Genomic DNA, 72089 nt, shown 5'->3' with positions numbered 1-72089 from the left:
ATACTTGGGTCGCTCCTGTACATCTCTAAGAGGCCAGAGGTAAGGTTGAAGGAGTTGGTTTTAATGAAACAATGACTCCTTGCAATTGGATTTTCTGATCCAAGGCTGATTGAAAGGAAGCAAATGGGGTGGTTTATGTCTATTTTGATGCAAGAATTCAAAGCATAAATACTCAGACACTTTAGAGGCTCATACCACTACTTTAACACTAAAAGACTTAAAGAACATCAGAACTATGAATTGTTTTACCAGAAGACTTAGGATTTTTATGTACCTTATAAGATACATGAAATTACATACCACCTTAATAATGGATAAGAAGTCAACACTTCCTAAGACACTCAGGCTTTCTCTAGCACACTTATTTTTGACTAAGCACTATGTATTCCTTCTTATCCAAGTTATTTCTCATGCTCAATTTCTTTCAGCTTTACTATGGACCATTTCATCCTTTCCTGAGCAATCAAGAGCAGTTTCCATATCTATACCAGATGGCTCCTAAGGACACATCTCTGGTACTGGCCATGGTGTCTTTATTGGTCCATTTCAGCTGGAACTGGGTGGGAGCAATTGTTTCAGATGATGACCCAGGATATCAATTTCTCTTGGAATTGAGAAGAGAGATGCAAGTGAACAGCGTATGTTTAGCATTTGTAAGTATTATTGTAGATGACAAAAAGATTTTTTTGCAAAGGGCAGATACCTATTATAACCAGATCATGACATCATCAGCAAAAGTCGTTATCATTTATGGAGACAAAGACTCTCATCTACAAGTGAACTTTAGACTATGGAATTTATTAAACATTCAAAGAGTCTGGGTCACTACCTCTCAATGGGATATGATCATAAATAATGGAAAATTCCTCCTTAAGTCTTATTTTGGGACTCTCACTTTTTCACATCACTACTCTGAAGTACCCGGTTTTAAAACGTTTATCCAGACAGCACACCCTTCCAACTACAGTGATGACTTTTTCTTGGCTAGATTGTGGTGGATGTATTGTAATTGCTCTTTGGCATCATCTAATTGTAAAAATATGCAAAATTGTTCAAATGAAACAATACTAAAATGGTTATTCAAGCACCATTTTGAAATGTCCTTGAGTGGTACAAGTTATGACCTATATAATGCTGTGTATGCTGTAGCCCATGCTCTCCATCAGATGCTTCAGCGACAAGTAGACACATGGCAAATGACTGCTGGAAAAGAGCTTGACTTTGACTCCTGGCAGGTAGTGTGTATTCCATAGTGTATCGTGTAGTGCAGTAGGTACAAGCTCCTCATGGATGCCCTAGCTTCTATCCAAGTATTTCTAGGATATTTTCTCTCAAACATTCGATTTCTGTACTTTCACTGTATATTTTGTTAGCCTTATTGTTGGTTAAACTCTAGTCCAGCTAACACTGAAACACAGGCAGACTTTCATAATCATCTAAGATGATACTAATCTCCATATTTGTAAGACAAAGGTATTTCTAAGACAATTGTATTTCATATTTCTAATATTTGAAAGAACATAATGTTTTCCCATACAATTTTTATTGGCAACAAGAAGCTGACCTTTTGTGATCAAGAAGTTGGAGATTGATGTAATAAACAGGGTCCTAATAATGGGATATAATTTGTCACATTTCATTACCAATAAGGACCTCCATTTCCTAACTGCTTATCAGGTAACATTTTAGAGAAAATGTGGTAGAGAATTGTTACACTATTATCCAGGAATATTATTGAAGTGTGTATGTGTTAGAAAATTAACTCCAGTGAGAGACTGCCATTTCTAAATTATAATGTTATTTTACCTATATTTGGGGTTTTTTTTTTCAACCTGTTATTGGAATACTTGTAATTAGTCACATTTTTAGGGCAAATTAAAATTGAAGGCAATCTAAACTTCATATTTTCTTTCCTAATCTATAGGCATAGTTGAAACTAAAATAATAAATGTTTCAGATGGTCCCTTTCCTGAAAAACGTCCAATTTATAAACCCTGCTGGACAACAAGTGGACCTGGGTCAGGAAGAAAAAATGGATACAGAGTATGACATTTACCACACTATGGATTTTTTGCCAATGCTTGGACTTAAGATGAAAATAGGAAACTTTTTCCAATACCTGCCACATGGACAACAATTGTATATGTCTGAAGAAATGATAGGGTGGAACACAGACCTTAGACAGGTGTGTTGTATTGACTTGTAATTCTATGCAATGTAAGGACCCGAAAATTTCAAAAATGACTTGACCATTGCCATAGGATATACCATTTTCTTTTTTTTTTTTTTTTCATTTTTTAAATTAATTTATTCTTGTTACATCTCAATGGTTATCCCATCCCTTGTATCATCCCATTCCTCCCTCCCTCCCATTTTCCCCTTATTCCCCTCTCCTATGACTGTGACTGAGGGGGACCTCCTCCCCCTGTATATGCTCATAGGGTATCAAGTCTCTTCTTGGTAGCCTGCTGTCCTTCCTCTGAGTGCCACCAGGTCTCCCATATGTATTCACTAAATCATTTCCCACATTCTTAGACTTACCTTCAGAACATTTTTTAAAGTAAAATAGCTCTCTTTTTTATCATCTATTTACCTATGATAGATATAAATTGTATACGTATATATAAAAACACTCATATACATGTAAGTTTCACATTGCATAAGTCACAATGCATCTATAATTTGTAACCACAAAATAACATCAAATTTTTCTCCTTAATTTAATGCACTGTGGAAAATGATGTTTTCAATGGTACCATTTTCTAAGTCATTGCTACTATTTCAAGTTGGTAAATATTTATTATAATCCATTTGTGATTTTCCTCAGACTCCAACATCAATTTGCAGTATACCTTGTAGTCCAGGATTCAGGAAATCCCCTCAGCAGGAAAAGCTTGTTTGCTGTTTTGATTGTACCCCTTGCCCAGAGAATGAAATTTCTAACATGACAGGTGAGTATATAAGTCATGAAAAGTTTTATTAGACTGAATAATTTCCCTAATTTTAGCATAGTTTTCAAAGAGGTCTTATGGGAATTGAAAGCTTAAATCTCATCATAAAATAAAACAAATCAATAAGTCTGCCCCTAGACATATCACACTCACATATCCTGAACTACAATTTAATTCATTATTCTAAAACCATTGACCATAATAGTTTCTGGTGGAAATTGCTTTAGAGCATTAAACATCACTATGGTATTTATCTTTAACCTGGAACTCAGCACTGTATAATACAATGTTATGTAATGTATGTAATTTTCATATTTTCTAAAACATGTGAGCTTCATATTTTATTTAGCTAGTACACTACAAGCTTTGTGACAATGTGTAGCTGTTCAGACTTTGTGAACCTTATTTGAGAACCATGTACTTACAGAGTGTTTTATCATATATAATGCTGTTACTTGGTAGGTAGCATTTTTATTTGTACCTAATCCACAAGTGGAATTGAAGACAGAATAAATTTCCCAATTAAAATTTTATAGTAATTTTGAAAGCAATTATGAATTAAATATTTCCTATTACTTAGTTAGGGGTAACTTCTTTGTGACAAAACTACTATGATGCTATTGGTAGCATATCCAGTTATTGAAAAATGGAAGCTTTTGTTGTGGATATGACCCATACATAAATAATAAACTTAAACTTTCATTTAATTGGCAGACCAACATTTTTTTCTTTCATTGAGATACATTTAGAGTACAGACACAAAAAATCTATTGAATTGTTAGACATATGTTCTAGAATACCAGTTAATAATGAGAAAAAGAAGATGATGGAATACTGTATAGAAAATAAATTAAAGAAAATTATGTTTTAAATGTATTGACTTTTGTGTAATTAAAAACAATGATAATGCACAAGGAATTTAAATTTTTCTTGCTTCTATTTTCATTTTAAGAGCTTGATATAAACCATTTAATAACAAATAATTTTAAATTATTAGACTAAATTAAAATATTTAAATATTTTTGCTCAGAAGTTTAGAAGACACTGCTTATAAATATATGAAAGAAAAGACAAATTGCAAAGGAATGTACATTCCTAAATGGGATTAATGATATCATTCCTTTAATTAAGCTTTGTTGTGTATCCATAATTGAAAAAGATTTGAAGATATCATATTATATATTACATGATATGGATGTAATGATCTGACCACTCTATATCGTATTGTGTGTCATGTCTATGTCCTTAAGAGATGGAAAACTCTTTCAGTGTTTTCTCAATAAGTATTTTTATTTTTAAAAAACTATTAATACTAAGATTTGTATCATTTTTCATTCAGGAACATTTTAATTTCATTACAAAACTATTTTAAAAACATAAAAGTAAGAGAAACATTTAGTTACTTAGAGTACTCCCAGAGGTTTTGAAGATAAATATCAAAGTCCATATGAATGTGCTTTCAGATCATGTTGTTGGAGACATAGTGGCTTAAGACTTGAGAGCAATGAGAGTGAAAAAAAAGATGTCACTGGTGGATTGAAACCGGAATAACTTCCTGAAAGGCTTTGATTACTGGTCCATTTTGCTCCTCATTTTACAATTTAAAAACACAAGACAGAGTTGAGAGGCTAGCAAATTTTACCGCAGTGTACGTGTGGCAGTCAGTGGGTTGTTAAGGGCAAGGATTCATTGTTTTAGCTACTTCAAAAGGTCACTATGTTCTAGATATCCAGTAAAGACATTCTTGACAAATAGGAAATACAAGCTGTACTTTAAATAAATTGCTAAATAAATCAGTAAGGCAGTATATAATAACTGGTCTTTTCTACCTATTCTACCCGAATGTAAAAAAGTTCACCTCCTAGTCATGAATTAGAAATACTTTGTTATCTGATCTTTAGCAAAGAATGGAGTCATTGATATCACACTTCTTTAAAAGCAGCCAAAATAATATTGGCTTTATCTTCTGATAAAGACTCTAATTTAAATGTTAGTTTTCAAAGATAAGTTATTTACAATTCTATACATGTAGTTATCAAATGACCAAAATTTTAGAAAAATAATTAAATACTTGACCATTTAAAAATGTGTAAAAATATGTTGGCGAGCATTGACAGCCAAATATTATATAAGTTAGTAACAGTGATAGATACAATTTCTTAATAAAATTCATAAACTGAAACCAGTTAGTAAAGCTAATATTTTTACCATATAGAGATTTTAAGTGTTAATTTTTTTTAATTTTTTTATAAATTTATTCTTGTTATATCTCAATGTTTATCCCATCCCTTGTATCCTCCCATTCTTCTCTTGCTTCCATTTTCCCCTTATTCCCCTCCTCTATGACTGTTCCTGATGGAGATTTCCTCCCCCTGTGTATGCTTATAGGGTATCAAGTCTCTTCTTGGTAATCTGCTGTCCTTCCTCTGAGTGCCACCAGGTCTCCCTATCCAGGGAACATGATCAAATGTGAGGCAGCAGAGAACGTGAGAAAGTCATATCCCACTCTCCACTCAACTGTGGAGAATGTTCTGACCGTTGGCTAGACCTGGGTAGGGGTTTAGAGTTTACCACCTGTATTGTCCTTGGCTAGTGCCTTAGTTTGAGCGGGACCCCTGGGCCCAAATTTGCCTATCCTGATGTTCTACTTGTAGGTTTCTAGGACCCTCTGGATCCTTCTACTTTGCTATTCTCCCATGATTCTCTCATCTAGAATCCCAATAGGATGTCCTCCCGTCTGACCCACTTTCCTGGTAAGTGAAGGCTTTGGTGGGACATGCCCCTTGGGCTAGTATGCAGATATAAGTGAGTATATACCATTTGAGTCTTTCTGCTTCTGGGTTAACTCACTCCTTATGATCATTTCTAGCTCAATCCATTTGTCCACAAATTTCAGGAATTCCTTGTTTTTAATAGCTGAGTAGTATTCCATAGTGTATATATACCACAGTTTCTTTATCCATTCTTCTACTGAGGGACACTTAGGCTGTTTCCATGTTCTGGCTACTATGAGTAAGGCTGCTATGAACATGGTTGAGCAAAGTTTCTTGATGTCTGTTGGAGCATCTTCTGGGTATATTCCAAGGAGTGGAATAGCTGGGTCTTGAGGAAGCCCTATTCCCATTTTTCTGAGATAGCACCAGATAGATTTCCAAAGTGGCTGTACTAGTTTGCATTCCCACCAGCAATGAAGGACTGTTCCCCTCTCTCCACATCCTCGCCAGCATGTGGTGTCGCTGGAATTTTTGATCTTGGCCATTCTGATGGGTGTAAGATGGAATCTCACAGTTGTTTTGATTTGCATTTCCCTCTTGACTAAGGAGGTTGAGCATTTCTTTAAGTGTTTCTCAGCCATTTGATATTCCTCTGCTGAGAAGTCTCTGTTTAGTTCCAAGCCCCATTTCTCAATTGGGTTATTTGGTTTGGTGGTGTATAATTTCTTGAGTTCTTTATATATTTTGGATATTAGACCTTTGTCAGATGTAGGGTTGGTGAAAATGTTTTCCCAGTCTGTAGGCTGTCGGTTTGTTCTCTTGAAAGTGTCTCCTGCCTTACAGAAGCTTCTCAGCCTCATGAGGTTCCATTTATTAATTGTTGACATTAAGGCCTGGACCGTTGGTGTTCTCTTCAGGAAGTTGTCTCCTGTGCCAATATGTTCCAGGCTCTTCACCACTTTTTCTTCTAAGTGACTTAGTGTCTCTGGTTTTATGTTGAGGTCTTTAATCCACTTGGATTTGAGTTTTGTGCAAGGTGACAAATATGGGTCCAGTTGCATTTTTTTACACGTAGACTTCCAGTTATACCAGCACCATTTGTTGAAGATACTATCCTTTTTCCATTGAATGGATTTGGCTTCTTTGTCAAAAATCAAGTGACCATATGTGTGTGGATTCCTATCTGGGTCTTCAATTCGATTCCACTGATCAACCAGCCTGTTGCTGTGGCAGTACCATGCTGTTTTAATTACTATTGCTTTATAGTACAGATTGAGATCAGGTATGGAGATTCCTCCGGATCACCTTTTATTGTACAAGATTGTTTTAGCTATTCTGGTTTTTTTGTTTTTCCATATGAAGTTCAGAATTGAACTTTCAATGTCTTTAAAAAATTGTGTAGGTATTTTGATAGGGATTGCATTGAATTTGTAGATTGCTTTTGGTAGGATGGCCATTTTTACTATGTTAATTCTCCTGATCCCTGAGCAAGGAAGATCATTCCATATTCTCAGGTCATCTTCAATCTCTTTCTTTGGAGTTTTGAAAATGTTTTCAATCAAGTCCTTCACTTGCTTAGTCAGAGTAACTCGTAAATATTTTATATTGCTTGTGGCTAATGCGAAGGGTGTGGTTTTCCTACTTCCTTCCTCTGCAAGCTTGTCATTGTGTATAGGAAGGCTACAGACTTTTTTGAGCTAATTTTGTATCCAGCCAATTTGCTGAAGGTGTTTATCAGTTGAAGGAGTTCTCTGGTGGAATTTTGAGGGTCACTTATGTACACTATCATATCATCTGCAAAGAGGGATAATTTGACTTCCTCCTTTCCCATTTAGATACCCTTGATCTCCTTTTGTTGTCTTATTGGTCTGGCTAGAACTTCGAGTACTATATTGAAGAGATATTGAGAGAGTGGGGAGCCTTGACTTGTTCCCGATTTTAGAGGAATTCCCTTGAGTATCTTACCATTTACTTTGATTTTGGCTATTGGCTTGCTGTGTATAACCTTTATCATGTTGAGGAAAGTGCCTTGTATCCCCGATCTCTCTAAAACTTTAAACATGAGTGGGTGTTGGATTTTTTCAAATGCTTTATCTGCATCTAAGGAGATGATCATGTAGCTTTTTATTTTCAGTTTGTTTATATGGTGGATTACATTGTTGGATTTCCGTATATTAAACCATCCCTGCATGCCTGGAATAAAGCCTACTTGGTCATGATGAATGATATCTTTTATGTGTTCTTGTATTCGTTTTGCCAGTATTTTATTTAGTATTTATGCATCGATGTTCATAAGAGAAATTGGTCTGAAATTCTCTTTCTTTGTTGAGTCTTTGTGAGGTTTAGGTCAATGAGACTCTGGCCTCATAAAATGAATTTGGCAATGTTCCTTCCATTTCTATCTTTTGGAGTAGCTTGAAGAGTATCAGTATTAGCTCGCCCTTGAAGGTCTGGTAGAATTCTGCACTGAAACCATCTGGCCCTGGGCTTTTTTTGGTTGGGAGACTATCAATGATTGCTTCTATTTCTGTAGGGGAAATGGGACTATTTAGCTTGTTTATCTGTTCTTCATTCAACTTTGGCAAGTGAAATTGATCAAGAAAATGTCCATTTCCCTCAGATTTTCAAATATTGTGGCGTATATGCCTTCAAAGTAGGATCTTATGATTCTTTGTATTTCTTCAGTGTCTGTTGTTATGTCTCCCTTTTCATGTCTGATTTTGTTGATTTCAATACTGTCTCTCTGACTTTTAGCTAGTTGGGCTAATGGTCTGTCTATCTTGTTGATTTTCTCAAAGAACCAGCTCTTGGTTATGTTGATTCTTTGGACTGCTTTCTTAGTTTCTACTTTGTTAATTTCATCCCTGAGTTTGATTATTTCCAGACTTCTACTCCTTTTGGGTGTTCCTGCTTCTTTTTTTTCTAGGGCTTCCGGTTGTGTCATTAAGATGCTTATGTGTGATGTTTCCAATTTCGTTTTAAAGGTACTTAGTGCTATGAATTTTCCTCTTAGCACTGCTTTCAATGTATCCCACAAATTTGGGTACGTTGTTCCTTCATTTTCATTGAATTTCAGAAACTTCTTGATTTCTTTCTTTATTTCTTCCCTGACCCAGGTGTCATTTAGCAGAGAGTTGTTTAGTTTCCACGTACGTGTAGGCTTTTTGTTATTTCTGTTCTTGTTGAATTGCAACCTAAGAGCATGGTGATCTGATAGGATACAAGGTATTATTTCAATCCTCTTGAATCTATTGAGGCTTGCTTTGTTACCTAAGACGTGATCAATTTTGGAGAAGGTTCCATGGGATGCAGAGAAGAAGGTAAATTCTTTCTTGTTTGGGTGAAAGGTTCTATAGATATCTGTTAGATCCATTTGACCCATGGCATTGGTTAATGATGTTATTTCTCAGCTTACTTTCTGTTTCAATGACTTATCCTTCAGTGAGAGTGGGGTGTTGAAGTCTCCCACTATTATTGTGTGGGGATCAATGTGTGGTTTAAGGTTTTTTAGGAGATCTTTTACAAATGTGGGTGCCCTTGTATTGGGAGCATAGATGTTCAGAATTGTGATGTCATCTTGATTGACTTTACCTTTGATGAGTATGAAGTGTCCTTCCTCATCCCTTTTGATTAATTTTGGTTGAAAGTCTATTTTGTTCGATATTAAAATGGCTACGCCTGCTTGCTTCTTGTGACCATTTGCTTGGAATATTTTTTCCAACCTTTTACCCTGAGGTAATGCCTATCATTATGGGTGAGATGTGTTTCTTGAATGCAGAAGAATGTTGGATCTTGTTTATGCATCCATTCAGTTAGTCTGTGTCTTTTTATTGGAGAATTGAGACCATTGATGTTGAGAGATATTAATGACCAGTGACTGTTAAGAGTCTTAATTTTGATGTTGTTTCCAGTCGAGCGTTTGTGTAGTTGTGTTTTTGCAATGGGATAGTTATCTATTTCCTGGGTAGTTTTGGTTGTAGCTTGACCCTTTGGGATGGAGTTTTTCTTCTAGTACCTTCTGTAAAGCTGGATTTGTGGATAGGTATTGTTTGAATTTGTTTTTGTCCTGGAATATTTTGTTTTCTCCATCAACGGTTATTGATAGTTTTGCTGGGTAAAGTAGTCTGGCCTGGCATCTGTGGTCTCTTAGGGTTTGGAGGATCTCTGTCCAGGCCCTTCTGGCTTTTATGGTCTCTGCTGAGAAGTCGGGTGTAATTCTGATAGGTTTGCCATTAAATGTTATTTGGCCCATTCCCCTGCCGCTTTTAATATTTTTTTCTTTGTTCTGTATGTTTTGTGTTTTGATTATTATGTGACAGGCAGTTTTTCTTTTCTGGTCAATTCTATTTGGTGTTCTGTAGGCCTCTTGTATGTTTATAGGCATGTTTTTCTTTAGATTGCAGAAATTTTCTTCTATGATTTGTTGAGAATAGTTTCTGGGCCTTGGAGTCTGATCTCTTTCTTCTTTTCATGGTGTCCTTAATTTCTTGGATGTTTTGTGTCAGGAATTTTCTAGATTTGGCATTTTCTTTAATTGTTGCTTCAAGATCTGTGATTGTATCTTCTAGACCTGAGATTCGTTCTTCCATCTCTTGGATTCTGTTAGAAAAGCTCACCTCTGTGTTGCTCGCCTTCTTCTCTGAGGTCGCACATTCTCATTTTTCTTCTTACTGTGTGTTTATCATTGAATTCATTTTCATTTTCAGATCTTGAACTGATGTTTTGATTTCTTTCATCTGATTGTTTGTATATTCCTGAGTTTCTTCCATTGCCTCTTTATAGGTCTTCAGAGCTTGAAGCGTTTTATTTATTTCTTTTATCTTGTTGTTTGCATTTTCCTGCAATTTTTCCAGTTCCACTCTATGTGCTTCTTTTATGTCTCTCACCTGTTTGGCTGCATCATCCATCATTTGATTATGAATTTTATTTGTTTCCTCCATTACCATCCACATTACTAAGGATTTGAGGTCATTTTCTTTTATTTCCATTGTATTTGAGTTCTCTGGGTTGTTTTCTTTGGGATAGCTGTAAACTGGAGACGCCATGTTGTTTTGGGGATTTTTGCGTATGCTTTTACACTGTCCTTTAGACATCTTGCAGTCTTTGTTTTTGTTGCATAGCTTCCAGAGTTGGATGGAGGGAGTCTGATGATAGATTCACTTGTTTTCTCACGATTTCCCTAGGCTGGAAGCTCTAATGCTTCACTGGTGTGGATAGTAGCAGGTTAGCACTGTCCTTTTGGACTCTCACAACAGTGATCCTCAGCTCCCCTGTGCTATGGGTCCTGCAATCGGTCTGGGTCCCTGAATGAGTGTTGGGTCAGGCCAACGTATCCACAGCCTTCTGTGTCCCCTGCCAAGTTCAGCCAGGAACACTGGGCCTGAACCACTGGCCAAACTCAGCTAGATTCTCAGGACCCGAACCGTCTGTCAAGCTCAGCTAGGGATTCTGGGCCCAAAATGCTCACAGGGTCCAGACAGAATTTTTGGGCTGGGACTGCGCACCAAGCTCAGCTAGGGACTTTTGGGCCAAAGTGTGTGCTGTGGTCAGTTATTGACTCAGGGCCAGAACTGTCCACCAAGCTCAGCCAGAAATTCCGGATTCAAACTGCACACTGTGTCCAACCAGAGTCTTAGAGCCGGGACTGTGCCTAAAGCTCAGCTAGAGTCATTAGGCCCAATCTGTTTCCCAAGCACAGTTAGGGTCTCTGTCCCCAAACTGCACGCCGAGCTCCACCTGAGTCTCTGGGGCAGAACTGTGCACCGAGCACAGCCAGGGACTCTGGACTCATAATACGCGCTGAATTCAGCCCAGCACTCCGGGCCTAAACTGCGTAGATAGTCCAGCCAGAGTCTTAGGGCCACTGAGCCTGTGCGCACAGCTCAGCTAGAGTCTCTGGGCCCAGTGTGCCTGGCAAGTCCAGCTAGGGCCTCTGGGCTGAATCTACGTGCTGACCTCAGCCTGCGTCAGCGCCCCACAACTGCCCGCCGAGCTGAGCTAGTGTCTCTGGCAGAAGGCAGAACTGCTTGCTGAACTGAGCCAGTGCCTCCAGTGGAACCAAGTGCTCTGCCCAGCCTGCGCCAGAGCAGGAGAACTGCAGCTGCACTGAGCTAGCACCGCTGGTGGAACCGAGCGTTCAGCCCAGCCTGCGTCAAAGCAGAGGAGCTGCCGCTGAGCTGAGATGGTGCCTAGGGTGGAACTCAGCACTTGGCCCAGCCTGCAACACAGCAGGGGAGCTGTGGCTGCACTGAGCTAGTGCCTGGGGCAGAATTGCTTGCAGAGGTGAACCAGCGTCTCCACAGCACTGTGCACTGAGCTGAACCCGGGACTCTGGGGCCGAACTGTCCACCGAGTCCAGTCTGGGTCCCAAGGCACCACACAACCCAAATCCTGCCCAGAGTCCCCTTCTCCCGCAGCAACTTCCACTGGTCACCACACCAATCACCTCCACCGGAATGCTCTGAGCTGCAAACTGCAGCCACTGCCGCTGCTGATGCTGGTGCCGCTGGTGCCGCAGCTGCGGCTGCTGCCTCTGGTGCTGCTGCTCCAATCCGAGAAAATCTGTGCTCCCCCCGTGTGCAGGGGCACGCAGGTCCTCCGCACCCTGATCCCTCTGAACCTTGGAGCACTCCTGCTGCCGTGGTGTGGGGACTTCAGTGTTCCTGGCACAGAAATCTGTGCAATTCCCTGAATTGTTCACTGAATCCTCCAAACATAGTCCACACTGCTCACCTCCATCTTGGATCTCTTAAGTGTTAAATTTATTGTGCAGTCTCTGCTTTCCTTGACACCATCCATGCGGTCTTTTATGAAATATCTGAGGAAATTGGTATGTGACTTCGCCTTGTAGCAGAGAGACATGACAAAATATACACAGAAGGAGCTGGTTTTATATTCTTGCATTTGAGAGTTTACAGAGATGTTAAAAATAAATGTGCTTCTATAAGTTTCTCTCATTAATGTATTTATTGTTAGACACATGAATATTCTATCACAGTCTATTATTTTCCAACAAGCTACTAAAGTTGAACATGCAAGATAAATATATACAACTGATTTGCATAATAGTGCACAAAGATAATAGATTTTCAAATTGCTATTAATTCCTAAACATCAGCCAAACTTACTTTTCCATCTGTCACAAAACATAAGAGAAATTTCACAAAAAAAATCTGATGCATCAATATATGGCTTTAGAATAATCAATAAAAATTAAATCTGATGAAAGTTTGCTTTCTGTACCAGGCATGAATCAGTGTGTGAAGTGTCCAGATGATCAGTATGCCAACTCTGGACGAACTCGATGCATCAAAAAAGTTATTGCGTTCCTAGGTTATGAAGACCCTTTGGGATTATCTCTGGCCTGTGTGGCCCTGTGCTTCTCTGCTCTCACTGCTTTCATACTTGGTGTCTTTTTGAAGCACCAAAACACGCCCACTGTCAAGGCCAACAACAGAACTCTCAGCTATGTTCTACTCATCTCACTCATCTTTTGCTTTCTCTGTTCGCTGCTCTTCATTGGCCGTCCCCATGTGGCCACATGCATCATGCAGCAGACCACATTTGCAATTGTGTTCACTGTGGCTGCCTCTACTGTCTTGGCCAAGACTATTACTGTAGTTCTGGCCTTCAAGTTTACTAATCCAAATAGAAACATGAGGTGGCTTCTGCTCTCAGGGGCACCTAACTTCATCATTCCAATTTGCACCATGATTCAACTGATTTTCTGTGGAATCTGGCTGGGCACTTCCCCTCCATTTGTTAATGCTGATGTACATTTTGAAAAACAGTACATTTTGATTATCTGTAACAAAGGTTCAATTATTGCCTTCTATTGTGTCCTGGGATACTTGGGCTCTATTGCCATAGGAAGTTTCACTGTGGCATTCTTGGCCAGGAGTCTACCCGACAAATTCAATGAAGCCAAGTTCCTGTCATTCAGCATGCTAGTGTTTTGTAGTGTCTGGGTCACCTTCCTACCTGTCTACCACAGTACAAAGGGCAAGGCTGCTGTGGCTGTGGAAGTCTTCTGTATATTGGCCTCCAGTGCAGGGCTGCTTCTTTGCATTTTTGCCCCAAAGTGCTTCATTATTTTGTTAAGACCAGAGAAAACTTCCTTTCAAAAGTTCCATAATTTGCATTTTAAAATTGATAATGCTCATTAGAATTTCCTGACATATTTGCTAGATCAGACTTATCAAAATGATTACACTGATCCTTCTTGTCATCAAATTTCATGTCAAAACATGAAACTTGTTTTCATTAATAATAAAAATGAAGCTTGTTAGGATTATTTTATAAAGAGGGGTTTCTTTATCTTAGCTTATTTCTTAGCCCAGCTATCACACAAATAAATGAGAGTCTTTTATAATTTAAGGCATTAAAAAACAATCTGAGCAGTTTAAGTCTGTTTCTAACCCTTTATGCTATTTTGTCTCACTTCCAGCAGACATCCCAGTGATACTTGCAATTTGTAGCTTTCCTTGGCTCTTCCTCCTTCGTCTTGTTCTTCCTTAGACCTAGATGTTAATTCACATGGATCAACCTTTTTGATCAGTCATTTATATACCTGTAATGCTTGTTTACCTCGTTTTCACACTTGTGTTGAAGAGTGTAATAGCTGGGAAATGGGTCTGGATTTTGGAAATTGACTTTTAATTTCACTTTTCTAGTAGAAATATGTATTATTATTTGGTCCATAACAAATAACTATGGGAGAAGAGTACATGGATATTTGTTCAATAAAGAGAATGTTTGTTTTCATAAGAAACTACAGATGTCTGCTAAACCTATGAATGATACAAATAAAAATCATTTGGTATAAGATAATTTCATCTTCATTCAATGTGAAGCCCGGCAGCATATTAATGTTCCACCAGATGGTCCCATGCCCAGACTTTAGCAGCATTAAATAGACATAGTGGGCTATGAAAAAAAACAATATAACATAGTTGAAGGAATAAATTTTGATATTGATATGTGACAAGTTTTATGTGTTAATACATAGTCTATCCAATCACATTCCATTTTTCCCAGAAAATAGAACCAGAAAGAAACAAGCAAAAAATAAGTATCTACTGTACATTTGGTCTTGTCAAAAATCTGTATCCAGAATAATAAACTTGTTGAATATTCAGTTTGTTGTGACTGAAGTACAGCATAATTATTGAACTGCCCTGTGTTATTTCCCATATTCTGTTCTATGTAGGAAGGATTGGGAAGGGAAGATGGAGGGGTCTAGGATCAGGCTATATACTAATGAAATAAATAAAGGTAGAAAACTGTCTCTGCCATCTTCTCATTTAGAGAGAGAGACAGAGAGACAGAAAAAGAGAGAGAGAGAGAAAGAGAGAGAGAGAGAGGTGGGGGGAGCCAAGTGCAACCTCATGCTGGCTCTGTGCCTGCCATTTCAGTTTCCTGAGCTCTACTTAGTTGATTCTGTGAGCCTTGTCCCCTCCAACTCCTAAATTCTTTCTTCCCCTACTTCTGTGCTGTTCCATGATCTCCAAAGGGAAGGACCCAAAGGAGACCAACAATTTAGAATCCCTTTCCACATACTGTGTCTGGCTGTTGGTCTTAGCATCACTGCCATCGTCTACTACAGAAAGGAGCTTTGATGGTAAATCGAACAGGCACAAATCTTTGAGTGTAACAGAATATCATTCATAATAATTGTCATTTTAAAAGAACAATTAGTTGTATTTTATTCTAACATAGGCTTTTGGGCTATCTAATCTCTAGTTTCTGGATATTCAAGCAGTATCTGGCATGGGAGCCCTCATGTGGATGAGGCCTCAATTTATATCAGATAGTCTTTGGCTCCTCCAACATATTTTGTGCTGTAATTATCACAGCAACTTTTCTAGGCTAGAGCGAATGTAGTTGGAGGGTTTTATGGCAGAGTCCAGGTTTCTCTTTCCACAGCCTGAAGATTACCTTATCACTCCAAAGAGACGAGAAAATAGGAGTGAAGGATGCTAGCTCATATCAGCTTGACCTCTTTATGGTCAATTATCTCAGTGGAAGTTTTCATCAGCACTGTGTCCCTGCTGTGACTTATTAGAGAATGACCTTCTGTCCTAACATCAGTCTATATTGTTTAGGGTACTCCATAGGACCCCCTTGGCCAGAACTTTAACCAACTATAACCCAGTCACACCAAGGGAAACTTGCACTGGTTACTAAACTGAGACTCCTGAACCCTCTGGGTTCTTCCATCCCTGTACCCTTCCATACCACTCTCACTCAGAGTCCATCAGAAATTCCCAGCATCTGTCCCTGTAGAGTCTCTCACAGGACATCTATGTCAGGCTAATATCCACTTGTGAGTATATACTGTGCATGCCAAGTGTCCATATGTATGTGAATTTATGTCTAGGTCTACAATTCCCTTCAACTGATCAGCATATCTGTTTTTTTTTTTCAATAACCTGTTGTTTTTATTATTACAGCTCTGTAGTGCAACTTGAACTCAAGGGTAGTAATACCTCCAGCAGATTTTGGTTTTTTTGTTTGTTTAATTGATTTGGCTATCCATTTTTGTTTTGTTTTTTGTTCTTTTGGCTGTCCCATTTTCTTTGGTTGGTTTTAATTTTCCCAATGTAGTTCAGAATTGTCCTTTCAAACTCTGTAAAGAATTGTGTTGGTTTATGATGGGGATTGCATTAAATCCATATATTTCTATTTGTAAGATAGGCATTTTCACTATGCTAATTTTACCAATTCATGAGCATGGAGATCTTTCTATCTTCATTGTCTTCTTTAATTTCTTTCTTCAAAAACTTGAAGCCTTCACTACATAAGTCTTTCATTTGCTTTGTTAGAATTATCATAAAATATTTTATATTATTTGAAGCTATTTTAAAGGGTATTGTTTCATTGAACTCTTCCATAGTCCATTTGTCATTTGTATACGGAGGTATATATTTTTTGTTAGTTTTATACCCAGCCACCTGGCTGAAAGTGTTTATGAGCTATAGGCTTTCATCAGCAGAAAATTTTTGGTACAATATGTGATCTCATATTATTTTAAATAGTTACTTTGGCAACTTCTCTTTTACACTATATTCATTTTATCTTTATCTCTCTTAATGCCCTAGGTTAGACTTTCAGTAATATATTGAATAGATGTTGCAAGAATAGGTAACTTTTCTTGTTCTGGATGTTATTAGAATTGGTTTGAGTTTCACTCCATTTAATTTGATGTTGGCAATAGTTGTGATGCTGTAAATTGCCTTTATTATGTTAAGTGTGTTTCTTGTATCACTAATCTTTCCAATACTTTTATTGTGAGGGATACTTGATTTTGTCAGAGGCTTTTTCAGCATCTAATGAGAATATCATGTCTTTTTTCTTTCAGTTTATTGTGTATTACATTTATTGATATTCATATGTGGAAAAAATTTCTGCATCTTACACATGAAACCTACTTGATCATCATGAATAAACTTTTTGATGTCTTCTTGCATTCTGTTTGCAGGTATTTTACTGTGCATTTAGGCATCAATGTCCATGAGGGAAATAGGTCTTTAATTCTTTCTTTGGTGAATCTTTACATTATTTCCATAGCAGGGTAACCATAGCCTGAAAAAAAATGAACTAAGAAGGTTCCTTCTGTTTTTGTTTTGTTTTTTTTTTTTTTTTTTTTTTTTTTGTGTGTGTGTGTGTGTGTGTGTGTGTGTGTGTGTGTGAATTCCTATTTGGGTTGGAAATTTTATAGCTTCTTATTTTTTAAAATATGGAAAGTTTTGGTTCTCTCTGCAAATACTATCTATTGTAAGTAGAAGCTTACCAGACTAAAGATAAGAGGTGCAGTAATCTATGGATAAATTGACAAGTCATTACGGAGCAACAGAATGTTAGACCCAGAAGTACATTCATGAAAAGTGACACTTCACAAAAAAAACAAACAGAAATTTAAAGCATTTTTGAACTACAATACTTATGGTTTTAGATATTAACAGTATACAGAAAACTAACAGCATCAGATTCACAAGCATAGTAAAACTGGAAAGAAAAGACAATATATACACTTTTTATTCTTGAATGATAAGGAACTAGAGAAAAGTATAGAACTTTAAGTTTATCTCTAAGTATCTCTAGGGATCATAATATCATATAAAATGGACTAAAATAATACATAAACTCTTTATTCAAACATAAGTAGTATAAAATTATATACCACATAAATCACTCATTACAGTACTAACTACAGAACCTCAAACTGTGCTTAGTAATATGAAATTCAGGAAACAATCTAAAGAAAACATCCATAATCAAAACACATAAAGTATATAAAGTCTTGTTAAGAAGATTATAAAACTGTGAAAGAAAATATTAAAGAGTTTTGTCTTTTTAAAATTTGTTGAAGAAAAATCTCATATCTAATAAGTTCCCAAGGAACACATCCAGAAAATCTGTACCTAAAAATGATAGTAATATACAGAGAAGATCTCAGTTCAAGGATCCAGAAAATATTTTCAACATAATTATAGATAAAATTTTTCTTAACCTAATGAGGTGGATACCTATAAAGATACAAGAAGCTTACAGAACACCAAATTGATTGTACTAAAAAGAAAATATTCTCACCACATACAAGAAGCTTACAGAACACCAAATTGATTGTACTAAAAAGAAAATATTCTCACCACATAGTAATCAAAATACTGAATTACAAAACAAACAAATAATATTAAAAGTTACAAAGAAAAATTGCCAAGTAAATATAAAGGCAGACCTATTAGATTTATACTTGATTTCACACCAAAGAAACTAAAAGAAAGAAGGACCTTGACAGATGTCTATCAGTCTGTAGGAATACCTGCCTAGACTAATATACCCCTAATTATTCAATCACCATAAGTGGTTAAAAAAAAAAAAAACAACAACAAGATATTCTATGACAAAACCAAATTTAAATGACATCTATTTAAAGATCTAGAAATACAGAAGATAGTAGAAGGAAGGAAAAAATTCCAATGCAAAGAAATTAAATATATGCAAGAAAACACAATAAATAAATAATTTCACACAACAAAACCAAAAGAAAATATCTCTCTCTCTCTCCCTCTCTCTCTCTCTCTCTCTCTCTCTCTCTCTCTCTCTCTCTCTTCTCTCACACACACACACACACACACACACACACACACACATACACACACACACCACCACCACCAACATCAAAATAACAGGAATTAAGAATCATTGGTCATTAATATATCTCAACATTAATGGACTCGATTCCTCAATTAAAAGACACAGACTAAAAGAATGGATACATATCATTCTTCTCATACAAAATAATAATATATAATATATAATATATAATAATAATATCAAAGATAGGTATTATTTCAGAGTAAAGGTCTGAAAAATATTTTCATGCAAATAGACCTAGAAATCACCCTAGAGTAGCCTTTCCACCATTTAATTAAATAGACTTCCAAATAAAATTAATGGAGAAGAGATGGAGAATGATACTTCCTCAAAGGGAAAAATCCAACAAGATGATGTCTCAATTCTGATTATTTATGCTCCAAATTCAAAGGACTCACATTTATGAAATAATTATTAAACCTTAAAGCACACATGAAACCCACACATTACTATTGGGGGACTTTTTTGATACTCCACTGTCACCAATCAACATGCCATCCAAACAAAAATTAAACAGAGGCATATTTGAAAAAGTAGATAATGTGTCTCAAATGGCTCTAACAGATATCTATAGAACATTTCACTCAAATAAAAAAGAATATGCTTTCTCCTCAGCACATCCTGGAATCTTCACAAAAATATAGCAAATACTCTACCACAAACCAAGTCTCAATAGATACACAAAAATTAAAATAATGGGGTCTCGCTCAAACTAAGGTACCAGCCAAAGACAATACAGGTGGTAAACTTTAAACCCCTACCCAGATCTAGCCAATGGTCAGAACATTCTCCACAGTTGAGTGGAGAGTGGGATATGACTTTCTCGCGTACTCTGGTGCCTCACATTTGACCATGTCCCCTGGAGGGGGAGACCTGGTGGCACTCAGAGGAAGGACAGCAGGTTACCAAGAAGAGACTTGATACCCTGTGAGCATATACAGGGGGAGGTAATCCCCCTCAGGAACAGTCATAGGGGAGGGGAATAAGGGGAAAATGGGGGGGGGGGGAGGAATGGGAGGATACAAGGGATGGGATAAACATTGAGATGTAACAAGAATAAATTAATTTTTAAAAATTAAAAAAGAATGTTAAGAAAGGGCTAAAATTTGACAGGATATGAATTTTCCACTAAATGGCATGTAGTATGATTGAAATCCCTTAAAGTGTCCCATATGTTATAAATAAAAACACTGTAGTAACCTTTATCAAAGCAGCATGGATTTTTGTACTATTTCACCACATACGTTGCCAACTATGTTAGTTGAATTAATTGTTGTCAAACCAATATTGCTACATGAGAACTTTACGATTTAAGTTAGTAATAATACTTAGATTAATTCCCCCACATATGCACTTAGTGCTTTTAACATATGAAGCATATACTTGGTGTAAAATTGTATTAGTTAGTGTAAATTTGTATTAGCTAGTTCCTAAATAAATAATATTTTTGATACTCGTTAAATCATCAAATGGTAACAAGAAACTTACTGGTCCCTTAAGTGATTAGAATGTAGGTGATCAATATAATATGTGGGCTCCAAACAAGTTAATGTATGTTTGCCACAATTTCACTTATGGAGGATCTTAATCATGTAATCGACACTGATGGCAGAAAGCAATGTTGTACTTCTCTTTCTCTCCAGCTCTTCCAGTGAGGTTTGCATGTGTTAAAGCACTAACTCTAATGAAAAAACATATTCCTAAAGCATAAGTTGTGAAACCTTAACCATATGCATTTTCTTTCCTTCTAAAACATTGAGTAATTTTACTAAAGCAGTAGTTTTGGCAGACATAAACCAAAATTATAGGAAAATAAAATTCATGGCTTTTGTCATAATGTGTAGTCGTAGTTTGAGCTTAAATGACAAAGTTGTTTTAAGTGGTCTTTTTACACAACATCCGATTTCTTAATTTTTCAAGACACAAATGAGCATGAAAAAGAGAGAAAAATGTTATGCAGATTTGACACCTACACTAGGAAATTTCTATCAAATTTTGGATTGGAAGCACAGTAGAGAAGTTTTTCCACTATTTGCCGTATGGTCAACAATTGCTTATAGCTGATGAAAGGATAGAATGGACCACAGTCAAGGGAGAAGTGTGCTGAGCTTAACTCTAATGACCTACATATACTATGAGGTCCTCATGGGGTCAAGACTTTCCATATTTACTCACGGCATAATGTTTCCCTTTTCTAATCTCTAGATTTCCTTTCTCTATATGTTTTCCTTGAAGTATTTTATTTTTTTAATTTTATTTTATTAGTGGTTATCCCCTCCCTTGTATCCCCCCATTCCTCCCTCCCTCCAATTTCCCCTTACTCCCCTCCCCTATGACTGTGACTGAGGGGGACTTCCTCCCCCTGTATATGCTCATAGGGTATCAAGACTCTTCTTGGTAGCCTGCTATCCTTCCTCTGAGTGCCAGCACGGTGTTCGCAGGCCCATGACATACCTGAGGAGCAGCTGCTTGTAGGTCTGTTCTTTCCATGTCTAACCTGCGTTAGTATTTAGGGCCCCGATATTAATCTTGTGCAGTTCTGAACAGCATGCCTTGGACGATAATGGTGATTCCATTAGCTGTTTGACATGGTCAAATTGTTCACATAATTCATGCTATAAGTTATTCAGCTATAAAGCAGAAAGATATTGACTTCAGATGCTTGTTGCAAATATTGAATAAATAAATGCCAGTAAGGAGGAAGAACAGTAAATCCTTGAAGTATTTTAAAGGAAATATATTGGTGCACATGTGTGCACCATGCATGAGCACTTAATGTGTACATGGATGCACACACACACACACACACACACACACAAAGAAAATATATGTAATAAAAAGTATACATATTTCCATATAATTGGTGTTTTATTACACCAAAATTATGATACATTCAAATATATGTAACAAAATACTTTAAATTTTACCTCTTAACTTCATTTATGTGTATTCTAGGAGGTTTATGAATGTTGACATGATTCATATACCTGTAACTATTGCTTACCATGTAAATCCCTTAACTGAAAATTAGTTTTTAATATTTCTCAGAACAGAACTTCAATATGCTGTACACATATTCTGAAAACCCCTTCTGTAGTGACAGGCAACCTGCTGTTTTGAGTGTATTTCCAGCACAACAATTAAGTAAATACTTTATTAAAAATTCAGTGAATTAACTAATTCTCCCATAGTTACATAGTTTGAAAATATGTTAATATAAGAACATAAATTTTAAATATCATAAAAAAAATTTAAAGATTAAATAATATTGCACATTGAAATAACACTGTCTCCAACTGCAGATTTCAACCATTACTCTATAAACAAGGCATGTAATACTTTCACTTGGAAACTAGTTTGGAATACTAAGTATCAATGTAGCACTAACTTAATCTGAAATTTTACTCATGTAGTTCAGTGCATATAGTTTTATCATTCTTGAGACATGATAGCTGCACATTGTTCCTTATACAGGGTTATGAAAACTTTGAGACAAGATGTAGATTCTCAGGGATGCTGCTTGAATGGTAAACATTTTCTTTTCCTTTGATAGTAGACGATGCTTCCACTCAGCAGCTTGTATTTTCAGGTGTACTCTAGTTCTCGGGTGCATTTTCTGAATGAACGCTTTCATTATAGCAAAAATAAAGACTTGAGCCTGTGTCTCAAGGATCAAAATGTAGTGCTCAGTAATTTCTATATATCTGTATACGTAAATCTGATTTTCTTCAGAACTTGACATTTGCTCTGAGTTTTCTAAATGTTTCTCTAATGTTATCTTTCCATTATGGATTATGTATTATTGTTGTATTCAGGAATAAATATTTTCAAGAAAAGGTCTGTAACTATGTGTTAAATAAGGAGATATTTATACTGATTTGGTACTGCAAAGAAAGCCAACAAAAAGTAATTAGATGCATTAATTTCAGAAGATACATTCTTTAACTGAGGATGATGTAACTCGCGGTGCTACGGTTTAACAAGTTGCCTGGCCCAATGTGACACCAACCCCATTGGAGAGAGCCAACCCTTGACATTATTAAGGATACTTTACTATGCTTGCAGATGGGAACCCTGCATAGCTGTTCTCTGAAAAGCTCCATCCAGCAGTGGATCAGAACAGATGATGAGACTCACAGACAATCATTGAGTAGAGTACAGTGAGTCTTGTGGAAGAGTGGAGGAAGGATAAAAGAACCAAGTAGAGACTGGAGGTCCACAAGAAGACCAACAGAAAAATAAAAAAGAAAAAGAAAAGAAAAGAAAAGAAGACCAACAGGGACCACTAACCAGGGCCCATAGGGGCTTACAGAGACCAAAGCACCAACCAAGAACCTTGCATGAACTGCACATAGGCCCCCTACACAGATGTAGCTTGAGGGGTAGCTCAAGTTTTCATTGGGGTCCCCTAGTAAGGGGAGCAATGGCTATCTCTGACATGGATTATGTTGTCTCCTTCTTGATCACTGCCTTTTGGCAGGGTTGGCAGGGCTGCCTTACCAGCCCAAATGGGAAAAGATGAACATAGTCCTGTTGTGACCTGATGCACTGTGTTGGGTTGGTGAGTGGGAGGGTCCCTTTTCTAAGGAGTATGGGCAGGGCAACAGATGGAAGAGGGGGGAGGAGGAGTGTGTCTATGATTAGGATGTAAAGTGAATAAATAAATAAATAAATAAATAAATAAATAAATAAATAAATAAATTTAAAAGTATTTTCTGTAAGGTATTTGCTTTCTTCCTTCCATGTGATGGCCTCTGAATTGTTCAATAAAATAAAAAAGGAAACCTATTGTTAGAGATATAGAAAAACCAGGAATATAGAGAGAAAGACAGTAAGAGAGACAGGCGGACAAAGTGACTTATAAAACAGCATTCAATCAGGAAGAGACTCATATTCATACAGCAGATAGACAGAAGTCTAGTATTGGTTGAATTTTGGTTAAATACACTATAGGTTAAGTGTGTTTAGTTTGTTTTCCTTAATGCTACCATTTATATAATCAGTAACTCTGAGTTTATCATTTGGGTATTCAAACTTTTTTGTGCCAAAAGATTTGGTGTTCTGGGGTTCATCATCTATAAGAACAAATAATTTTTGTATTAATCTAGATTTCTGAGCAGCATCATATTAATATAATAAATAAAATATACTCACTTAAGTCATATCAATTCATTATCTTCTTGGCAATATATTCTGTAAGGGTACAGTTACATACAACTTTTTTCTGGTAAGTTGTAATATGTAGAACTTATCCATAAGTTATAGAATGTAAACATTAGAGTACAGGAATTCAATCATTTAGATATATAAATGGTTGATTACAAAATACTCATCTCTAGGATCTCAGATCCTTGTCTGGTGTTACAATTCTAATATGCAGTTTAGCGTTTTTCTTGGTATACAGGTACTGTAGAGCAGTTCTGGATTCAGAATGATTGACTTTCTAGCACAGGGATCTCCATGGGATTCTATTCAATAGGAGGCACTCAGAAATGTGTGAGTCAAACAATGAATGTTATCTCAATTTGGACTTCAAATATGTCATGATACTTTTTCCTATCATGAGTGCTACTGTCCATGTTACCTGTATATCTGTAATAAGCTCTATATAGGAATAACTGCTTCTCACATTGCCACCTCATAACTCTTGAGAAAGTCTGGTTCAATTCAAGTCAACTATTTCAAATGGGATTTCTTTGGAAAACTAGGCTTTCTTGAAAAACTTCTAAAGAGGAATTATGTCAGGAGCCTTCATGTCCACTGGAAAGTGGAATCATAAGGGATATGGAGAGGAACAATAGTCATAAACAACAGTACTACCCCGTATTTGTCACATGGACATAGACACTCAGATGCAGAGCCTCAGGACAAAGAGTACTTAGAAATTCTCTAGAGGAGAGCAGTGGCCTGGAAAGAAAATTACTGAAAGAAGTATACGCCTTCATTAGTAGTAAATACAGTAATAAAAAGAGACACTGGGGTATGCTCACGCACAATTGATACAAGGGTTTCTCCCTGACTTTTCATGCTGCATCTTGCTTAGGCTCCTATATTAGTGCCATGAAAAATATAAACTCCTTCACCTTTGTCATCTTTGTCCTGAATGTTTCCTTTATTTTCTGCAGTTTGACTGAGCCCAAGTGCTTCTGGAGAATGAAAGACAGAAACAACCGTGAGGGAGATAAAGAGGTTGATTGTTTCTTTTCCATTTATGCAAAACATGGTTATGTGCAGAATGACCATTTCAGTGGGAATATAGATAAGAAGTAAGTGCATCTTCCATTTACATATTATGTTTGATCATGAAATATAAAGGATTTTAGCAATGCTGAGTTGTAGACCAGGACTCTCTTTAGTTTTTGTCTGTTGCTTTCCCTCCTCTAGGACACTGTCAGTTTCTTCATGTTTTACTGCTTGTTATTTTCCTAATCCTGGTTGTTTAGGGGCTAGTCTGTTTTTTGAGTTACACTTTCCAGGTAGAATCTTAATGAGTGACCCACACTGTTTCCCATGCTTCTATAGAGATTCCCTGAATATGAAGACTCACTTCATCATGTCAGGTGATGTCTCTCAGAAAAAAAAAAGTACCAAACACTGATTTTGCTTTATTTCATAAATGCTAGTATAAAATGGTATTTATTGATTTACTACTTTTCTTCCATCAATGTGGATGTCTAATTTCTTTTTCCTTATCTTTTTTCTTTTTTGGTTCTGTGAGACAGGGTTTCGCTGTGTAGCTTTGGCTATCCTGGATTCGCTTTGTAGACCAGGCTGGCCTCGAACTCACACATTGGTCTTTGGTATATCTCCCTTGAATTTTAATTACATACATTGAAAATATATTCAAGTTTTGTGCAAATAACCTATTTGTTATAATTTTGTAATTAGTGTGATCTGAGAATCCTGCAACTGATATCAAGGATGGATAAATTGATCTGTTAGTTATGAGGATTTTATGACTTCATTTCCTTTACATATTTTCTCATATATATGGCCACATTTTGTTATATTAAATATTTCATGATATTTTTCAAAATTCTAAGTTAGAAAATTATGAAGCTTCTACATATTCCAGTAGAAAATTTATTCATTTGTTAAAAGAGATGGTGGCCCTGCAAGCAATGACTTCCTATTTACATATTCATGTGCTAGAATTAAAGGTGTTGCATGTGGTAACACCAGTTAAGAGAAAATTTATAAGATGACATAGTTGGTCGGGTCTCACCAGATGGGTGGTCATTTATTGTCCTCAAATTATCACATCTTATTTTTCTAAATATCTTTCACCCATTATAATCTTTTTAAATGTTTATTGAAAATAAAATTTTCCTCTCATATAATGCAGCCCAACCACAGTTTGCCTGTCATCACTCACACCAGATTTTGCCATTCCTCTGACCACATCCTCCAGATCAATTTCTTCTCTACTTCATCTTGAGAAAAGAAAAAGCCTCCTAGAAATAACAGACAGACAAACAAAAACCAGATACAATAACAAGGAAAAAGCCTTCATATGAAGGATGGACAAGGCAATCCATTAGGAGAAAAATAGGTCCAAGCACAGGCAAAATAATAAGCCTTTTTATTTTGCTGTTCCCACTGTTAGGTGCCACACAAACACACCAAGCTAACCACTAGAACATATATGCAGAGGACCTACTGCAGAAGCTTGAAGGCCCCATGCTTGTTGCTTCAGCAACTGTGAACTATATCACACCTTGTTCAATTCAGGGGGCCTTGTTCTGGTAGTGTTCTCTATATCTGTTGGCTCTTCCAATTTCCCTGCCTCATATTCTGCAGAATTCCATGATCAGAGAGGAAGGATTTGATGATGACCTACGATTTAGACTCTCTCAGCATAAAGTATGTCTGTGTGTATATGAACCAGCTCCCATCTGCTGCCATAGAAGTCTTTCTGGTGTCAACTGGACAACTCACCAATCAATTAGTATAGAATAATATTATTAGGAATCATTATATTGATTTTTTTGCCAGTAGTGTTTGGTCCAACTCTAAGTCTCTGAGCTATCCAGTCTCCACTTCCTGCACACCCAGGCATTGCCTACTTTCTGTGGTGGGGTGTGGAGGCTCAAGTTAATACAAATATTGATTGGCTATTCCCATAAGTTCTGTGCCACCGTTGCCTCAGATAATCTGGCATAAAGGAAAGATTACAGGTGTAATGTTTTTGTGGCTGGACTAATGTCCATTTTTTCTTCTTCTGAAGCCTCCATTGTACCTTCTCATTCTAAGCAGACTAGAAAGTAGGTGTAAAGGCTCCATGCAGGAAACGTTTTTATCTTTCCATGTTCTGCACATATGAGAATATTGCCCTGAGCAATGGGGAGACATTCCCAGCATCTTAGCAACAGCCTGAGTTGTATATGAATCTTCCCAGGAACTCTTCACCCAATAACTCAAGTAAATGCAACCCAATGACAAAACTGGAGTCCTTGTTTGTCTACAAAAGGTGGTCACTCATATTTCATATCTTCCCTTATAAAGAGACCTCACTGAGTGTCACTTTTATAGGTTTTTAGAAGTTTCCACTGTACTAGGTTTCCAAAACAACCCAAATGCACCTTTGCTCCATCTGTCGCTCCCTGAATTCTTTTCTTCCATCCCTTCACCCTGATCCAGTTATTCCCACTCCCATCTCACAAATGAGTCCACACAACTGATAAAATTTATTCTATTTCCCTTGCCAGTGTGGTCTAGGCATTTCCATTAAAATTGACCCTCTTACCTAATGTCTCTGGGTCTTAGCATTGTAGCTCTTTTATCATTCAACTAATAGTTAATATTCACTTACATGTAAATATATGCCATGATTCTCTTTCTAGACCTAGGTTACTACACTGAGATTGATTATTTCTACTATATCCATTTACCTGCAAATTTCATGGCATCATTTTTAAAGATTGTGTAAATGTAGCACATTTTTTTCATTCGTTCTCATCAGTAGAAGTACATCTACTTGATTTCCAGTTTCTGTTTTTTATTGATAATATTCTTATTACATTTCAATTGTTATTCCATCCCTGGTATCCTCCCATTCCTCCCTCCCTCTCCCTTTCACACTATTCCCATCCCCTACGACTGTGACTGAGGGGGACCTCCTCCCCTGTATACACTCCTAGGGTATCAAGTCTTTTCTTGGTAGCCTGCTATCCTTCCTCTGAGTGCCACCAGGCCTACCCATCAAGGGGACATGGACAAATATGGGGCACCAGAGTTCGTGTGAAAGTCAGTCCCCACTTTCCATTTAACTGTGGAGAATGCCCTGTCCATTGGCTGGACCTGGGAAGGGGTTTGATGCTTACTGCATGTATTGTCCATGGTTGATGCCATAGTTTGAGCAGAACCCCTGGACCCAGATCTGCCTGTCATAGTGTTCTTCTAATAGGTTTCTAGAACCCTCTGGATCCTTCTATTTCCCCAACTTCCCATATTGCTCTCACCTAGACTTGCAATAAGATGTCCTCACCTCTATCCCACTTTCCTGGTAAGTGAAGACTTTCATGGGACGTGCCCCTTGGGCTAGGGTCCAGATATAAGTGAGTATATACCATTTGGCTTTTTCTGCTTCTGTGTTAACTCACTCATTATGATCGTTTCTAGGTCAATCCATTTGTCCACAAATTTCGGATTTCCTTGTTTTTAATAGCTGAGTAGTATTCCATAGTGTAAACATACCACAGTTTCTTTACCCATTCTTCTACTGAGGGACACTCAGGCTGTTTCCATGTTCTAGCTATTATGAATAAGTCACTATGAACATGGTTGAGCATATGTCCTTGTTGTGTGCTGGAGTTTCTACTGAGTATATTCTTAAGAGTGGACAATACAGGAGGTAAACTTTAAACCCCTTCCCAGATCTAGCCAATGGTCAGAATATTCTCCACAGTTGAGTGGAGAGTGTGATACGACTTTCTCACGTACTCTGGTGCCTCACATTTGACCATGTTTCCTGGAGGGGGAGACCTGGTGGCACTCAGAGGAAGGACAGCAAGTAGCCAAGAAGAGACTTGATACCCTATGAGAATATACAGGGGGACGTAATCCCCCTCAGGAACAGTCATAGGGGAGGGGAATAATGGGAAAATGGGGGGGGGGGAGGAATGGGAGGATACAAGGGATGGGATAAACATTGAGATGTAACAAGAATAAATTAATAAAAAAAATAAATTTTAAAAAAAAGTAAAAAAAAAAAAAAAAAAAGAGTGGAATAGCTGGGTCTTGAGGTAGCCTTATTCCCATTTTTCTGAGATAGCTCCAGATATATTTCCAAAGTAGTTGTAGTAGTTTTCATTCCTACCAGCAATGAGAGAGTGTTCTTCTCTCTCCACATCCTCACCAGCATGTGGTGTCACTTGAATTTTTGATCTTAGCCATTCTGATGGGTATAAGATGGAATCTCAGAGTCATTTTGATTTGCATTTCCCTGATGACTAAAGACATTGAGCATTTCTTTAGGTGTTTCTCATCCATTCGATATTCCTCTGTTGAGAATCTCTGTTTAGTTCTGAGACCCATTTCTTCATTGGGTTATTTGGTTTGGTAGTGTTTAATTTCTTGAGTTCTTTATATATTTTGGACATTCGACTTTTGTCAGATGTAGGATTGGTGAAGATCTTTTCCCAGTCTGTAGGCTGTCACATTGTTCTGTTGACAGTGCCTCCTGCCTCAGCCTCATGAGATCCTATCTATTAATTGTTGACCTTAACTCCTTGGCTGTTGGTGTTCTGTTCAGAAAGTTGTCTCCTGTGCTAATGTGTTCCAGGCTCTTCCCCAATTTTTCTTCTAACCAATTTAGTGTCTCTGATTTTATGTTGAGGTCTTTAATCCACTTGGACTTGAATTTTGTGCATAGTAGCAAATATGGATCCAATTGCCTTTTTCTACATGTAGACATCCAGTTAGACAGCAGCATTTGTTGAATATGCCATCTATTTTCCATTAAATAGATTTTGCTTCTTCGTCAAAAATCAAGTGACCATATGTGTGTGAATTCGTTTTTGAGTCTTTGATTTGATTCCATTGATCCACCAGCCTTTGCTATACCAGTACCATGCAGTTTTAATTACTGTTGCTCTATAGTACAGCTTGACATCGGGTATGGAAATTCCTCTGGAGGATCTTTTATTGTATAGAATTGTTTTTGCCATTGTGGGTGTTTTGTTTTTTCATATGAAGTTGAGAATTGATCTTTCGGTGTCTTTAAAATACTGTGTAGGTATTTTGATAGGGAGTTCATTGAATCTGTAAATTGCTTTTGGTAACATGGCCATTTTTACTATGTTAATTCTCCTGATCCATGAACAAGGAAGATCCTTCCACCTTCTAATGTCATCTTCAATCTCTTCTTCAAACAAGTCCTTTACTTGCTTGGTTAGAGTTACTCCTAGATATTTTTTATTGCTTGTGGCTATCGTGAATGGTGTAGTTTTCCTAATTTCTTTCTCTGCATGATTGGCATTTGTATATAGGAAGGCTACTGACTAGCCTTCCTATATACAGATTTCCAGTTTCTTATTATGCAGTCAAACATCATAAATGTAGTAGAGCAAGTATTATTTTGGTAAGATAGAGGCTCCTTTCATCATATGCCCAAAAGTGTTGCAGATGAGTTTTGTAATAGTTTAATTTGCAAGTTTCTATAGAACAACCATATTTATTTACATTCTGGCTATACAAGTTTACACTACCAACCGCCATGGAGGAATGTTGCCCTTCTTCCACATCTTCAAGAACATAAGCTGTCACTTGTATTATTGGGTTTAACCACTCTGCTAGGTGTAAAATGAAATCTAGAAGTTGTTCTGATTTACATTGTCCTGATGGCTTAGGATATTGAGTATTTCATTAAGCATTTCTCAGCAACTTAAAATTCCTCTTCAGAGAATTCTGTTTAGATGGTTACCCAAATGTTAGTTGGAATATTTGGTCTTTTTTAATTAATTTATTCATATTACATCTCGATTGTTAGCCCTTCCCCTGTTTCCTCCCATTCTTCCCTCCCTCCCATTTCTCCCCTTCTTCCCTCCCCTATGTCTGTGACTGAGGGAGACCTCCTCCCCCTATATATGCCCTCAGAATATCAAGTCTCTTCTTGGTAACTAGCTATCCTTCCTCTGAGTGCCACCAGGTCTCCCCATCTGGGGGACATGGTCAGAAACGGGGCACCAGAGTTTGTGTGAGAGTCAGATCTCACTCTCCACTCAATGGTGGAGAATATCATGTTCGTCAGCCAGGCCTTGGTAGGGGTTTGAAGCTTACTGCCCATATTCTCCTTGGCTGGTGCCTTAGTTTGAGGAGGAACCCAGGATCCAGATCTGCCTGTCATAAAGTTCTTCTTGTAGGTTTCCAGGACCTACTATTTCCTCTTTCTTCCATGCTACTCTTGCCTAAAGTCTCAATTGGATATCCTCTCCTCTGACCCACTTTCTTGGTAAGTAAAGATTTTCATGGTACGTATCCCTTGGACTAGTGTTTTGATATAAGTGAGTATATAGAATATTTGGTCTTTTTTAAACAACACATTTCTTGGGTCTTTTATATGTATTTTAGACAGTAGATGTCTGTCAGATGTACAATTGCTAAAAGTCTTTCCCATTCTGTAAGCTGACTTTTTGTCTGATTAACAGTGTACTTTGACTTTTAACCTCTACAGTTTCATGATGTTCTATTTACTAATTGTTGATTTTAGTTCCCACACTATTGGAGTTCTGATCATAAATTTGTTTCTTGTGACAATTTATCAGGACTCTTCACCATTTTTTTCAATCAAGTTTTTTTGTTTTGGTTTGGTTTTAGTTTTTTATTATTTTTACATATGCATTCATATAAATACACAATAGATTACCTATAGCAAGAAGAACCATAACACAATCAGGAATTGTATAAATATTGCATTCTTAGTGTTTTGGTTATTTGTACTTGACAGCCTTGAAAAAGACATCTTTCCTATCTTGGTGAGTCTAAATTTCTGAATGTAAATCAATCTCCATCACACCTTGCCATTATCAACTTAGAACACCTATCTTAACCAAAAAACACTAAGATTCTTTGTAAAACTAGGCTACCTGGTCTTCAACTCCCTCAGAGACTTGAGAAGGAGTAAACCTGTTTATCTGAGTATGCCAGGAGTGCAGGTTAGTAACTTTCCAAATGAAAAGATGACATAGACAGTTTTATACTTGAATAGTCACCCAAAAGTCTCTATAATGTTGGAGCATCATCTTCAGCCTTCTGGCCCAATATATCTGACAGACTTATTTGTGAGGCAGGAACTATTGAGGACTTGTTTACTCTATCTTGGCCAACTTTGGCTGTGGACTCTGCCTGCACCCAAGCTTGCCCTTTTTAAAGGTAGAATTCTGTATGTGGTAGAAATGAGGTCCTTTTGCCCAGTGGCTTGTTTGCCACATTGGAAGCCATCTCCATAAGGAGATTATTTGATGCTCATCATCCTCTTTGAGGTAGGCTGGGTATTGCCAGTAGTTAAACTGCATCATTGTCAATGAATCTTTAAATTAATAAAATATTTTAAATGCCATATTCTGCATTTCTCTGGGGTTTTTGAAGATTTTATCTTTCTTTAGAGTCATATCTATCTGCTGCACCTAACATATATATTCTTGTGATAAAAATAGACTAGCAATTGACATGACAATGATTTAATCTACTAATATTTAACTTGTATAACTTATTTCTCCTCCAGCTTGCTATAACACTTTCAAAGCATTGGAAGTATACCTTGAATTATAATGGAGTTATGTGTGTATATGTGTATTAAAAACATCTTTGAGTAACAACTGAGGCATTAAGTTGAGTAGTATATTCCCTAATCGACTTTTTTTTCTTTATTGGATAAAACTTTAATTAGCCTTAAACACCCCCTGCCCCATGCCTTTCTCCACTTCCTTGTAAAATACATTTTTTCCTTTTTTATTATTAATTTACTCAAATTACATCTCAATTGTTAGCCCATCCCTTGTATCCTCCCATTCCTCCCTCCTTCCCACTCCCCCCTCTATTCCCCTCCCCTATGTCTGTGACTGAGGGGGACCTCCTCCCCCTGTATATGCTCATAGGGTATTGAGTCTCTTTTTGATGACCTATTATCCTTCCTCTGAGTGTCACCAGGCATCCCCATCCAAGGGACATGGTCAAATATGGGGCACCAGGGTTTGTGTGAAAGTCAGATCTCCTTCTCCACTTAACGGTGGAGAATATCCTGTCCATTGGCTAGTCTGGGTAGGGGTTTGAAGTTTACAGTCTATATTTTCCATGGCTGGTGCTATAGTTTGAGGAGGACCCCAGGGCCCAGACCCGCCTGTAGTTTTCCAGGATCCTTCAATTTCCTCATTCTCCCAGGCTACTCATACCTAAAGTCTCAATAGGATGACCTCCCATCTGACCCACTTTCCTGGTAGGTAAAGTTTTTCATGGGGACGTACCCCTTGGACTAGTGTCTCAATATATGTAAGTATATACCATTTAACTCTTTTTGATTCTGGGTGAACTCACTCAGTATGATAATTTCTAGTTCAATCCATTTGTCCACAAATTTCAGGAATTTCTTGTTTTTAATAGCTGAGTAGTATTCCATAGTGTAAATGTACCACAGTTTCTTTATCCATTCTTCTACTGAGGGACACATAGGCTGTTTCCATGTTCTGGCTATTATGAATAAGGCAGCTATGAACATGATTGAGCATATGTCCCTGTTGTGTGGTACTGCATCTTCTGGGTATATTCCAAGGAGTGGAATAGCTAGGTCTTGAGGAAGCGCTATTCCCATTTTTCTGAGAAAGCACCAGATAGATTTTCAAAGTGGTTGTACTAGTTTGCATTCCCACCAGCAGTGAAGGAGTGTTCCTCTTTTTCCCCAGCCTTGCCAGCATGTGGTGTCAGTTGAGTTATTGATCTTAGCCATTCTGATGGGTGTAAGATGGAATCTCAGTGTCATTTTGATTTGCATTTCTCTGATGACTAATGAGGTTGAGCATTTCTTTACGTGTTTTTCAGCCATTTGATATTCCTCTGTTGAGAAGTCTCTGCTTAGTTCTGAGCCCCATTTTTCTATTTGGTTATTTGATTTGGTGGTGTTTAATTTCTTGAGTTCTTTATATATTTTGGATATTAGACCTTTGTCAGATGAAGGGTTGGTGAAGAACTTTTCCCAGTCTGTAGGCTGTCGCTTTGTTCTCTTGACAGTGTCACCTGCCTTACAGAAGCTTCTCAGCCTAATCTACTTTTTGTTCTCTCATCCCTGTATATTTCTGTATTCCTCCTTCTTTTTTTTCAACCCCTTTTTCCAAACAAGATGGCAATGGCCAGTACGCTGTGAAGAATGAATCCTATCAGGTCTGATTCAATATCAATGTCTGGTTCTTTTGGTCTGAAAGCATATAATTTCTCATAAGCATTATACAGTCCTAAAATTATAAGTGTATGAAATGTGCGTGATGCACAGAACAATAAAGGATGGATTTCTGCTCTTTGTATGAGCAGGAAAAAAAGACATCTGTAAATCTTCATTGATGCCATATGAAGAACGGCATCTACTAATAATTGGTAAGAATTCTGTAGCCAACAAGAAGCATTGCCTATGCCTAGAAATTCACATTTCAGCCAGACTCAGAGCTAGTTCCATATGTTGGGATTAGCAATAACCTGCTTGTTCTGCAGTTTAAATTCTTCACATCCTTATTGTAGCCTCCTTCCTCATTTCCTTCTGAAACCCTTCCTTCCCTCATCCCCTCTCCCTCCATCCCTTAGTACTCAGACAAGGGAGCCTTCTTCCCCTAATATGTGACCAGAGCCTATCAAGTCTCATTTGTATTAGCTGTAACCTCTTCCTCTATACCCTGGCAAGTCAATCTTGCCAGGGAGAAGTAATCTAAGTTCAGTGGCCAGAGTGCATGTGAAGTAGTCCCTACTCTCCAGACATGGGATCCACAATGAGACTGTGCTACTACATCCAAGCTGTGGGTCTAGGTTCACATCATACATGGTGCTTGGTTGATGTTTCTGACTCTGTTTTGTAGTGTAGTTCTCCTGTATTACGTGGCTAATGTCTGATTATAAGTGATATATACCATGTGTATCTTTCTGTGTCTGGGTTATCTCCCTCAGGAGGATCTTTTTCTGTTCCATCCATTTGCCTGCAAATATCAAGATTGCCTTGTTTTTAACAGATGAACAGTATTCCATTGTGTAGATGTTCCACAGTTTCTTTATCCACTCTTCAGTTGAAGGACATCTAGGTTGTTTCTAGAATCTGGCTATTACAAACAAAGCTGCTATGAACATTGTTTAGCAAATGTCCTTGTCGTATGGTAAAGCATTGCTTGAGTATATTCCCAAGAGTGGTATGGCTGAGTCCTGAAGTAAAGTTATTCCCAATTTCCTGAGGAAGGACAAGATTGATTTCTAAAGTGGTTGTACAAGTTTGCAATCCCACTGGCAATGGAGAAGTGTTCTCCATTCTCTGCATCCTCATCAGCATGTGTTGTCACCTGAGTTTTTTATTCTACCCATTCAGATAGGTGTAAGATGGAATCTCAGGTCGTTTTGAATTGCATTTCCCTGATAACTAGGGATGTTGAGCATTTCTTTAAGTGTCTTTCAGCCATTCACTATTCCTCTATAGAGAATTCTCTGTTCAGTTCTGTACCCCATTTTTAATTGTATTATGTGTTTAGTGGTGTTTAATTTCTTCATTTCTTTATACATTTTAGATATATATTGGATATATTTTGGATTTGTCGATATCAGGTTGGTGAAGATCTTTTACCAGTCTGTAGGCTGTCATTTGGCTATGTTGACAGCGTCCTTCATCTTCCAGAAGCTTTTCAGTTTCATAAGCTCTCATTTATTGATGGTTGATCTTAGGACATGACCTGTTGGTGTTCTGTTTAGAAAGTTGTCTCCTGTGCCAATGAGCTCAAGGATCTTCCCAACTTTTTCTTCTAACACATTTAGTGTGACAGATTTATGTTGTGGTCTTTAATCCATTTGGACTTCAGTTTTATGCAGGGTGATAGATATGGATCTATTTCCATTTTTCAACATGTAGCCATCCAGTTAGACCAGCACCGTTTCTTGAAGATGCTATCATTTTTCCATTGTATGGATTTGGCTTCTTTGTCAAAAATCAAGTGTCCATCAGTATGTGGGTTTATTTCTGGGTCTTTGATTCAATTCCATTGATCAACCAGCCTATCTCTCTGCCAGAACCATGCTGTTTTTATTACTGTTTCTCCTATAGTATAGCTTGGGATCTGGAATACAGTTTCCTCCAGAAGATTTTTTATTATACAGAATCATTTTAGCTGTTCTGAGTTTTTTGTTTTTGCATATGAAGTTGAGAATTGATCTTTCAAGGATGATAAAGAAATGTGTGGGTATTTTGATGGGATTTGCATTGAATCTGTTGATTTCTTTTGGTAAGAAGCCATTTTTACTATATTGATTCTCCTGATCAATGAGCACGGGAGATCTTTCCATCGTCTGAAATCTTGTTCAAATTCTTTTTCTGAGAATTGACATTTTTTTCTTACAAATCTTTCATTTTCTTTGTTAGAGTTACACCAAGATACTTCATATGATTTGTGACTATTGTGAAGGGTGTTGTTTCCCTAACTTCTTTCTCAGAGTGTTCATCGCTTGTATACAGTAGGGCTACTTATTTTTTGAGTTGATTTTGTATCCAGAGACTTTGCTGAAGGTGTTTATAAGCTATAGAAGTTTCTTGATAGGATTTTTGGGGGTCACTTATGTAAATAGTCATATCATCTGCAAACAGTGATAGTCTGACTTCGTTTTTTATTTGTATCCCCTTGATATCCTTTAGTTATCTTATTGCTATAGCTAGGACTTCAAGCACTATATTGAAGAGATATGGAGAGAGTGGACAGCCTTGTCTGGTCCCGTATTTCAGTATAATTGATTTAAGTTTCTCTCCACTTAGTTTGATGTTGGCTATAGACTTGCTGTATATTGTCTTTATTATGTTTAGGTATGTGCTTTGTATCCATGCACTCTCTAAGACTTTTAACATGAATGGGTGTTGGATTTTGTCCAATGATTTTTAGACAACTAAGGAGGTGATCATGTGGGTTTTTTTCTTTCAGCTTGTTGATATGATGAATTACATTGTTGGATTTCCATATATTGAACCACCCCTGCATGCCTGAATAAAGCCTACTTGGTCATGGTGAATGATAGTTTTGATGTGTTCTTGAATTCAGTTTGTGAGTATTTTATTGAGTATTTTTGCATCAATGTTCATCAGAGAAATTGGTCTAAAATTCTCTTTCTTTATTGAGTCTTTCTGTGGTTTAGGTAGAAGGTGACTGTGGCCTCATAGAATAGGTTTGGTAATCTTCCTTCTGTTTCTATTTTATGGAATAGTTTGAAGAGAATGGGTGTTAGCTCTTCCCTGAAGTTTCGGTAGAATTCTTCTTTGAATCCATCTGGTCCTGGGCATTTGCTGGGGCGGGGGCGGGAATTTTGATGACTGCCTTTATTTCTTCAGGTGTTGTAGGACTATTCAATTTGTTTACCTGATCCTGATTCAATTTTGGTAGTTAGTAGCTATCAAGAAAATTGTCCATTTCATTTAGGTTTTTTAATTTTGTGGCATATAGGCTTTTGAAGTAAGTCCTGATGATTCTTAGGATTTCCTCATTGTCTGTCATTATGTCTCCCTTTCCATGTTTGATTTTGGTGATTTGAATCCTCTCCCTCCTCTGCCTTTTAGTTAGTTTGGCTAAAGGTTTGCCAATCTTGTTGATTTTCTCAAAGAATCAGTTCTTAGTTTCATTGATTTTTTGAAATGTTTCCAATTTATTGGTTTCAGCACTGAGTTTGATGATTTCCAGCCCTCTACTACTCTTGGGTATGTTCGGTTCCTTTTTTCTAGAACTTTCGGGTGTGCTGTTAAGTTGCTAGTATGGGATATCTCCAGGTTCTTTATAAAGGAACTTAGTGCTATGAGCTTTCCTCTTAGCACTGCTTTCATTGTGTCCCATAGGTTTGGGTATATTGTGCCTTCTGTTTAATTGAATTCTAGAAGTTTTTAATTTCTCTTTTTGTTTCATCTTTTAGCCAGATTTTATTGGGTAAGGAGTTTTTCAGTTTCCATGGGTTTGTAGTCTTTCGGTTGTTTGTTTGGTTGTTGAGTTCCATCTTTAATCCATGGTGGTGTGATAAGATGCAAGAGATTACTTCGATTTTCTTTTATCTGTTGAGGTTTGCTTTGTGGCCAAGTATGTGGTGAACTCTGGAGCAGGTTCTGTGGGGTGTTGCAAAGAGGGGTAATGTTTTGTGTTTGGGTGAAATGTTCTGTAGGTATCAGTTAGGTCCATTTGTTTCAAGATGTCTATTAATTTCCTTGTTTCTCCATTTAGTTACTGTCTTGATGATGTGTCTATTGATGAGAGTAGGGTGCTGAAGTCTCCCACTCTATATGTATGGAGTTTGATATGTGGCTTAAGTTAGTAATGTTTCTTTTATAAATGTGTGTGCTCCTGTATCTGGTACATAGATATTCAGAATTGAGAAATCATCTTGGGGAGATAGGGGGTTGACTTTCCCCATCTCTTTTGGTTAGTTTTGCTTGAAAGTCTATTTTGTCAGATACTAGAATGGCTACTCCAGCTTGTTTCTTAGGTCCGTTTTCTTGGAATACAGTTTTCCAACTCTTTACTCTGAGGTAATATTTATCTTTATTGCTGAGATGTGTTTCCAGAATGGAGAAAATGATGGATCCTATTTTTTTTTTTTTTTAGCCATTCTGTCAGCCTGTGTCTTTTTACTGGGGAGTCATTGATGTTAAGAAATATTAGTGACTAGTGTCTTTTAGTTCCTTTTGTTTTGATGTTGGTGGTAATAGTGTGTGTATGTGTTTCTGTGTTATGGATTTGTGGATGTGGATTTATTTATATCCTTGTTTTCCTGGCTGTACATAGCCTTCTTAAGTTGGAGTTTCCCTTCTAGTATCTTTTGTAGGCCTGGATTTGTGGTTAGGTACTGATTATATTTGGTTTTGTCATGGAATATCTTGTTTTCACCATCTACAGTGATTGAAAGTTTTGCTGGGTATAGTAGTCTGGGTTGTCATCTGTGGTCTCTTAATGTTTGCATGACTTCCATCCAGCCCCTTCTAGCTTTCACAGTGTCTGTTGAGAAGAGTGTAATTCTGATGGGTTTATCTTAATATGTGACTTGACCTTTTTCTCTTGCAGCTTTTAATATTTTTTCCTTGGTCTGTGCATTTAATGTTTTGATTATTATGTGGTGGAAGGATTTTCTTTTCTGATAGAATCTATTTGGAGTTCTGTAGGTTTACTGTATGCTATGGGCATTTCTTTCTTTAGGTTGGGGAAGTTTTCTTCTATGATTTTGTTGAAAATGTTTTCTGGGCCTGGGAGCTTGGAGTAGTCTTGTTCTATTCTTATTATTCTTAGATTTGGCCTTTTTATAGTGTCTCTGATTTCTTGGGTGTTTTGTGTCTGGAACATTTTAGTTTTACCATTTTATTTGACTGATGTATCGATAACTTCAATCATATCTTCCACACTTGAGATTCTCTCTTCTTTTCTTGTATTTTGTTGGTGTGGCTTGCGTCCATAGTTCCTTTTCTCTTCCCTATGTTTTCCACTTCTAAGACTGCCTCATCTTGTGCTTTCTTTGTTGCTTCTAATTCCCTCTTTAAGTCTTGAATGGTCTTGTTCATTTCTTTCTTTTTTTTTATTGAATTTTCCTGTAATTCTTTATAGAATTTATTCAATTCCTTCATCTCTTTGATCTCTTTGGATGTATTTTCCTGTAGTTCTTTATAGGATTTATTCAATTCCTTCACCTGATTGCTGTATTTTCCTGTGTTCCTTTGAGTTCTTTATTTTCCTCTTTCACAGCTTCTATCATTTTTATCACCTCAGATTTAAAGTCTTCTTTTTGTGTTTCATGGGTATTCATATCTCCAGGGCTTCCTGTGTTAGGATCACTGGTTTCCTGTATTGCTATATGGCTTTTAGTTTTGCTAGTCTTCTTGCATTGTCCTCTAGTCATCTGGTTGTCTCTGATATTAGCAGTCCTAGGGGTTCCTCCAATGAGGTCACTATCTGTGTCCCAGGTTGGCCAGGCAGATTGGGAGCAAATAAAGAGAACTCCAAGCCAAAGGTTGTTTGCTAGGGCTCCCCAGAGGCCTCCTCAGGTCGTTGGACAGTGAGTTTTAACTCTGCACCCAGCTCACATCAGATGGGTTCCCTGGCTGTATTCCAGTTGGGTCTGGCAGGGGAGGATTGAGCTGATATATTTCTAAGCCCAAAGATTCCCAGGAACCCTACTGTCCTTCTTGAGATGTCAGGACTCTATAGGTTGTGTTACAGATAGTTCTCTGTGCCCCTTTTGGGTAAGGTCAAGAGAGAGAGATTAGAGCTCCAAGCTTCTCAGCAAACAGGAGAAATGTGGGGTGTGGCCTGCCTAAGTCTCTGACCTATGACCTAGTTGAATCTGGACAATTAGGTGGGTGGGGTGAGATCAGGGCCACAAGCTGCTAGCAGTATTGCAGTTAATAAGTAATGTGGCCCAAGCTGGTGTCTGCTCAGTGGGCTTGCCTTGTGTCATAGATGTATTTGAGTGGTTTGAGTCAGGCAGGTGTGCATATACAGACCGAGGCCTGAAGTTGCTCATAGGATGGCAGCTAATGCAGACTGCAGCTGGAGCCTGACTTCAGCACCACAGTCACAAGGTATGTTCCCAGCTAGGAGGTATTTGAGGATGTTGTAAGAGATGGAGTCTCCAAGCTGCTCATAATTCCCACAGGTCCTCTTGGGATAGGAGGGGTATATTTATCTGCTCCGTGTCCCAGCCAGTCTAGGCCGGCAAGCGGCTGGGGGTCTGAGATAGCTCAGGGCTCAAAGGTTCTTGGGAGCCCCGCACTCTTTTCTTGGGAGGCAGCTAATGTGGATTGTGTCTTGTGCTTGGACTAAGCTCTGCTGGTTTGCTCCCTATCTCAGATCCAGAAAGTAGTGGACAGAGGCTAGAGGGGGCAGTAAGAGCCAGGAGCTGCAAGTATATCCCACAGTTTTTCTGTCTGGGATCCCACAAGCAGTGGCGGGCAGTGAGGGCCCAAAGCTTCAGGGATGTGCCACAGTCCTTCCCAAGATGGCAGTTAATGAGGGCTGTCCCCAGGGATTTTTTCCATGGGTTAGCTGGGTGGCCAGGGATTGGACCCACCTGTCCCTGACACAATTTGGATCCCTCTCACCTGATAATCAGCAGCACTGGTGTTTTGTAGTTCTCAGTTTCATCTTTAGGTCACTGTGCAGTCCTGTATTTCCTGTTAATCAGATGCAGTGTGTGATTGGTGCCTCCATCTTGCAAATCTCCAATCAGGTTTTTATGTTGTCTTTGATTCACCTGGACTAGAGATTGTTGCAGAGTGATAAATATTGACCTATTTACATTCTTATGCATGAAGGCATTCAGTTTGGCCAGCATCATTTGTGAAAGATGCTGTCTTTTTGCAAGGTGTATTGATGAAATATCATGTGTGTGAATTTATCTCTGGTCTTTTTTTAAAACTCCGTTGATCAAAATGTCTGCTTTTATGAAAATATTATGCTATTTTAATTAATATAGGCTCTGTAGTGTAGGATGCAGAGGAGATATCTCACCCTGGCCACTATGTATTGTGCTCTAATAATGGCATTTAGTCACCTGGGTTTGTGATGATTAAGGGCAGCTTATGTACTGACTCCTTGGTTTGTTCTTCTTGATACATTGTTTTGTTCCTTTTGTATCTATGTGGGTTTTCAGTTTTCTAGTTATGCCTTGCTGTTTTGCTGGCCCTCCCTGCTGGTGCATTCACAATAATGCTGGAGATTGAGAGAAAGACAGGCCCCAGGTAGATGGTCTATTATATTGCTATGGGTGACTCTAACTATTGTGTCTGCAGTGACAGAGCACATCTAAAGGTTTCTTTTAACACATTTCCTTAAATATATAAAATGTGTTTGTTTATTGCAGGCATTAGTGAACTACATATTTTTTTAATTTGTATGTTTAAGTATAATATTCTTTATTGATGAGGTTACTGGATTTCTGAGGAAATGGGGACAGTTTCTTCTGGAACATCCTAGGCTAAATGTCATAAATAGTATTCTAAATGTTTACTTAAAATACATTTCATATAGTGCATTTTGTATGTATGATGATCAATAGAGTGAAGTTTATAGTTATTCATAAAGATTGTTTTCAGTTTTTAATAAAATATTGTGAAATGATATTCCAAGCAGAGGAGAATATTTTTTGACTACCACTCAATAAGAGGAAAGTCTTGGAAGACATAGAAATTTTTAGAAGAACTGAAATTGCATGATTTGTGGGAATCATTAGTCTGTTTACCTAAAATACGTATAGGCATGGGAGATTATGCACAATGATAGGGAAAGTTTTCATATAATAAATAAGCAATATTCAGGGTAAAATGCAACATGAGGAGAATGATACAGAAGTCCAAATTATCTAATGTAGATGAGAAAGAATGAAGAGAAGTTGGATAGAGTTTGTAAAAGGAATCTTCAGGAATGCCTGTTTTTGTCTCTCATGAACCTCTGATAACCCTAGATAGACATCATTGCAAGTAAGTCTTGCCCTAGACGTAAGGGAAAGTGTATTTGTAATTCAATTTTATTCACTGTTAAATTACCCTAGCTAATTAACCAGTATGCCTCATTTGCATGATCTGTTTTACATGTATGAGAAATTTTGTGTTTAAAATTCTGAAAATTGACCCTGTAGGATCTTTCAATATATGTGATTACATATTTACTTTGCAGGAGATGAGAGAGGTCCAGGTAAATGGTTTAATTTCTCTTAAAATATGAGTAAGAAAACATGATAAGCCACATATTTCCTATCTTGACCCCTGTCTGCCATTATACCAATGAAAAGTAATTCTTAATGTAGAAGTGGACTCATGGATACATATATACCTCACTTGTCCAAAATGTATTGTGTTTTCCTGATCATTCCTTTTAAAGCCTTGTATGTTACACAGCAAACATTTTTCCGCATCACTTTATGTTTCTCTTTCTACACTCTGCCCACAAAGCATAGTTTGTTATATGGATATTAAAAGTGATTTTATCACTAATATTTGAATACTTCTATCATGACTATAAACATGCTATAAAAGGTGATAAAGCAAGTGAATTTATAGACTAAAATATAAGACTATTAATATACCTATGTGGTTTTTTGGCTACATGATAAGAGATATGGTATTATATCAAAATGAGTGAAATGTGACTTTCTAAAACATGAAGAAGATTTAGCAAAAATATGTATTTCTCATCTCTGTGGAAATCTGGTTGAAGAAAGTATTGGTATTACAAAGACAGTCTGACTTGACAGCCTATGACCATAAAGTGGGGGAGGAGGTCCCCCTTGGTCATAGACCTAGAAGAGGAGAATAGGGTGAAAGCAGGAGGGAGGGAAGAACAGGAGAATGCAAGTGATAGGGTAACATTTGAGTTGTAATCTGAATAAATTAATTAAGTAAAAAAAAGAAAAATTTAAAATTAGGTTCTCTCTATCCATTTACTCCAGTTTGGATCAAATTGCCAGAGACTTATGAGCACACGATTGTATTTCTTTTGACCTTGTTAAACCATAAAATAGACAGTTGAAATAGTAAAAGATGTATATGTGAAAGACATTTGGGGGATGGCTTTTGTTCCTTGGGCTTGTCTTCTTGAGCTTAAGCTATGCAGTTAAGGACCCCTGCACTCGGTATGGTGATGTGATTAAATATATGTATTTATTGTGTTTTAAGAAAAACAAAGACAGTCTGTCTAAGAACCTACTAGTAAAACATTTAAGGGTACCTTTTAGCTATCTCTGAGTAGTGTAGTTTTAAAAATAAAGGAACAATAATTGAAGGGAAAATAAAATGCGGTTATATTTTGCCAGACTTTTATGATAATTTCCTTTGCCTTTATATTATTAATAGAGTAGATGTCATGTGACATTGATGCCACTTTTTCATAAGATTTTGTAGAACTTAATAAATTTATTTTGTGACAACTTAAAAAAATTAATGCAAACTTAGCCTGTATGTATTCAGTTTAACCTGAAAATGAATAGTTAATGACATTTAGTGGATAACTCACCAGATGCAATATGGCATAAGGTTTGTTGGTTTAATCAATTTCTGGTCATTTCACAACAGTTCTCAGTTGAATGAACACTTTTAAAAAAATAGGTTTCAAATGTGATGTCTCCTTTGAGGACCTATTTAATAAGATTTTCCTTTTAGCTCAGCAAATGTAATCTTCTGATTGCTTCCATTCTCTACATCTTGGAATTTAGTTGATGTAAGAAGTAAAGTTTATTATGTACATTTGCTTTCTATACTGCCTCACATACTGTAGATTAGATCTGAGAGATACTTCAGTGCTTGTAGAGAACATTGTTTATCTTCAGGTTGGAACTGTTTGTATATAATGTTTTCAACACTATTTGATTTGTATTGGTAAGTGTACCTTCTATTTGGATTGTGGATCCCAATTTTCCCTATAATGCTCTCCTGTTTATACAAGTCATTATGTAAGCATATTTAGCTGTAGGTAGTGATTTCCATAGTTATGATTGTTTAAACTATCCTTGGATTTTTCTGTTCCCACAGGAAGCTGAATTTCTCATTTCAAGATATATAGCAGCAAATTTGTGAACAACGTCCTAATTTGACATATTAAACGCTAAGAGAACAGTAATTCCAGTGGGGTGATTGGAGAATTCAATTTTAAAAGTACAAATATAACCTGCTGTCCTTCCTCTGAGTGCCACCAGGTCTCCCCCTCCAGGGGACATGGTCCGATGTGAGGCACCAGAGTACATGAGAAAGTCATATCCCACTCTCCATTCAACTGTGGAGAATGTTCTCATATTTACATTAACTGTGTATCCACTCACCTTGCAAGGCTGTTAACACAGACATTTTTAGCAGCATGTTTGTCATGAAATTGGCCAGTAAAGCCTCTGTATAAAAAAATGTAACTATCTAAGTAGCAGTTAATATCCACTTTTTCTACATATGTTAGGTATTATAATTACAGTATAAATATATGAGAAGATTCAGAATTAGTGTTGGATGGGACATCTTTTCTCCTCCATGGATAGCACACAGACCTTTTGTAATGTTCCCAGAAAATAGAATGGAAGTGCAGGAATTTTCAAAAATGATAGAATTACATTGAAAGAAAATACACCACACACACACACACACACACACACACACACACACACACACACACACACACACTTAAGAATCCTCATATTCTTCAATAAGTTTCACATCCAATATACCACATTAATAGGACTTTTTTGACATTATAGCAACATGTCAAGAAAAAAGAATTTAGTGACGAACCCATATTGAATTTGTTTCAGTGTATCTTGTTTGGAAGTTAATCTCTCATGATCAGTGTGCTCTTCTTTCAGCTTGACACCTAAGAACATCCACTTGATATTCTCTCTTTATTTTGCTATGGAAGAAATCAACAAAAACCCTAGTATTTTGCCCAACATTTCTCTGCTAGTTAAAGTTAAATGCAACATATTGGCTGATCTGTGGAAAACTTCTTTGTCTGAAAATAGAAGAAAATATACTCCTAACTACTACTGTGAAAATCAAATAAGATATTTAGTTGTACTTACAGGACCATTGTGGTTAATATCTGCCATGCATTCACCACACCTATACATCTCTAGAACTCCAGAGGTATGTTTGAGTGGGTTAAACTTAATGAAGTTTTCTGTCCTCAAGATGACTTTCTGAATACCATGGCAGGTTGAAAGATAGATACTGGATTTATGTCTATTCTAATCTGTGAAACATAACTAATTTCAGTGGCAAACAGAACCTTATTACAATCTGACATTGGAGAAAGAAGTAATGTGAAGTGTTTTACCAGGAGGCTTAGTTCTTATGTACTTGTTTTGTACTTGTTTAGATAATCACAAGAAATTGGATTTGATTTTAATAATGAGATGAAGAATTTACAATTTTTATCTCACCCAGTTTTGCTTAGCATGCCTAGATCTTAGGTTTGGTCTTATTTTTTCATCTTCTTTATATCGATGCTTATGCTTTATGTCTTTCAGCTTTACTATGGTCATTTTCATCCTCTTCTGAGTGCCAATGAAGATTTTCCTTATTTCTACCAGATGTCTCCCAAGGACACTTCTCTAGCACTAGCCATGGTGTCCCTGGTGGTTCACTTCAGATGGAACTGGATAGGAGTGGTCATTTCAGATGATGACCATGGAATTCAATTTCTTTCTGATCTGAGATGGGAGATACAAAGACATATTATCTGTTTAGCATTTGTGACTATTATCACAATGGATACAGTATTATACTTTAAAATGTTTAAAAATTACTATAACCAGATTATACTGTCATCAGCAAAAGTTGTGCTCGTTTATGGAGACAAAGAATCTCATCTACAATGGAACTTTATAGTGTGGAGATCACTAGACATTCGGAGAATCTGGGTCAGTGTGTCACAATTTGATATGATCACAGTGAAGGGAGATTTCTTGTTTAACACTTTTCATGGTTCTCTATTTTTTTCACATCAGCAGTCTGAGATATCTAATTTTAAACAGTTTATACAAACAGTACACCCTTTAAACTACAGTAATGAAATTTCTCTTTCTAAACTATGGTGGGTTTATTTTAACTGTTCATTGTCATCAGCTAATTGTACAAAGCTTAAGAATTGTTCAACCAACACCATTTTGAAATGGTTATCTAGGCAGAATTTTGGAATGTCCATGAGTGATACAAGTTATACCTTATACAATGCTGTGTATGCTGTGGCCCACTCACTCCATGAGATGATTCTGCAAAAAGTAGACTTATGGTCAAATAATGATGAGAAGAGACTGGAGTTTGACTCCTGGCAGGTAATTAGTCTTTCCGTAAATATGTCAAAGAGATGAGTTTCTTAAATGAAAACTTAAGTTTTAAATCTGTGCAAATTAGCAACCTCCTCCCAAGATGCATATATATTTGTACTTTTCCAGTGTACATGAGGCAGATAGTGCTAGTGTCAAAAATTCTGAAAATACTGGCACACAATTCAGCACTTTGCAATCTAAATTAAGGAATTCTGTCCAGAATATTTCAACAACACATGCATCTCATGTTTGTTTTTTTTTCCTTTTTTTATTATTAATTTCTTCAAATTACATCTCAGTTGTTAGCCCATCCCTTGTATTCTCCCATTCCTCCCTCGCTCCCGCTTCCCCCCCATTCCCCTCCCCTATGTCTGTGACTGAGGGAGACCTCCTCCCCCTGTATATGCTCATAGGGTATCGAGTCTCTTCTTGATGATCTATTATCCTTCCTCTGAGTGTCACCAGGCATCTTCATCCAAGGGACATGGTCAAATATGGGGCACCAGAGTTTGTGTGAAAGTCAGATCTCCTTCTCCACTTAACGGTGGAGAATGTGCTGTCCATCGGCTAGTCTGGGTAGGGGTTTGAAGTTTACTGCCTATATTTTCCTTGACTGGTGTCATAGTTTGAGGAGGACCCTAGGGCCCAGACCCGCCTGTAGTTTTCCAGGACCCTCTGGATCCTTCTATTTCCTCATTCTCCCAGGCTTCTCACATCTAAAGTCTCAATATGATGTCCTCCCATCTGACCCACTTTGCTGGTAGGTAAAGTTTTTCATGGGGATGTACCCCCTTGGACTAGTGTCTCAATATACGTAAGTATATACCATTTAACTCTTTTTGATTCTGTGTGAACTCACTCAGTATGATAATTTCTAGTTCAATCCATTTGTCCACAAATTTCAGGAATTCCTTGTTTTTAATAGCTGAGTAGTATTCCTTAGTGTAAATGTACAACAGTTTCTTTATCCATTCTTCTACTGAGGGACACATAGGCTGTTTCTTTGTTCTGGCTATTATGAATAAGGCAGCTATGAACATGGTTGAGCATATGTCCCTGTTGTGTGGTAGTGCATCTTCTGGATATATTCCAAGGAGTGGAATAGCTAGGTCTTGAGGAAGCCCTATACCCATTTTTCTGAGATAGCACCAGATAGATTTCCAAATTGGCTATACTAGTTTGCATTCCCACCAGCAATGAAGGAGTGTTCCTCTCTCCCCACATCCTCGCCAGCATGTGGTGTCGCTTGAGTTTTTGACCTTAGCCATTCTGATGGGTGTAAGATGGAATCTCAGTGTCGTTTTGATTTGCATTTCTCTGATGACTAAGAAGGTCAAGCATTTAAGTGTTTCTCAGCCATTTGATAGTCCTCTGTTGATAATTCTCTGTTTAGTTCTGAGCCCCATTTCTCTATTGGGTTATTTGGTTTGGTGGTGTTTAATTTCATGAGTTCTTTATATATTTTGGATATTAGACCTTTGTCAGATGAAGGGTTGGTGAAGATCTTTTCCCAGTCTGTAGGCTGTCACTTTGTTCTCTTGACAGTGTCACTTGCCTTATAGAAGCTTCTCATCCTCATGAGGTCCCATTTATTAATTGTTGACGTTAAGGCCTGGGCTGTTGGTGTTCTGTTCAGTAAGTTGTCTCCTGTGCCTATATGCTCCAGACTCTTCCCCACTTTTTCCTCTAACTGGATTAATGTCTCTGGTTTTAGGTTGAGGTCTTTAATCCACTTGGACTTGAGTTTTGTGCATGGTGACAAATAGGGGTATAATTGCATTTTTCCACATGTAGACATCCAGTTAGACCAGCACCATTTGTTGAAGATGCTGTCGTTTTTCCATTGAATGGATTTTGCTTCTTTGTCAAAAATCAAGTGAGCAAATGTGTGTGGATTCATCTGTGGGTCTTCAGTTCAATTCCATTGATCCTCTAGCCTATTGCTGTGCCAGTACCATGCTGTTTTAATTACTGTTGCTCTATAGTACAGCTTGAGATTAGGTATGGAGATTCCTCCAGAGGATCTTTTATTGTATAGGATTGTTTTTTCTATTCTGGGATTTTTGTTTCTCCATATGAAGTTGAGAATTGTTCTTTCAATATCTTCAAAGTATTTTGTAGGTATTCTGATAGGGATTGCATTGAATCTGTAAATTGCTATTGGTAAGATGGCCATTTTTACTATGTTAATTCTCCCAATCCACGAACAAGGTAGATCCCACCATTTTCTGATGTCATTTTCAATCTCTTTCTTCAGAGATTTAAAGTGTTTTTCAAATAGGTCCTTCACTTTCTTGGTTAGGGTTATTCCTAGATATTTTATATTGCTTGTGGCTATCGTGAAGGGAGTAATTTTCCTAATTTGTTCCTCTGCCTGTTTGTCATTTGTATATAAGAAAGCTACTGACTTTTTTTAGTTTATTTTGTATCCTGTCAATTTGCTGAAGGTGTTTATCAGATGTAGGAGTTCTCTGGTGGAATTTTGGGGGTCACTTATATACACTATCATATCATCTGCAAATAGGGATAATTTGACTTCCTCATTTCCCATTTGGATCCACATGATCTCCTTTTGATGTCTTATTGCTCTGGCTAGAACTTCAAGATCTATGTTGAAGAGATATTGGGAAAGTGGGCAGCCTTGTCTGGTTCCCGATTTTAGAGGGATTTCCTTGAATATCTCTCCATTTAATTTAATGTTGGCTATTAGTTTGCTGTATATAGCCTTTATTATGTTTAGATAAGTGCCTTGTATTAACGATCTCTCCAGAACTTTAAACATAAATGGGTGTTGGATTTTGTCAAATGCTTTTTCTACATCTAAAGAGATGATCATGTGGTTTTTCTCTTTCAGTTTGTTTATATGGTGGATTACATTGATGGATTTTTGTATGTTAAACCATCCCTGCATGCCTGGAATGAAGCCTACCTGGTCATGGAGAATGATGTCTTTGATATGCTGTTGTATTCACTTTGCGAATATTTTGTTGAGTATTTTTGCATCAATGTTCATAAGCGAAATTGGTCTGAAATTCTCTTTTTCTGTTGGGTCTTTGTGGGGTTTAGGTATCAATGTGACTGTGGCCTCATAGAATGAATTTGGTAATATTCTATCCATTTCTATCTTTCGAAATAGCTTGGATAGTATCGGTATTAGCTCCTCTTTGAAGGACTGGTAGAATTCTACACTGAAACCATCTGGCCCTGGGCTTTTTTTTTTTTTTTTTTTTTTTTTTTTTTTGGGAGACTATCAATGGTTGCTTCTATTTCTATAGGCAAAATAGGGCTATTTAATTTGTTTATCTGGTCTTGATTCAATTTTGGCAAATGGAGTCGATTGAGGAAATTGTCTATTTCCCTTAGATTTTCAAATTTTGTGGCATAAATGCCTTTAAAGTAGATTCTTATGATTTTTTGTATTTCTTTTGTGTCTGTTGTTATGTCTCCCTTTTCATTTCTGATTTTGTTTATTTGGATAGTGTTTCTCTGTCTTTTAGTTAGATTGGCTAAGGGTTTGTCTATCTTGTTAATTTTCTCAAAGAACCAGCTCTTGGTTTTGTTGATTCTTTGGATTGTTCTCTTTGTTTCTAATTTATTGATTTCAGCCCTGAGTTTGATTATTTCTAGGCATCTACTCCTCTTGGGTGTTTCTGCTTCTTTTTTTTTCTAAAGCTTCCAGATGTGTTGTTAAGTTGTTTACGTGGGATGTTTCTATTTTCTTTTTAAAGGCACTTAGTGCTATGAATTTTCCTCTTAGCACTGCTTTCAATGTGTCCCACAAATTTGGGTATGTTGTTCCATCATTTTCATTGAATTTCAGGAAGTCTTTTATTTCTTCCCTTATTTCTTCCATGACCCATGTGTCATTAAGTAGAAAGCTGTTTAGTTTTTTGTTTGCTTTTTGTTAATTCTGTTGCTGTTGAAGTCCAGCCTTAGACCATGGTGATCTGATAAGATACAAGGTATTATTTCAATCTTCTTGTATCTGTTGAGGTTTGCTTCGTGACCAATTTTAGAGAACGTTCCATGGGATGTTAAGAAAAAGGTATAATCCTTTGAATTTGGGTGGAAAGTTCTGTAGATGTCTGTTAGATCCATATGATTCATGACATTGGTTACTGAAGTTATTTCCCAGCTTAGTTTTTGATTCAAAGACCTATCCTTGAGTGAAAGTGGGGTGTTGAAGTCTCCCACTATTAATGTGTGGGTATCGATGAGTGGTTCAAGCTTTGTTAATAACTCTTTTACAAATGTGGGAGCCCTTGTATTAGAAGCATAGACGTTCAAAATCGTGATGTTTTCTTGATTGACTTTACCTTTGATGAGTACGAAGTGTCCATACTCATCCCTTTTGATTAATTTTGGTTGAAAGTCTATTTTATTAGATATTAGAATGGCTACCCCAGCTTGTTTCTTGTGACTATTTGCTTGGAATATTTTCTCCAAGCTTTTACTCTGAGGCAATGTCTGTCCTTGTGGTTGAGATGTGTTTCTTGGATGCAGAAGAATGTTGGGTCATGTTTATGCATCCACTCAGTTAGTCTGTGTCTCTTTATTGGAGAATTGAGACCATTGATGTTGAGAGATATTAATGACCAATGATTGCTAAGTCCCTTCATTTTTGGTATTTGTAATAGTCGAGATTTTGTGAGGTTGTGATTTTGCAATGGTATAGTTACCTATTTCCTATGTAGTTTTGGTTGTAGTTTGACCCATTGGGGTGGAGTTTTCCTTCTAATAACTTCTGTAAGGCTGGATTTGTGGCTAGGTACTGTTTGAATTTGTTTTTGTCATGGAATATCTTGTTTTCTCCATCAATGGTTATTGATAATTTCGCTGAGTATAGTAATCTTGCCTGGTATCTGTGTTCTCTTAGGGTTTGCAGAACGTCTGTCCAGGCCTTTCTGGCTTTCATGGTCTCTGTTGAGAAGTCGGGAGTAATTCTGATAGGTTTGCCTTCATATGTTCCTCGGCCTTTTTCTTTTGCTGCTTTGAATATTTTTTCTTTGTTCTGTATATTTTGTGTTGTTATTATCATGTGGTGGGAAGATTTTCTTTTCAGGTCTACTGTATTTGGTGTTCTGTATGCCTCTCGTATGCTCATATGGATCTCCTTCTTCAAAATGGGGAAATTTTCTTCTATGATTCCATTAAAGATATTTTCTGGGCTGTGGAGTCGGTTGCCTTCTCTTTCCTCTATCCCTATTATTCTTAAGTTTCATCTTTTCATGGTGTCCTTGATTTCTTGAATGCTCTGTGTCAGGCACTTTTCAGATTTAGAATTTCCCTTGATGGATCTTTCCAGTTCTGCAATTGTATCCTCAAGTCCCGATATTCGTTCTTCCATTTCTTGCAATCTGTTAGATAAGGCCACCTCTGAGATGCTTGCTTTCTTTTCTGATGCTTCTTGATCACGTTTTTCTTCCGTGGGTTCCATCTTTATCTTCAGGTCTTGAACTGTTTTAATGATTTCCTTCATCTGGTTATTTGTATTTTTCTGAAATTCTTCAAATGCCTCTTTATATGACTCTTTTAAATCCTCAGCCCTCTTGTTTGCCTCCTCCTGCTTTTGTTTACAGATTTTATTTGTTTCTTCCCTTATCATCTTACTTACTAAGGACTTGAGGTCATTTTCTTGTATATCAATTGTTGTTGGGTTCTCCAGGTTGTTTTCACTGGGATTGCTGGGATCTGGAGATGGCAACCTGTTTTGGTGTTTGTTAGCGTTCTTTCGCTCTCCTCTTGTCATTTTGGTGACTCTGGTGTTGGGAGGTGGTTTGTAGTGACCTTTCCTGTTTGAGAGTGGATAGTTGATGCCTGATTATAGGTAGGGTGCCCTTGCCTGTGGGGATCAGGGAGTATTTCCCTGGACCAGGCAGGTGATTCAGATTCTACTCCTGGAGATTTTTCTCAACACCTTAGGCTCCAGGTTGAGTGATGCAAAGTAGGTTTCTGTTTGGGCCTTTTCACCTTACTGCTGTAATTCAGATCAGCAGTTTTGGGATCTAGAGTAAGGTCAGCACACAAGCTCTCTGGTTGTGTAGGTTGATCCCAACTGCCTGTCCTTCATGTTGCTTTGTAGCCAAGACCCCAGGTGGATCAGATCTTCTGGGCTGCAGCTGTCTTTTAGCTCTGCCTCTATACTCTGTAGGAGTGTCCAGCCTCTCCCATGAATTTGGGAGTTCTTGCTGGGTCCGCAGGAGCTGACCCAGATAGGATCTGCCTGTTGGAGATTACAGGATCAGTGCCTGGTGGGCCTGAGACAATATGGTTTCAGGTCACTTGGCAGTATCCAAGGAGGCAGCAATTTCCACACCCCTGTAAGCCAGGACGCTCCCAGATTGCTTTAGATCAGCAGTTAGACCCTGCAAGCATGACCCACAGCTCCCTGTATCATGGGAGGTCCTGTCGTGCCCACAAGTATGGACCCAGCTAGGTCCTGTGGTTTGGGGAGTGCTGGGTCAGTGCCAGCAGCCCAGGCGGGTGGCTGGTGACAATGGTGATTCAGACTGCTGGCGAGAATCCCCTGTATCTTCTCTTTCTGCCTGTGAAAGCCAGGATACTCCCAGCTCGCTTTACATCGGCAGTTAGACCCTGCAAGCATGACCCACGGCTCCCTATATCGTGGGGGGGGGTCCTGTTGCGCCTGCAAGAATGGACCCAGCTAGGTTCTGTTGTTTGCGGAGTGCTGGGTCAGTGCCGGCAGCCTGGGCGGGCGGCTGGCGACAATGACGATTCAGACTGCTGGCGGGAATCCCCTGTATCTTCTCTTTCCGCCTGTGAAAGCCAGAATGCTCCCAGATCACTTTAGGTCAGCAGTTAGACACCTCAAGCAAGACCCACTTCTCCTGATAACGTGGGCGGTCCCACTGTGCTGTGGGAGCAGTCCACACTGGTTTCTAACTGCCCCTGTTTGCAGGGTCAATCCTTTGTGTCTGGGTTCAGATTGGGCCCAGGACACAGACCGCAAGCTACATGCCAGTTCTAGCTGGTTTTGGTGAGTCCCACCACCTCTGTTTCCACTCGGGCTAGGCAGGTGACCTCTGCAGTTTGGCATGGTGTGGATGGAGAGGTTCAATGGTAGTTTCACCCTATTCGCTGAGACTCCTCAGGTTGGGGGCTCCAGAAAATCCCCTCCCCAAATGGCGAGTTTGGGTTTTATGTGCCGGCTGCAGCTTGGTTGTGGATTCTGTTTCAGAGTTTGGGGAGTGCGTTTAGCACCTCCGGGCTATTGCTTGTCCCGGGGTTAGACCCACTGGCGGTCTGCAGAGTTTTGGGCCCCACTCACCTACAGTTCTCAAAATCCAGCAGTCTGTGGCTCCATTCATGCCCCTGGTCTCCTCGGAGTAGATCAGCTATGGTGCATACTGGTCAACACCATCTTGGAATCCCCGCATCTCATTTTTTTAATATTTGAAAATATTTTCTCATGAAATTCTTAAAGGAAAATTTGAAAATGACATGTTTTTATGTTGATCAATGTAATGAATAGATCTCAAATAATTTCAAGAACTTCTGTGGTATTTTGACCATTAAGGACCCTCAATTCCCTATGTAATAAACAAATAACACTGTTTGTATAAAGAAATAACTACTTACCCACACTCGAGGCATAAAATTCAGGTATGTATGTGGTAGGATATCAAATCAGTGTCAAAAATGATATTTTAAAAGCATTGAAAATTTATATCAACATGGTATTTCCTCCTTTTTTACTATTAAATACTTCTGATAGTTATATTTTAGGAAAGGACAGTGGAAATTGGAGACATTACAAACATTTTCTGGTCTAATTTATAGTTATATTTGAAACTAAAATGACAAATGTGTTGCAGATATTCTCTTTTCTGAAGAACATACAGTTTGTCAGTCCTGCTGGAGATCTGGTGAACATGAACCAGAAAGTTAAACTGGACACAGAATATGACATTCTCTATATTGTGTATTTTCCACAAAATTTTGGACTGAAGGTGAAAATAGGAAAGTTTTCCAGATATGTTCCAAGCGATCAGCAATTGTATATTTCTGATGAAATGATAGAATGGGCTACAGATTTTAGACAGGTAATTTGCTCTTAATTCTAATGCTTTACAAGTAGCATAAATTCCTAAATAGCATTGTCTGCTTCCGCTTAGTCATGGGATAAAGCATTTTGTCATTTACTCACTTATTGACCACTTTCTATACATGTAGATTTCTCCCCTTTCTAATTTTACAATATATAAATCATCACACATTCATAATATTTACCTTAAAACAATAAAAATTTATTGTTTTATTCTTTTATTGAAGATCAATTTTTTCTCATACAATATATCCTGATTATAGTTTAAAATCCCTCTATTCCTCCCAGTTCCTCCCCCATACTGGTCCCATCCACTCCAGAACCACTCTGTTTCTGTCTCTCATTACAAGTGAACAGGCATCTAAGACATGTAAACAAACCCTAACAAAATAAAATACAAAATGAGGAAGAAAAAACTATGATATTGGAGTTTGATCAGCCAACCCAACCAGAAGAAGAGAGTCCCATAAAAGGCACAAGAGTCAGAGGTCCCTGAATATAACAGTCATGAGTCCCACAAAATATTAATCTAATAATTGTAATATCTATGCACAACTACAGGCCCTGTGCTCTCTGTGAGCTTATATATACCTTGTTTAATTAATTCAGATGATCTTGGTATGCTGGTGTATTCTATTTCCTATGGCTCTTAAATTTTTTCTATCTCTTCTTCTGCAGTATTCCTGAGTTTATAGGGGAAAGGTTTGATGAAACTTCCAATGTAGACTCTCTTTCCACATAATATCTGGCATGTGCTGCTGGAGGAAACCTCTGTTGATGGCTAGATAAGGTGCTGCTCTGTGAATACAGCAGAATATCATGGGGAAACATATTAGTGATTTTTGTTTTTAGACCACTCTTATTTGTTTTTTACATTAGGTCTCTGAGCTTTCTAGTCATGGTTTCATGGTTAGCCAAGCTGTGTCCAGTGTGTCCCTCTTAACAGAGTGGGCTAAATGTCAAATTAGACATTGGTTGACTGTTCTTACAAGTTCTGTGCCACCATGGACTTAGCATGTTTTCTAGGTTGGACCAAAGTTAGGTCAAATTTTTGTGGCTGGGTTGAGATGTATATATCTTTAAGTAGCCTACAAACAATCTTTCTGAACAAAAGAGACTAGAACATAGGGGTGAGGGCTCCATGTAGGAACCAGCTAGACTTCTCCATGATAAGTGCATGGTGTGGATATTATCCTCTGAAATGGGGCCACACTGTCAGCTTGTAGAAAGCAAATTTTTGTCTTAACAAGAGCCTGGCATGTTTGAGAATTACCATGGGATGCGCTTGGCCAAATAATCAATTGAATGTCTCCTAGTTCCATAACTGGAAACCTTGCTGTGCTATCAAAGACAGTTATTTGAGACTCTGTACTCCCATTGTTAGTGTTACTTGTTAATATCACCTTCAGAGATTCCAAGAAGTTTCCATTGCTCTACTTTTCCACACCATGACCCAAAAGACCCTTAACCCCATTTCAGACATCTCCTCCTGCATCTTCTCCATACATTTTATGCACCATACATAATTTCCCTTCTCTTGTTCTCATGCAGCAAGAGATTATAAATAAAATCTATACTAATTCTGTGCCAAGGAAGAATCCTGTGTCCCCCTAGAATATACCTCTTTACCTAAACTCTCTGGGTCTATACATTGTACCTTGGTTATTATTTACTTAATGATTAATATTACCTTATAAGCTAATACATACCATATTTATCTGTTGGGGTCTTAGTTACTTACACAGAATGGTTTGTTTTCTTGCTCCATCAGATTGCCAGCAACTTTTATAATATCACTTGTCTTAACAACTTAGTAATCCTTCATTGTATGAATGTATATTTGCTTTAGTCATTCTTCCATTGAAGGTCATATGAGTTGTTTCCGGTATCTGACAATTATGAACAAAGTTTCAATGAATTTTGTTGAGCAAGTGTCTTCATTGTAGCATGGACCACCTCTTTGGTATATGCAAAAAATTGTACAACTGGGTGTATAGATAGATTTATTCCTATCTTTCAGGAAAAAAAACTGTCATATTGATTTCTACAGTGCCTGAAATGGTACTACTCTCACCAGCAATGGAGGAGTGTTCTGTTTGTTCTAGTTGTCTATGGCATTGGCTGGTAGATCCTTTTGCCTGCTGAAGTTTTGTGGGGTACAGAAAGAGCCCTGTACAAGAAGCCTTTTGTTCCTGCAGCAGGCCTCCTTAGAATCGGTGGGAATGGTCTTCAACTGGTTGATAATTATCAAGGACTTGTTGGTTGTACTCAGATATATGATCCTATGGACCAAGTGAACCCTTCTTTCACCAAGGAAATCCCAGATTCAGCTGCCCCACTACTGGATTTCTTGCCCCATGGTTAATGAGCCCTTGCTACTCAGACACTGTGCTCGGAAACCATTCTTGCTGGACACTGTCATTTTTGAGTAGCTGTGAGTACAGAGGATGTGCTGAGCTTCGTAACCTCAAATTTCTTTATGTAGCCATTTATTTCTGTAAACTTTTGTCTCCATGCCACTTCCATTGTGTTTCATAAGTATGTGTAGGGTATAGTCAATTTCACTGCATCCTAGAAAGTATATCATTTTTCCTGGTTACTCTCATGATTCACTTTTCATTCAGTGGGATATTGCTCAATTTTCATGAGCTCTGTTTTTTCTGTTGTTGATATCTAGTTTTAATACATGATGTTCTAATGGGGTACAAAGTGTTGCTTCAATTTTATTGTATCGGTTGAGATTTGCTTTGTGTCTGAGAATGTAATCAATTTTGGAGAAAATTCCATGACTTGTAGAGTACAAAAATATTATTTTCTGTGTGAATAAAATGCTCTGTAAATAAATATCTTTTAGGTCCATTTTATTTATAATTTCTCTTAGCTCCAATATTTACCTGTTTATTTTTTGTCAAGATGACCTGCCTACTAATGAAAGCAGGATGTTCAAGTCTCCCACTACCAATCTATTAGGGCCAATGTGTGTTTTAAGATGTAATTGTAATTCTTTAACAGATCTGAGTTCCCTTCCGTTTGTGGCATAGATATTAAGAACTAAAATATCAACATGGTGGGTTTTTACCTTTTTAAGTATGTAGTATTCTTCCTCATATGTTTTAATTAGGTTTTGTTTGAAGTCTGTTTTTTAAATATTAAAATAGCTGTACCACCTTGATTCTTAGGTCCATTTTTTCATATATCCTTTTTCAACTATTCATCCTGACGTTATATCTATCCTAAATGTTTATATGTATTTTTTTTTCAGATACAGCAGAAGGATTGATTCAGTTTTTATAGCCATTTTTTAGTCTGTGTCTTTTCATTTCAAAATTAGGAGCACTGATTTTGGCATATGTGTGGGTTTTAGTCATCTGGCTTAATTTGTGGAAATAAATTTGGTTTTGAGCTTGCTTACTTCTCCTTCCTCTTTACATATATTCTTTTTTTTTTTTTTTTTTTTTTTTTTTTTTTTTTTTTTTTTTTTTTTTTTTCGTTTTTTTTTTTTTTTTTTTTTTTATTAATTTATTCTTGTTACATCTCAATGTTTATCCCATCCCTTGTATCCTCCCATTCCTCCCCCCCTACATATTATTCTTGATTTCATCTTTTCAATAATGTGGCTGATTTCCTGGACACTTTATATCATTTCTTATATTTATCTTTTAGTGCTGCATACGTTTCTTTCTGTATCTTAAATATTTTATAGTGTCGTTTCCAACTCTTGTATTATTCTTGTGAAGCTTTCTTTTGTAGTTCATGGCAAGTTTTTAAATATTTTATTTCAAATTTCTCTTGATTTAGGTTATCTTTATTAGTAGTATTTCTACTTTGGAATCTTTTACTGTTTTATTTATTTTCTTACACTGCATGCTTTGTTTTTCCTGGCGTTACTTACGGGATTTGTTATTTTTCTCTCTTTAGACCTTTATTATAGTCCTAAAGCCTATTTTAGGTTCTTTTTATCATGCTTCAGCTATGTTGGGATATACAATGCCTATTGATATAAGATAGCTGGACTCTAACAAAAAAACACATATTCTTGCCTGTTGTTGATTGTGGATTTTTGCTGCTATCCTGGTATCTGGGTTTGGGATGATTAAAATTATCGGTGCTGCTTTCTCAACTTGTCTTTGTTGCCTAGGTATTTTGTTTCTTGGTTTCTGTTTCCTCTCTTGAATTCAAACTAGAATGATATCTATAAAATTCAAGTGGTTTTCCTGGCCTTCCATGCTGGTATATTTCCAGAAAATGCCTGCCAGTATTGGAGGCTAGGTAATTGGAATGAGTTGTGGGAAGGAAAGTTGGAGGAGAAGGTCCTTGTTATCCACTGAAGATAGGGTCAGACAGGAAAGGGATACCATAACAGGTTTTAAACTACAGAAATAGAATGAGAATAAAAATATTGTATCCCAGGAGTAGTAGTAAATGTGTAGGTTTGACTTCAACCTACTTGTTGCTCTGTGAGGGGCAGCCCTTACATTAGAAAGAAGTGCCAACTTGAGTTGGGGCTGGAATTTAGCAATGAGAGGGGAGAGGGAGTTTAGGAGAGAAAAGTCTGTGAAATATACAGAAGATGTGGACATAGGTGCAAAAAGGCTATAGCTTATGTTCTGTTGCTTCATTGGTATAGCATTGGTATAGGACTTCATTGGGTACAAGTGTCTGGAAGAACTGAGAGACAGAAGGTCGGCCAAAAGTCTACCTTTTTTGGCAAGTGTGACATGTGGGTATATCAGCGTATGTCTGCTTGAGTTGAGGACTGGGATACAGGTGCAGGTGGAGAACAAAAGTTGAGGAGGAGCAGTCTGTGGAATCCACAGGATATGTGGTCCAGGGAAGGAATTTGAAAATGATGTTCTGGTGCAGTACCACTGAGTAGACAACAAAAATGATTCTGCAAAAAAAGAAAGACATGAGAAGGTCTTGAAATAATGCCTAATAGTATGAGACATGTGTGTAAAGAAAGGTTTTCATTGGCTTGGTATTGTGAGTCACTGCTGCATTTGTTAAATATGTTAAATTTTATTTCTAATATTTACCTGATATTCCACAGAATTTGCCTTCAATATGCAGTATTCCTTGCAGTCCTGGATTCAGAAAATCCCCACAGGAAGGAAAGGCTGTCTGTTGTTTTGATTGTAACCATTGTCCAGAAAATGAAATTTCCAACATGACAAGTAAGAATATATTGTGCCAAACTAACCAACAGATTCTTTTAATTTCTCTCTTATTAGCTTATATATCAAAGGGATCTTTTTGAAATAGATAGGAAATGATAAATCTCACTCTTAAGTTATATGTAACAATAACACTATTATTGGAAATAATATACGACCTGTATTAAAATATGTCTTTGTCTCTGCATTCCAGAAATAGTGAACATACTTTATTTTACTGTATGTTTCACAAGAGTAATGAAGTTACTATCACATCTCATCTTTATCATGAATTTCAGCATATTATAATAAATTATATCTAATTTTCATTTTATTGAAGAGATGTATGGTATGAATTCTTATTTTCTAAGTGCCACTTCTTTCAGATTTCTATGAAAGATTTGATGCTCAGTAGTGTTATATCATCTTTTAGAATGTGCTTTTTCTGGGTATATTCCAAGGAATGGAATAGCTGGGTCTTGAGGAAGCCTAAGTGTCCATCAGTAGAAGAATGGATAAAGAAAACTGTGGTACATATACACTATGGAATACTACTCAGCTATTAAAAACAAGGAATTCCCGAAATTTGTGGATAAATGGATTGAGCTAGAAATGATCATAATGAGTGATTTAACCCAGAAGCAGAAAGAATCAAGTGGTATATACTCACTTGTATCTGCATACTAGCCCAAAGGGCATGTCCCACGAAAGCCTTCACTTACCAGGAAACTGGGACAGGGGGGAGGACATCCTATTGGGACTCGAGATGAGAGAAGCATGGGAGAATAGCAAAGTAGAAGGATCCAGAGGGTCCTAGAAACCTACAAGTACAACATTATGATAGGCAGATCTGGGCCCAGGGGTTCCACTCAAAGGCACCAGCCAAGGACAATACAGGTGGTAAACTTTAAACCCCTACCCAGATCTACCCAATGGTCAGAACATTCTCCACAGTTGAGTGGAGAGTGGGATATGACTTTCTCACGTACTCTGGTGCTTCACATTTGACCATGTCCCCTGGAGGGGGAGACCTCGTGGCACTCAGAGGAAGGACAGCAGGTTACCAAGAAGAGACTTGATACCCTATGAGCATACACAGGGGGAGGTAATCCCCCTCAGAAACAATCGTAGGGGAGGGGAATAAGGGGAAAATGGGATGAAGGGAAGAATGGGAGAATACAAGGGATGGGATAACCATTGAGATGTAACAAGAATAAATTAATAAAAAATCACAGAAAGAAAGAAAGAAAGAAAGAAAGAAAGAAAGAAAGTGCTTTTTTATATCAATCCTATCATTGTAAGGGTGGATTTTTATTTGTATTCTAGATCACAGTTAAATTGGGAGGTGAAATTTTGCTACCAAGAAGAGACTTGATACCCTATGAGCATATACAGGGGGAGGAAGTCCCCCTCAGTCACAGTCATAGGGGAGGGGAGAAAGGGGGAAATGGGAGGGAAATATTTTCTTCTAATGATCATGAAATGTATATACAGAAAGTTTATGATTTAAATGTGTGGGTATCCATAATGAAACAAATAAAAACTTTTGAAATTGTGCAGTTGGTCATATATAAAATATGTGAAGGATGCAACAATTTTTGTTTGTGATGATGAATAACAAATAACTAATTAACTTATGTTTCCATTAAGAACCAGACCAAAATGTAAATGTTTCATATGATTTGAACATGAGTATTTGAAGATAAGGTAGAGATTTCTAAAACATTAAATGTATTTGGCTACAGAACACAGTGACTAATCAATGAAAATAAACTTCTGAAATGGAATAAAAAATAAATGCATTTGATAACATTTAATACTCTTTAAATTGATAGGAAAATGTGAAGTATTCTAATACTTCTACTCACTAGTTTATAAAAATCAGAAAGAATATGAACACTGAACTAGAATATCCATTCTTGAATGGAGAGACTCAGTAATGGAAAACCATCACTACTTATCAATTTAATATGTTGGCTGAATGCAACTGAATGAAACCAGAATATATTTTGTTGTAATTTACAAAGACATGGGTAGAAGGATGTTCTTAGCCCCCAGGTAGTACTGTCCGTCAAAATTATATCTTTAAGGTATGGAACATTATCTTGAGAATGATATTTTCTAAATGAATACTACAATGTTTAGAAGTGTTGGGTACAAGCCTGTCAGAAGTAGCCCTTAGTGAATCAATTTCCCTTGGTGGGGTGGCTTTCCAAGGCCACAAAGGAAGAGGACACAGACAGTCAAGATGAAACTTGATAGCCTGAAGTCACATGTTAGGGGAGGAGAGCTCCCTCCTTCTGAGGACTAGGGGATGGGGATGAGGGATGAGGGAGGGAGAGTAGGAGTGGGGGGCGACAAGGGATGAGGCTACTATCAGGATGTAAAGTGAACAAATTAAAAAATAAAAATAAATAAAAAGGAAATAAATAAAGTATATAGATATGAAAAACAAGTGTGGGGCAGATAAATCTTACAGAAATTAGTAAAACTGGGAAATAATATGCCCTTCAAAAATTCATATATTGAAACATACATAAAAGTGATGTTGACATTTTTTCAATTAGCAAATTTATGTGATAATTTTTACATGTTATCTCTGCCTTACTTGGTACTATTAGTCCATTTTTCCTTATATATTTCATATTATGACAAGCTAATATTTTTCTCATTTGCCCCTTCTTTCTCCAAATTCTCCAGTACACTACTTTTTGATCTTTTAAAAATTCATGACCTCTTTTCTTATTATCTGATGACAAAGACAAATATTTTATACACACACATATATATATGTATATTATATACATATACATATAAATACACATGTATTGGTCAGTGTGTATAGTATTACTTTTAGATTTTCAGGACTGACTATTTGTTTTTATTCAAAGATACTCAGCTCATGTGCTCTTCTCAGGAGAACATAATTTTTCCCACTTTCAACATTTTTTAGGTGTCTGTAGTTCTCTGTGTAGGGCTGTTGCTTGATGGTCTTTCTCTCATCCACATGGCCATGCCTATTTTTTGTCCTTATTTAGATAAGGTTTAAGAGGCTAAGTTAATGAGACTTTATATGTGTTCCTTGTGATATTCCTAAGAGGCACAGACTCAAATCAAACTCTTCTTGATCTAGCTCTTAAAATCTTTGCAATCACATCTTCTGCAATTTGCCATGAGCATTAAGGGAAAAATAATATTGTATGTGTATCCATTGAACTAGATATGATAACCAAATTTTTATGGCTTGTGCCTTTTCTAATGGTCTTTGTCTCATTATAAGTTTCCATGATGAAGGGTGACAACTATATTCTAGAATAACTTATGAATTACAGTGCTCTAATAAGATGGTTATATGGTCTTTTCAAATAGACAGCGTGGGTGGAGGGTAAACACATGAGGTCATTGATATGTAGTATCAAGTTTGTGGCTGATGGGTTGACCATAAAATGCGCACAGAATCAACTTACTCTAACTCCTGTTTTACATTATGCTCAAAAATATGAATAACAAAACTGCTTCCATGAATGATCCAATCCAAGATAGGTTAATATGGAAACCTAAATCTTATGTGAAATTACATTATTTTTGTAAAACACTAAAACCTCTTGCGTATGTAAGATAAATATGAACAATGGTTTGCAGAAAATGATAAGAATTGGAAATTGGGATTACATCTTATGCAGTTTCCACATTTTAATCTCCTATAGCACAAGGGGTAAGGCTAATTTAGCTATTGTTTTACAATGCATTGCCATAGTGTATTCTGTGAGTAATAGAAAAAAATTAAAGTTGAAATAATGTCTTTCCTATTGTAGACATGGATCAGTGTGTGAAGTGTCCAGATGACCAGTATGCTAACACAGATCAAACTCAATGCATCAAAAAAGTTGTGACATTTCTGTCTTATGAAGACCCCTTGGGAATGGCTCTGACCTGCATGACTCTGTGCTTCTCTGCTCTTACAGCTATTGTCTTCTGTGTCTTCTTGAAGCATCAAGACACTCCCATTGTCAAGGCCAATAACAGAGCTCTCAGCTATGTCTTACTCGTTTCCCTATTTGTTTGCTTTCTCTGTTCCTTGTTCTATATTGGCCATCCAAACACAGTCACCTGTATAATGCAGCAGACCACATTTGCAATTGTGTTCACTGTGGCTGTCTCTACTGTCTTGGCTAAGACACTTACTGTAGTGTTGGCATTCAAGGTCACAGTTCCAGATAGAAGGATGAGGTTCCTGCTGCTCTCTGGGTTACCTAACTTCATCATCCCCATAGGCACCGGAATTCAACTGATTCTCTGTGGAATCTGGGTGGGAACTTCTACTCCATTTGTTGATGCTGATGTACACGTGGAACATGGCCACATCGTTATTATTTGCAACAAAGGTTCCGTAATTTTCTTCTACTGTGTCCTGGGCTACTTGGGCTCCCTTGCCCTAGCAAGTTTCACTGTAGCTTTTCTGGCAAGAAATCTACCTGACACATTCAATGAAGCTAAGTACTTGACATTCAGCATGGTGGTGTTCTGCAGTGTTTGGATCACCTTCCTAGCTGCCTACCACAGCACCAAAGGCAAGGCTATGGTAGCAGTGGAGATCTTCTCTATCTTGGCCTCCAGTGCAGGGATGTTACTTTGCATCTTTGCCCAAAAATGTTACATTATTTTGTTAAGGCCACAGATATATTCTTTTCACAAGTTCAGAAAGACACACATGTTAAAACAAAAAATGTTTTCCAATTTTAACTAACTTCTCTATTACTGCTTTTTAAAACTTTACAGTTTGTTACAGTGGCTATTATAACATATCCACAACATTCCAATCATTAAATGGTTTATCAAAATATGAACTTTCTATTATAGAAAAATGAAGAAAATAAATTGCATAATAAAGTTCTAACACATGACATGGACCTCATTTCTACCGAATCAAACCCTGCCATCATCTAATTTCCAGTGTTATATTTCAGAGACCACAGTGTTTTCAATAATTTATGTGATGAAATCTTGGAGCATTACAGTAATTCTTAAGGTCAGATATCATAGATGATACATTACGGTTATCTAAACAGAGAGATTCTGCTACTTGAATGGTAAAGGTACTTAAAGCATAGATAGAAATGAAGCAAAACCGATGACTGTTTATATTATAAAACTTTAAACTCAGTGTTTCTAGTCATTTTTCTGAACAAGATATAAGGTAAGGAACTACAGTGTAGACTGAGATCAAATTATTATTGACATCCTTCCCCTTCTTTCTCTGTACCCCATTCCCCATGAGGAGATTAAGTTGTTCACCAGCTATATCTGAATAGAGTGTCTAAATTCTCTGCTTGCAATGTCCTTGGTTGGTACATCAGTTTGTGCAGGCACCCCTGGTTCCAGATCTGCCAGCCTGGATAGCCTCCTTGTGGAGGTCCTGACAACCAAACTCCATCTTTCCATGCCCCTATTCTTCCATAAATCTCAAAACACTTTACCCAGAGTCCAGCTGCAGGTTCCAGTCTCTGTCCTGATGTCCAGCTGGATGCATGCTCTCAGAGGACATCTATGTTGGGCTAATATCCACTCACAAATGAATAAATACCATGAGTGTCTTTGTGGGTCTGAGTTACCTTACTCAGGTTGATCATTTTTACTTCCATCCATTTGCCTGCAAATTTCAAGATTTCCTTGTTTTTGATAGCTAAATAGTATACCATTGTGTAAATGTAGCATAGTTTCTTTATCCATTCTTCCACCGAGAACATCTAGGTTGTTTTCAGATTCTGGCTATTACAAATACGTCTGCTTTTCTTTTAACTTAGATTAGTTAAGGGGGCCTTGGTATCTATTTTCTTGAGTTTCTTGTGTATTTTAGATGTTTGTCCTCCATTAGATATAGAGTTGGTAAAAAAAAAATTTTTTTTATTCTGTAGGCTGTATTTTTAGTCAAATTGATGATGTACTTTGCCTTATTTGAATTGTTCAGCTGCATGAGGTCCCATTTATTAGTTGCCAATTTTAGAGTGTGTGTTACATATTTTTTATTCAGAAAGTCATATCATGTTTCACAGAACTCCAGGCTATTACCCACTTTATTTTCTATCAGGTTCAGCATATCTGGTCTTATTTTGAGATCTTTAATCCAGTTGGACTTGAGTTTTTTTGAAGGGTGATAGATAAAGATATAAGTATATTTGCATTATGCTACCTCTGGCCATCTAGTTCGACCAGCAGCATTTGTGAAGCATGCTGTCTTTTTCTAGTGTGTGTTTCTGTTTTCTCTATAAAAAAAATCAGGAGTCCATACATTTATTTTTTTTTTCTTGTCTTTGATCTAATTCTATTGATAAGTGTGTCTGCTTTTATATCAGTTCCATGTAATTTTAATTGCTATAGATATGTATTTAAGTGTAACATTAGGCATGGTGATACCTCCAGCACTCAGGTTATTGTTCATGATTGTTTTATGTCTCCTGAGATTATTATTTTTTCCATATAAAGTTGAAATTTTTTCCTTTAATGATGTGTAAGTAACTGTGTTGGAATTTTTATAGAAATTTCATTGAATCTGTCGTTTGCTTTTGGCAGTATGGCCATTTTGCCTATGTTGACCTGACCAATCCATGAACATGAGCGATATATCAATTTTCTGATGTCCTTTCAATTTCTTTCTTCAAATACTTGAAGTTCTTATCATATATATCACTTAGTTGCTTGTTTAGAGTTACCCCAAGTTTTTATATTATTTGAGGCTATTTTAAAAGTTGTTTCTCTGATTTCTTTCTCAGTTCATTTTTTAATTGGTACATAGGAGGGCTACTGAATTTTTTATTTTTTTAGTTTATCATGTATCTAGTCACTTTGGTGAAAATGTTTACCTCTTGGAGGAGTTCCTTAGTACATTTTAAGTGCTACTTGTATATGTTATCATGGCATTTCAAGCTTTGACTTCTTCCTTTCCAGTTTTGATCCCCGTCATCTTCAGTTGTCTTACTGTTCTAGACAAAACTTCAAGTAGTATATAGAATAGATATGGGGAGAGCGGTCAGTCTTGCCTTGTTTCTCATCTAATGGAATAGCTTGAGTCTGTTTCTATTTATTTATATTGGCTGTATGCTTTCTATAATCTACTTTTATTATGGTTAGGTGTGTCGCATATATCCCTAAAACCTCCATGCTTTATTTCTAAATTCACCAACAACCTGATATTGTGTTGGATTTTGTCAAAGACCCTTTCTGTATCAAATGAGATAAATGTGTTTTTTCTTTCAATGTATTCATCTGGTGGACAACTTTTACTTGTTTTTGTACTTTGAACCATCTCTGCATCTCTGGGATGAAACCTGCTTGGACATGGTGGATGAAATTTATAATGTGTTCTTGGATTCAATTTCCATTGAGTTTTTGAGTGTTTTTTTTAATATTCTCATTAGAGAAAGTGGTCTGTAATTCTATTTCTTTGTTGAGTATTTAGTTTTTATATCAGGATAACTGTGGCCTAATAAAATAGATTGAACAATGTCTATTCTGTTTTTATTTTGTAGGATAATTTGAGGAGTATTGGAATTAATTTTTTTTGACATGCTAGTAGAATTCTGTGCTAAAGACATGTAGTCTTGGACTGTTGTTGTTGTTGCTGTTGTTGTTTTGGGGAGGCTTTTAAAGACTGCATCTACTTATGCACAAGTTATGAGTCTATTTAAATTGTTTTTATTGTTTTTTACACACTAAAAATAGAATTGTTTTATTTCAAAAAGAAATCAACATCTATTTATTCTATTTAGAAAATAATCTTAGGTATTTGCCATTATCTGATCTCAAACATCACTATGTTGTTCTTGTCTTTCTTTCTTTTACAAATTATTATTTCCAGTGCAAATGCAAATACACTAATCAAAACAACTCAGACAAGAGTGAAATTAAAAGTGGAATTTTAATTCCTACAATACAAAAACTCAATATGGCATGGCATATGTATTGAAGGGCCACCTCTGGTGTCCTTCCAGATATATAGGACCCTATGGATCGGCTACTACATCTCATCCACCTCTCCCCTATACAGGAGTATATAAGGGAAGGGACGGATGGGTAGACTTCAATGGGAAAAAGGTGTCAGACATTGACTAATAGCAAAAAGTTAATTTTATAAAGGATGGTCTCCAGCCCCTGGCTCAACCTAAGAAGGTAATATCTGCCTATGCCAAGTTAATGTTTTAGTAATGATGATGTTATTACTACGTACTTTATACTGTGTATTCTATATGCCTGATTGCCTCACTGACCCTCTTGAATTGATTCCATGGAAAATGTAACCATAACGCACTCCCTGTTTTTAAAAATGTGTATAAAAATTTAGACTGCTTGCCTGCAAAATACACTCAGATCCAAACTGGCCCTGGGTTTGTCTGTCCTTTTGCCAAATCCTTGTCCACCAATGCTTTGATAACTCCAATTCCCAAGGACCTATACTCAACTGAGATGGTCCATGGCACCATATGACTTGGAAAGGTCTTCTAAGTAGTAGTAGCAAGACTTCTTACACATATAGGTCTTCTAGTTTTGACTGCAGGGTTTTACGCTTTTACATGCTCGGATGCCCTGTTTTATTACAGAGATCCTAAATTGAAAGCACAGTATTGTAGACTCCTTAAAAACATCATTGCTAGACCTAACCATTACATTCAGGAAAAACCTGAGCATTATATTACTTTAGAGTTCAGGAGAAGAGTAATGCACACAGGGGTATGTAGTAGATATTTTACAGGAGAGTAGAAGCTTCATGTAATAAGAAAAACCGTTTTTGAAATGTTCTAATGCAAATTAGAAACAATGGTCACAACTGTTAAATAATTGTTAAATGTGTCATGCAAGCTATACCATACATTGCAATCCCCATATAACACAATGTGATATATTTAAGTATTTTCCCTAGACTCATTCTGTACTAGACCAAGACTTCTGTCTGTCAGTAGCTTTTCACTCCAAGTCTTTGCTGTTCTAATTTCTGGATGCTAAACATGAGTTCTATGCTATTGCTATGAGCCCTCTGATTTAGGGATAGTATGGGATATAAGCCTGGAGCGTAGATTCTCAAGAAACAGATATATGAAGCTGTATTAGGGGATTATTAGAAATGAGCTTGCCTCTTGGGTTTAGAGTGTCTTGACTTCAGTCTTTCAGAAATTGCTGGGTTAGTCATGCTAGCTCAGGCACTTTCACACAGTCTTCTGGACAGGGCATCTTCTGATATAGAATGGCATGGGAAAACTATATATGTGATGTTTAGATGCTGAAATATATAAATTTTGAGTACAGTAAAAACAAAGATATACACTGTGTGGCAAGTGCAATTCTTAATAATTTGTAAATATAATCTCACCTAAATTGCACGCTAACCAATGTACTTTCCTTTCTTTATCTGGGTTATCCAGTACCTAAACAGCCAATTCTAAAGGAGAAAGGAAACCTATCTCTCCTCCAAAACACAAAGGCTGATATCACAGGTAAAACTCAGGAGTCATCTTCATCTTCCCATCTCTCTCTCTCTCTCTCTCTCTCTCTCTCTCTCTCTCTCTCTCTCTCTCTCTCTCTCTCTCTCTATTTCAATAAAATTCAACAGTGCTGAGGGGGGAAAAGGCAATCAGAAAACAGAAGAATTGTAAAATACAACAGGCTTTATGTTTTAAATCTAAACATTTCTTAATTAAGTATCCATTACGTAAGTTCACGGTGAGTTAAGAATGAAAAGACCTAAAAGTTACAAGAATATATGACTCAGTAATTAGCACTGACATAACTATACATTTTCCAGCTATCTCTTAGTTCATAATGAGTTCAGGACAATAATTTTATCTGTCTTTCATTCTAAAAAAACAGAATAAATTCAGACATATCTAGGTAGATTCATTCCACCTTAGGTTCATGAGACATTAAAACAAACTTGCCTATATTTGTGGTAAAAAAAAAAAAAAAAAACAGGATTTGTGGTGTTATCTGGAGTAACAGCTTATCTGAAGCGACAAATCTGCTACAAGGCTATCCTTAGTGAGACATCTGGAGGTCCACAAAGGTATTTATTGCAGCCATAATCTCTCTAAAATTGTCTTAGAATATCTAAAACAGTTTAGCTTTTAAAACTATTTGAATCAAATCAGAAATTCCATAATCAGGTATTGATTCATCTGAAAGACAAACAGTATCCTCAAACAAGATCCTGTAGGAAGTTTGCTCATTAAAGCTGGCAGTACTGAGAAAGTAACAGTTCATGCCAATGCCAGATGTTTTTTCCTTTTGGTTTTTAATACATGGTTTCTCTGTGTAATCTAGGCTGTTCTGGGCTCACTTTGTATACTAGGCTGGCCTTGAATGTACTCTTGGCTGTCCTGGACTCACTTTGTAGACGAATGTGGCCTTAGACTCACAGTGATCCACCAGCCTCTTCCTCCCTGGGTGCTGGGATTCAAGGCATCTGCCATTATGCCTGGCCCTAATGTCAGATTTTAGAGAGATGCAGCAATGCACAATTGACAGGGTAGTCATAGGCTGGAAGCAATTTTGGGGTACACCATGGTACAGACATTGCGAATACCAGATCCCTTCCAGAGATCTTTCATACCTACTGAACTTCCTCCAAATCAATGGCTCCTCATAGCGTGTCAGAGGCTGGAAGCAATTCTGAGGGTGCGTCATGGTACAGACCTTTCACATACCAGATCACCACCTAGACAGCCCACATGCCTAGAGAGTTCCATCAACAAGGCGGCTTTTGGCAACAATTGAGAAAAGAATGAATGACACATACTCCTTCGAAATGAAGAAAAGTTCCAAAGAAGAAATTAAAAATTGCAAAACAATGTTTTCAAAGAAAAGGCTATGTGAATTGTTATATTAGCATTTCATAGAATACTAACATGCTTGATTTAATCAGAGAACTAAAATTAAAACTAAGGGCAAATGAACTCTGGTGCCCCGTATTTGACCACGTCCCCTGGATGGGGAGGCCTGGTGGCACTCAGAGGAAGGATAGCAGGTTACCGAGAAGAGACTTGATACCCTATGAGCATATAGAGGGGGAGGAAGTCCCCCTCAGTCACAGTCACAGGGGAGGGGAGTAAGGGGAAAATGAGAGGGAGGGAGGAATGGGAGGATACAAGGGATGGGATAACAATTGACATGTAATATGAATAAATTAATAGACTATTTTTTTAAAAAACTAAGTGCATACACATCCATCTTCCTCACAGAAAGGCATTAACCAGTAGACCATTGGATCATTAGACTTTTTTAAGAAAGAGAAACTTGTATGAAATAAAGTACTCATCCTCAAACTGTGTCTAGTTACTGGAAAAGTAGTCATGTTAGGATTAAGCAATACAGAAATGTATGAGAGTAAGCCAAACAAAACACTCAGAGTCAAAACACCAACATGATGTCCTCTCTTACTAAACAATCTTTTCTAAGTATATAAAAGTATATAAAAAGAGTTACATCCTCTTAAAATATGTTAATAAAATTCTTATTAGAAATTGATATTAAAGAGGAAAGAAATTCATAGGAGTCAGAAACCATACAACCAAGACCAGTACTTCGAATTCTAGTGTATTATCCTTAGTAAAACCTTCATAGTTAAAGTCAGTCTTGTCTAGCACATAATAATGTAGCCACAAGTACAAAAATAAAATGAGATAATTACATGGCATGGAGGAAAAAAGATGAAAGTATTTAGCTTAATATTTGTACTTACTGTTCATCTATCATCTCTTGATAAAGATAGATATGTTTGATTTATATTACTAATAACCAAAAATAAGTCACAGCTGTAGACATTATATTTCGGTTGGGAAAAAACGCACAAGACTTTCAGTAGCCAATGAAAATGCTCCATTTTCATATATGTTAATCATGATCATCACAAGGTAAAAGCCAGAGTCCATTCAGTGTGCTCAGCATATGCTCTTTGACCCATGGACTACATGCACAACTATCACCAATTTAACAGTCAACAAAAGTGAATTCTATAAAATTTCAAAATGAGAGAGTCTCCTTAACTGCAATGCAACCCCAAAACTTTAATTCTACA

At 37.1% G+C, this 72089-nt stretch overlaps 2 protein-coding genes across 2 annotated transcripts in view; both read left to right on the top strand.

The window, feature by feature from the left end:
- LOC127191946 (vomeronasal type-2 receptor 116-like) overlaps positions 1-13830 on the top strand; it is an 18226-nt gene extending 4396 nt beyond the window's left edge. Inside the window, exons 2-6 of the mRNA XM_051149315.1 lie at positions 1-39; positions 429-1235; positions 1958-2185; positions 2828-2951; positions 12911-13830. The exon at positions 1-39 is cut by the window's left edge and continues 241 nt beyond it. Of these exons, the coding sequence (XP_051005272.1) occupies positions 1-39; positions 429-1235; positions 1958-2185; positions 2828-2951; positions 12911-13830 (2118 nt within the window). The remainder of the gene's footprint in view (positions 40-428; positions 1236-1957; positions 2186-2827; positions 2952-12910) is intronic.
- Positions 13831-24883: 11053 nt separating this feature from the next.
- LOC127191945 (vomeronasal type-2 receptor 116-like) lies at positions 24884-69377 on the top strand. Its single transcript, XM_051149313.1, has 7 exons — positions 24884-25089; positions 45347-45626; positions 46010-46816; positions 54646-54873; positions 59926-60049; positions 63844-64741; positions 69326-69377. Exons 1-7 carry the CDS (start codon positions 24884-24886, stop codon positions 69375-69377), a joined length of 2595 nt encoding a protein of 864 aa, XP_051005270.1.
- Positions 69378-72089: the final 2712 nt, after the last annotated feature.

Source organism: Acomys russatus, chromosome 7 (genome assembly GCF_903995435.1).
Source record: "Acomys russatus chromosome 7, mAcoRus1.1, whole genome shotgun sequence".
Classification (NCBI taxonomy): Eukaryota; Metazoa; Chordata; class Mammalia; order Rodentia; family Muridae; genus Acomys; species Acomys russatus.
This window is presented reverse-complemented; position numbering and strand designations above follow the sequence as displayed.

Coding starts and splice junctions, on each gene's coding strand:
- LOC127191945 (XM_051149313.1), top strand. CDS start 24,884: ATGAAAAATATAAACTCCTTCACCTTTGTCATCTTTGTCCTGAATGTT. Junction 45,627..46,009: donor ACATCTCTAGAACTCCAGAG/GTATGTTTGAGT, acceptor TATGTCTTTCAG/CTTTACTATGGTCATTTTCA. Junction 60,050..63,843: donor TGAAATTTCCAACATGACAA/GTAAGAATATAT, acceptor TTCCTATTGTAG/ACATGGATCAGTGTGTGAAG.